The 71,885-nt window shown below is 39.6% G+C and overlaps 1 protein-coding gene across 2 annotated transcripts; it reads left to right on the top strand.

Moving 5' to 3' along the window:
- The first annotated feature begins 5,307 nt into the window (after nucleotides 1–5,307).
- Nucleotides 5,308–60,296, top strand: CUL3 (cullin 3). Of its 2 annotated transcripts, XM_053986188.1 has the most exons (16): nucleotides 5,314–5,759; nucleotides 24,087–24,284; nucleotides 31,603–31,716; nucleotides 38,420–38,580; nucleotides 39,478–39,592; nucleotides 40,863–41,091; nucleotides 42,710–42,855; nucleotides 45,715–45,891; nucleotides 46,919–47,089; nucleotides 48,485–48,592; nucleotides 51,562–51,686; nucleotides 52,051–52,147; nucleotides 53,119–53,253; nucleotides 58,138–58,324; nucleotides 59,066–59,211; nucleotides 59,819–60,296. In XM_053986188.1, the coding sequence occupies exons 1-16, from the start codon at nucleotides 5,694–5,696 to the stop codon at nucleotides 59,948–59,950; spliced, it is 2,307 nt and encodes a 768-aa protein (XP_053842163.1). In that variant the 5' UTR covers nucleotides 5,314–5,693; the 3' UTR covers nucleotides 59,951–60,296. The 2 variants fall into 2 exon arrangements, with proteins under 2 accessions (XP_053842164.1, XP_053842163.1); XM_053986189.1 differs by lacking the exons at nucleotides 59,066–59,211; nucleotides 59,819–60,296 and adding an exon at nucleotides 58,532–58,693 and having other exon boundaries at nucleotides 5,308–5,759.
- The last annotated feature ends 11,589 nt before the right edge of the window (nucleotides 60,297–71,885 follow it).

Consider the following 71,885-nt stretch of genomic DNA (forward strand, 5'->3'; position numbering starts at 1 on the left):
GTCACACTGCTGAAAGGCTGTTTACACTGTGCACTTGACAGTGAAGCAGTGGTTTCACAGCTCAAAGCTGGGGCAGTAAGCCAGGAGCCTGCCTGTTCCCGATGGGACACCTCTCCTGTTGCAGCGAGGACACAGCCACTCACCCAGGCAGACACGGAGACCCAGGCAGGGCGTGGAAGCAGCAGTTGTCACAGCAATCGCTGCCATCAGGGAAGCTGCAGTGCTGGGGAATTACAGGCCATGGTTTGCTCGTGTCTTTTGCAGTCGCATTGTGCAAGATCACCGTCAACGACCTGCATCAGAGACAGGAGTTTGCACTGGAACTGACACTTGACTTAGCCTGTTAAGGACTTCAGTATTATTCCAATGATCTTGAAGTGGGTCAGGTACTGAAAGGGAAGCCAGTGGTGTTTGGACAGCATTAATTTTGGTTATTATGTGCATTGTCTGGTTAGACCTGTTTTTGAAATGTGCCACTACATGAGGTGCTCATTACAGCAACCTCATCATCTCTCCTGCCCATCCTCAGCACTCTGCTGTAAACAGCCCACTGCGAGTCGGCCGGCACTGCAGGCAGGGCTTGTGCAACCAGTGCTGCTGGAGCCTGCTGCTGCTGGTGTGCAAAGCCATGCACAGAGCTCTGAGGGACAGCCTGGCTTCAGCTGTGCCCAGCAGCAAGGGCTTTGTCTGTAAGTCAGGGCAGGAACAGAGAAAAGAGGGTTGAGACAGTACCTCAACATCTCTTCCTGCTTGCAAAAATATTTGAAAGTAATTTAGTCTGGTTTCATTTTGAAACTGTTGAGCTATTTAGACTGTCATATTTTAGCATTTACTGTGTTTGTGGTGGCATTTAAATGCAACAGAAATTAAATTTAAACACATCCTAGCCAAATGTTCCAAGCAACAAGTTTCCATAAGTGACCAAGCAAATAACTTTATGCTGCTTGTTTTCCTTCTTGTCTTACCACTCTACAGCCTTTCACTGCATCCCCAGGCCTCTCAACCACACCTATCATGTGAAAAAAGACCCCAAAGAAAAAAAAAATAAAACCCAACAGTGCTCCTTGTTAAAGCAAACAAAACATTTTGTACGTTTTTCCAGAGAAGGAAGAAATAAGGAAAAAAAAAAAAAAAAACCTCCAAACTTACAGATCTACTTGAAATGCAAGTAGCTTTATTATACTGAATTATACCTCTGCCTGAACTCCTCTGAAATAGTGATTGAGGAAGCTAAAAACAAGTTTTTTCATCATCCAGGACATACACAAAAGGAAAAAAAGTCTCTAAATAGATAGAGAAATAATATTGTGAAACATCATGCCTTGAAATTGCTGTGTTTCTTCAAAGAGAAATGTAATAGTGTCCTGGTAAATCACATTTCTGAATATTGATCCTGTTTCTACAGGAAGCTATTGTCCCTGAACCTACTGAAATCTAGGAACCCTGCACACAAATCAGGCAGGGAAGGAATTAAGGCATTACAAGTATACATTTATCAGGTTGTCCTGAGCTTTTTTTTATGTCACGTATCAATTATGCAAATCTGAAAGTAACCATCACATGCAAAGTGATGCAGGCACTTACAAAAAAAAAGTGAAAAAAAAATTAAGATTTGGGGTGGGAAAAGCCTTTCTCCTGAAACTGAGCTTTACAGGAAGGGATCTCACTTTTTCCCACCACATAAGGATTTTTTTTTCTATCTTCTAACTTTTTCTATCTTACAAGCCCTGAAATGTTTGTCCCTGAGTTTGCAGTCAGGCATTTAGGTGCTCTGAAGACCAGGATGTGGTCATTCTGCATCCTTCTGTGATAGAAATACTTATTTCTTTATGCTTTTGTATTTCAGTCCCTCACCCCTGCGTAAGGAAGACCTGAGAATACGCATGTATGATTCCTTGGAAAGGATGGTTACTTAAAAACAAAAAAAAAATCACAGTTCCTGGCTTTGCTGAAGCACAATTAAGCCTTACCAAGCAGAAAGTCAAAATCTGAAATAAAAAAAAATCATATTTGCAAAGGTATATATTGAATATTTCTCTAGAAGTTAACACAAGCTATGGCCTAAAGGCCTAATTATAAAAATATAAATTTAGATCAATTCCAATATAATGTGCTTTTTACATTCTTCTAAAATTTCTGATGCCTTTCACAAGATTAAGATTATATGTTAAGATATAAATCAGATTATAAACCCAGTATTTAAACAAAGATTTTCTGTGACCTTCAAGACATGCACGCCAATGCAAAGAGCCATCCCTCTGGTGCTGACAGCAAGGTGGTGGTGTGTTACTCAGGTGGAGATATTCTGTGTGGACTGGCAGGCACCTAAGCCATGTCCCCTGTCATTTAGTGAGATCATCAGTATCTAAAATCAGAGGACTGATAGGACTTCAGGAAAAAATAAAACCCAAACTGTAAATGACTTCTTAGGATAATGCAGAGCTCTTCTCTGCACTAGGTAAATGATTCTGGGGGTGTTCATAGCTCTGCATGTTGTTGTGGTTGCTGTAAGCTGGTTGAAGGCTGCTCAATGCTCAGATGTGAACTTTCCAACAGGAGTGACCCTCCTGTGAACAAGAAGCATTCCTTCGTGGCTGGACCACAGAGGGCCATGAGATGTTTGGGACACAGCTGGGGTGACCTGGGTAAGCCACAGGGTTCATCACGCTTCCTGTGCTGATCTGTCCTCCTCCACCTGCCTGTCTTCCTTCTGGTTTGACCCACCTGGAATTAACATTATAAGAACTTAACAAACATCTCAATTAGTTCTCTGTGTAAGCTCAAAGGGTAACTTTTAGTGAAACCTCATTTTGTACATTATGTATGGAAATAGAAAATTTGCACTAAAAAATGGTAATAGTCTGCACCTTGGACAGTCACAGAACAGACCTCAGACATGAAAGGAGGAGCTCTAGAGGAATCTGTGTTAGCAGATAAGACACATTGGGTCATAAATCTGCACCAAAAGAAGACTCAGGCTCCAAATTCAGCATTTAGTAATAAAATTAGAGCTATCATTACACTTGTGCTAGTGTGTGGTAACTGTAAACTCATGTGTAAAAGAAAGCTATTTGATGCGAGAATTGAGATTACTTGGTAGGAACATAATTTTATTTTTTGTTGGGTGTTATGTGCCAGCCTGAACAGTGTCTGAGGGTGAGTCAGCACTCTTCCACTTTTAGATAAAAAAAATGTGCATTAGGAGCAACTTAGAAGGCAAAGAGGCTGGCTGTCCAGGGCTGCCATAAGCATAAGGCCAGCGCCAGGAAGCATTGAAGCAATCATTATAGAAGTTAGTCCAGAGCCATCTGCAGTAATGGGGACAGTAAAAGTTGTTTTTTTTTTCTTCTCTCTTGAAAGAAGAAATGCCAGTTCCTCAGAAATGGATTCTGAGGAAAATTTTGGGTTTTGAGAAGTGCACTAAATTTGTTGAAAAGTGTTCTTGCAACATTTTCAAAATTAAAAAACTGTGTTTTAGTATAAATTTACTTTTACTTTAGTTCTGCAAACTGTTTTTACAAGAGTCAAACATTTTTGAGTGATTTTATCCTGTTATGGACTGGGAAAAAACCTGTATTAACATGAGAGGTTGTCCTCATTTGGCAAAGAAAATACTTAGGAGGAGAAATGACATTGAAATTATATTGAAACAATGTATAAGCCATATTCTTCATATTAACAACCAGTAATCTTTCCCTTCTCATCTCATCTGTGTTTGATCTGCATTTTGATTATACTGTAATTTTGAAAAAGACTGGTTCCTATTGCTTAGTCATGTTGCAATCATTGTTTATTGTGTTGCTCTTATATAACACCTACTCTAGGCGTATATACTTAATTCTGATCAGGAGATTAAAAAAATGTGTCATATATGAACATGCATAGTCCCAATAGGAAGTGTTTGTAACCATCTCCAAGAGACAAAACTGGTGAAATCACCGGTATGGAAGGTAAACTAGCTCAGAGAAGGAATGCTGCTTCTGTGCCCTGCAAACATGTGCAGCATACAGGCACCTGTAGGAAAACACTAATGAGGGAGGTACATGGAGTGGGATGCAAAATGTGCATCACACAACGCCACAGGATTCAGAGTTTAGTTCAAGAGTCACCTGAAAGAAATTCTCTTCCCGGCTATGCCACCTCCTTCCTTTGGGGGATCTTGAGCAAGACATGTTTTGATGCACATTTCAACTTCAAAACACACTAACTTTTCAGTCAGCCCCTTGGCATCTGGGACCCAGATTTTTTCTGGCTGACCAGCCTAACTTCCAGAAGTGCCCTTCTGTTGACTTACAGAATCGGACATTTTCTAACCATTCTACAGAAACTGCCCTTTGCTGAACGACCTATATTTAACTCCGGGCACATGTAAGCGTTGCCTCAGGTGGCACCCTCATTTCCCAAGCACGCACTGCAACGCAGCCACAGAGCATCGCTGAATACACCTGGCACTGCACAGCCACGGAGCATCGCTGAATACAGTTGGCACTGTGCAGCCGCGGAGCATTGCTGAGTATCCCTGGCACAGTGCAGACGGAACGGCGCTGAATACACCTGGCACTGCGCAGACACGGAGCACCGCTGAATACACCTGCCTTGCATCACGGCACGCTGCGGCGGGACCCGCCTGCCGCTGGCATGATTCACAGGGGCAGCGCTGGCAGCCGGGAGATTTCCAAGGGCAAGGCACAGGGAGAGGGACGCAGTGCTAGGTTGACACCAGGTACCAGGCAGGCGGCAGGCGCTGCCCGGCCGGGGCCGTGCCCCGTTTGCCCGCGGGGCTGCAGCAGCTGTGAGGCCCACTGGCACAACCCTGTAGTGGCACCAAAACCTGCACTTTAAACCTAATGAAGCAACTGCCACAAGCCCGACCAGTGGGACGCGGAGCAGGCGGTGGGGTCGCCATTCCTGGAGGTGCTTAAGAGGCCTCTGGGTCTGGCGCTGGGTGATGTGGTTCAGTGGCTTAGGGGTTACGGGGCAGCGCTGAGTGGACCGTTGGACTGCATGATCTTAAAGCTCTCTTCCAGCCCCGACGACGCCGCGATGCCGTGATTCCCTGATCCCGTGGCACTGGCGGGGCTCCAAACCCTCCCGGGCACCCACGGCCCCGCCGCCCCTCACGGGACGCGCCGCCCGCCCGCCTTGGCCCCGCCCCCCTCGCGCGGCGCTGCTTTCCGCCAATCAGCGGCGAACTCCCCGCCCTCGCGCCTTCCCCGCCCTCCACGGCCGTGTCGGCCCGCCGGAGACGGGACGTCTCGCGAGAGCGCCGGAAACCTCGCGAGAGCGGCGAGGCCCCCCCCTCCGCCCCCGCCCCCGGCCCTCCCGCCGCCCCCGCCCCACCGCGGCCGGATCCGAGTGTGCCGGGCGGTGGGAGGGGAGGGAAGGAAGGGAAGGAGAGCAAGGGAAGGAAGAGAAGGGAAGGAAGGGAAGGGGGGGCGCACGGCCCTGCGCAGTGAGCGATGTTTGTCCGCCATCGCGGCGGAGGCTGAAGGAAGCGCCGCCAGCGGAGCGAGGGGCCCGCGCCGCCGCCTCTCCCGCCCGGCCCGGCCGGCCCGGCCTCCGCGCCCCCCCCGGGGGCCGCACTCGCAGCGAAGGTCGCCAGCGGCCTCCCCCGGCCGCGTTCCCGGGTCCACAGCCCCGCCGCGCGTCCCCCGGCTCTGCCGCCCCGCGCCGGAGGCGCCGCCGGACCGAAGATGTCGAACCTGAGCAAGGGGACGGGCAGCCGGAAGGACACCAAGATGCGGATCCGCGCCTTCCCCGTGAGTACCGGGCCTGGGCCGGGCCGAGCGGCCTCCGCAGGCCCCGGCGCCCCGTGGGCCGCGCTGCGTGCCGGGGCCGCGGGGCGCGGGCAGCGGCGGCCGCGGGTGCGAGCGGGGCGGGGGGAGCTGTCAGCCGGGCCGGGCACCCCCAGGGCCGAGCGGGGCGGGGGGAGCTGTCAGCCGGGCCGGGCACCCCCAGGGCCGAGCGGGGCGGGGGGAGCTGTCAGCCGGGCCGGGCACCCCCAGGGCCGTGCGGGGCGGGGGGAGCTGTCAGCCGGGCCGGGCACCCCCAGGGCCGTGCAGAAGGCGCTCCTCAGGGAAGCGGTGCCGCACGGAGAGTGGGAGGCGGAGGAACTGGTCTCCGCGATTATCGCCTCCCTCATCAAACAAATCAATTTTGAAAATCCACGTACGGTAGTGGGGAGGGGGACAGTGGGGACCGATTTCTTTGTTTTCAAGGAAAAGGCCTCCAAGAGGGAGCCGAAGGTTATGCGCCTTCATCAACAAAATTAGTTAGCCCCGGAAGGTGTGGGGGGGAATATTTATTTACGTCTTCTGCAGAGTTTCCTCTTGCTGAATTTATCTCTCTGCTCCGTAGAAGAGGCTCTAAGTCGTATGATTATAAAATGTAGGTGGCACAATGCCAGCTGTTCAGGAGGTGTTACTATAAACATGTAGGCATAGGTAACTTGCTGCAGGTTCGGTAGAGTCGAGAGCGTGCCTTCACTTTGAGTTGCAGAGGGAAGGAGCCAGATTATTAATTTGAAGTGCCATAACGCTGCTGTGTTTTGACAGTCGGTTCAATTAAAGCTTACAACAGAATAACAACTACAGCACGAGTAATGGCGTTGGGGAACGAGAGGAATAGGAAAGGTTCAGTCTGCCGGAGCTTGACCAGGAAGCGTGTGTGTGTGCAGCGGGGTGTATGTTAAAAAGAAGATACTTAGCTGAGTCTCTGGCTTTTAAGCATTAGCGTTGGCTTTTCAGGTTTAGTGTGAACTTTTCAATGCTATGTCTGATCCCAGTAGGCAGTGGTATAGAACTAATGTGCTGTGCCTTTATAGAGAAACTGGACATACCTGTTTATCTCATTTCACTGGCAAGGCATATATCAATATATTTACTTCATCCAAACTTGCTGATGAAATTAGAAGATTCTTTATAGGCTCTGCTTTATAGGCTTTTACAGCAATCTGAGTTACACTGTTTTACTCTTTCCTCTACTTCTAGTCACTGATAGTTGCATTTAGTGGTAAAAGTAAAAAGAAAAAAAGTGGGCTATGAGAGTAGGAATTTTAGCTGATGATAGGTTTTTCATCTCCATATTTCATTTATTTCTTTAAAAAACCTTTTCCAAGAATGTCAATTTTGGATTATGGAAATAAAGGTGAAGACTTCCTGCCATGTGGCCACAGTTTTACTAACAAGTAGTAGGAAAACCTGTACAAAAATAAACCATGACAAAAGCAATGTATGTGTTTTGTAACAAACTGCACCTAAGTTAGCAGCCTTTTAATTTGATAAACAGATTCATGTATTCCAACTGTGAATATGTAGCTATGGGTCAGACAACAAAGGCAGACCTGACAATGCAATAAACTGAAGTTTGTATATTTCACCTCTTCTGTATGTGAAACTTGTTTTGCAGGGGTGAGAAATGCTCTAATGGAGCCCTGTTCTTACATAAAGTTAAACATTGTCAAGTTTTTTTTAACTGTTTTTACTAGCATTGTCTTTCTTTTCAGTTGCTTAAAGAATATCTAGGTTAAAATGTGAAAAACAAAGTGTCTTCTTCCTAAAATAACTCGATAAGTCACAAGTCATCAAGGCCTGCAACTATATGGGGACATGTGTTGATAGCAACTTTGAAGGTGGCCCCTCGGATATTTTTTTTTTACTTAAGACATTTTGTTGACAATCCTATTGATAAAGTGTTTCTAGAAAAGAAGCATGGAGTTTGTTGAGAGATTTGGAGGGGTTTCCCTTTGTTAATTGCAGAAGTCAGCAGCTGTAGTTGATGTAAAAATCTTAACACACATTTTGTGTATGCCTAAGTGGTTGTGAAGCTTGGTCCAGGAAATGACTTGGTGTTGGAGACTGCAGTGGGATTGTTTGTGTCAATGAGGGGCATTTTCGTGGGGAGTCTATGTTTAGAAAATGTGGTACTCATGCAGCAGCTATGGATCCTCGCTCCTTTGTCCCAAATGTGGTGGTTCTGCTCTTCGGCTCTCAATTAAGAGTGCTTCCAGAGGTGGTTTTGTAGGCTGCTTCAATTTGTCTTCTTATTGATCATCTTTCCTCAGGAGGTCTTTCTGTTTTAGATTAGTTTGCTTCCTGCATGGAGGTAGCTATTTACTAGTACATTAGGCCAGAAATAGCCAGATTGGAATGGTGGTGTTCCTAGAGCATAGCAATATTAGCATAACTTCCTTCATGCAGGTTCTGGTTTTTTTAAGATTTTACATTTTTAGAATGCATTTCATACTTCTGTTATTATGTTTTATAATAGCTAAAGGAATTGAGAAATAGTAATTTGCCAAACATTACCTAAGTTTACCTTTTCTACCTTATGAAAAATTTGGTAGAAGTGGACCAAAACTTGGAAAAGCACCGGTCTTCTACCTGGAGATCTTAATACTTAGGAATTAGTTTTATTCTAGATTCTTTTTTATTATTCTTGTAATTGGTGCTAGATTATCTGTCATCCCAAGTATCCATTAAGACCTGCTAGCTCCTGGTCTGTGCTGTGATGTGCTTTTTCTTACCTCAGGGGCAATGGCATGGGGTGCATTGTTTGGCTTGTACACATGTGGGTTGTAGAGTAATCAAAATTAACTGACGGTTTTCTGTACGTTTAACCAGTTGTTCTTTTCCTAATTTATAAATTATCTTACTATAAAGAACTTTGCATTCTCTTGTTCTTCCTGACTTAAAGATGGTGATAATCTTTGCATCAGAGGTAGTCCAGATGAGGATGCATTCTCTGAGACTTCAGATTTGAGCACATTTCAAACCTAGGAAGAATAACAGAAATAAATTTCTGAGAGAGTTTGTTGTATATTCAGGAAAGCAAACTCAAGAGGTTAAGCTTGTGCAGTTATCCTTACATACCACCACAGAAGACTTCCAGTGTTCTACTTTCAGTATCCACTTCTGGTACTTTTAACACCTCCATAAAATGTAGCTGTTCCATAGTTATCTAAGGTCTATCCAGAGAGCGTTCAGGGTGATGTTACTGTTCCAGACATGGAACAGTGGAAGAGGGCTTTTGAGAGACAGAAGCTTCTTTTTCTCAAGCAGTTTTCAAACTTTGTTGTTTCAAATTCATACACACTGCAACAGATATGAATATGGATGCTAAAAATAACAACATTTCAGAAATGTCATGTAATTGTCCATTATATATGTTGACTGCAGTTAGTAAGTTGGGTTTTTTTAATTATTTGGAAGAGTGCAGTGGTCTACTGAATACATGTGTAAGATATGAAAATGCATGTTTGATACAGCTACAGAATGTGAATTGCACCTGTTTTGAAGAAGTGTTGGGGTTGTTTGCTTCCAGATTTAAAGGTGCTCTCAGGGTCTCAGATTGGCTCTCACTCCTTAACTCTCAGCCCAATACTGCTGGCTACAGGAATACTTTCAAAGTTCTCAAACAAGTTTGCAGAAAATCTGATTTTAAGATTATTTAGTTGATATGTGAAAAATGGTGCCAAAAATGGTAGGTTTGCACTTAAAACTTTTGGAGATATGTGATTTCTGTAAGGGAGATCTAGAATGTGTAAATTATGTTTCCTGCAAGTGTATTTGAGCTGTTTTGCTGTGACTGGTTAGCTAGTGGAAAACTGTAGCCTTAAATGTATTTTGACAGAAAAGTTGTACATAGTAAAAAGAATTTGACATTTCTTACAGAAATAATTAGAATGTGGGAATTCAGAAAGCATTTGGGGAATTAATTCTCAAAATTTAAACAAGCAGCATTAAGCTGTGTTGAATGAACTTTTTTGCAAGAGCTCATTCTTCTCTCGATGCAGGTGTCACCATCAAATTGGTTGGACAGATCTTTCTGCAAGCCAGCATGACCCAGTGTAGGTTATTGGGTTTGATCATTACAGTTGGAGGGCGTTTTTTGAATGCTTCCAATAATCTTCCTTTCCTGCAGAGATGTCTTTCTTCTCTAGAGCAGTGCTACAAAGTAGTGTTTTGCCAGTTCTCAGAACTATTTTGGTGGATCAGCGTTACACAGTTACATTATGAATTCTGCACAGCATTTAGAGAGATTCTACATGTGCACTTGTAATAGAACAAGTCTTTGAAAAAATGTGTAAGCTTCTGACTAATTTTATTTGAAATACTTGTGCCCAAGAAAATTCTCATTTTGTTCAATCTTGTGGAGAAAGACAGACAACCTTTCATTTCCTTCAACTGTTTATTGATTGATGTTACTTCTTCCTGGAAGAAAGTTACATAAACTTAGAAGTAAGTAACTCCAGCTCTTCCATGAGAAATATTTTCATTGCCAGCACTCCTTTCTCCTCGATCTAACAGCCACTTGTTCTAGGCTTTGTGTAGGCAGAAGGCTTTTTTTTTTTTTTTTTTTCCCTAGGGAGCACCAACTGCTTCTGTGGTTTGTTTTGAGTCTTGGGGAATTGATGATGCAGGTTGAGATGAGGTTTTTTAAATTTATGTTTCAGCCTACAACATGTAAATCTATCAATTCCAGCAGTTGGTATAAATTTGGTCCATCTTGAGCATCTTAGAGCAGATAGCCCCTAGAAAAAACACTGAAGTGTGGTTAAATTTTGAAGCATTCAGGTTATGTAAGCAGTACGTGAGGCTCTGCTTTGGCTTGTAACCCCCAGAGCCTGTGTGAGGTGTTGGGGAGAGCAGGGAGAGGCATGGAACGTGGGGAAAGAGTGGAATGGGGGGTGGTTTACTGCAGGCTTTTTCAGCTCTGAATAAAAGAACGTGAGTGTACCAAGTGCTGCAAGATCACCTGGTTAACTGCATGTTTTACATGCTTGGCTTGTGAATCTCGACTACTTTATGTTCTCAGATGTATTTATGAAAGCATCTTCGCTAAACCCATGTAACGTTCACAGTCATGAGTTCACATTCACAACTGAAATTTTGGTAGGCTTAAAAACTAGAAATAAAACAGACCAAAACACTAAAACACTCTTTCTTATTCAAAGGAAGGCTGTTTTGTGCAAATTAAGAAAAACATGGAAATACTTGCTATTTACTGGACAGTAAATCTTATGAAATCCTTCCAGTTTTCACAATTTTTTTTTTCTTTAATGAAATGCTGTGAGCAAACTGAATGTCCTAATAATACATTTAGAATTTCTAAAAGGTGAGAGCAATAATTCCAGAGCAGTCTGAGTAGCTAGTTGTAGGTGGGTTTTTATTTGGTTGTTTTATTGGTAACACAAGGTGCATATTATCATTTAGTTTTTGCTTAATCTCGTTAGCATTCCTCAGTTCTGTAGATGTTCAGGTTTCAGTTACAAATTTTCTTGGTTTTCCTTGTTAACTGGGTCTTAAGTTCTGAGCAATGATCATTTGTTTTGGTATAGATTTTTGAGCCAGTGCCTCTGAGTGGCTCAGGAAGGAGCAGTGCCATTTATGAATCTTGCTGTATTTGAAATTTGCTTGGTTTTGCACCGGACTGCAAGGCTAAAGCTGAAGTGACCTGTTAGGATTTTTATGCTGGCTAATTCAATCTGAGCTTTTTCAAGTGGCTTCATTAGGGTTCTCCATCCCTTCACTTGAGTTGTATAGTAATGCATTATTGAACAGGAGTTACTATTTTTCCCTGCTAGGGTAGGTAAGAGAACTCGATGAGAGTGGCTATAAAACTGATGAAGAGTTTTTGATATTCTGCATAAATAATTGTAATAGCAGTATGTAACATAAAATTAGCCCTTTTTTATGTGAAAGACAGTAAAATTTCTCAAAATTTTCCTTTTAATCTCTTCTGGACAGGTACACACAGCATAAGTGACCCCATTTTTCAGAATTTCAAGCAAGTATTCCGAGGTCTTAGGCTTTGATCTGTAGGGCAGGTAGTACAAGTGCAGGTGCCTTTAAATTTTCATCACCACGACTGATGTGCAGTGTCAGTGTCCCTGCATGTGGTGAAAACATTTTGTGATAGACTGGGACAGATTTTTCTTAAGATAGTTTGAGAGTCCATTCATAAAACAGAGTGATTGTGTTACAGTCTGTAATGGGTTCTTGACCTTGTACATATGCTCACTGGATCTTATCTTTGATTTCTAGTAGCTGTACAAGTGGAAAAGCAGCTCTTGAGAAGTAAGGTCATGCTTTTCATTCTGAGTCAGGTTTTGTGGAAACACAGAGCAGGAAAGTAGCATTGTAGAAAACTCCAGCACAGCTAGGCATGCTTTCAATCACATGATTATTTTCTTCTTCTGAAGGTCAGTTAAAGCCAGTAGAATTTTTAAATGACTGATGTTTCTTTTCTGAAAGTGCAAGTACTGGCATCTCAGCATAAGTAAATACTGTTAGATGGCTTAACAAAAGAACTTCCGTATTGACTTCAACATTCTAGGAAAGGCAAAAAGTGCTCTTAATGCATTAGTATTGCAAGGAGAACAAAACTGTAATAAACACTTATGTGTGGATGGTGTTTGCAGTGGAGTGGCCTCAATTCTTTAATTAGCTGTGTATAAAATCAGTGTTTGAGGGCTGAAACTGTCTTGCTTGTAGTTTAAATAAGGTATAAGACTATGCAAAATGTGAGCAGATAACTTGCTTTATTGGTTTATGGTTATGAATGAGGTTCATTTGTGGAAAAGCCAATTTTTGTTTAATGCTAATGAGAATAAACATAAATTATACATGTGAATGATATAAAATTGGACAAGCTTATATAATAAATTCATAACATTAATTTCTTAGACTGCATGTGGTCTGAGCACAGGCTGTGCATGTCTTTTTCTTACATTTTGTAAGTGAAGAATCTTTGTTGAAATAAATATTTTACTTCCACACTAGTTTTGTTTTTAAAGTGTTGATAGCATATGAGTGGACCTGTTTTTTTATATTACACACATGGATTTAATTTTCTGCATGGCTGTGATTTTTTTTCTATTGCACTCATTTCAGTGTTACTCTTAAGTCTTGCAGGCACTGCTGATCTGTGCATCTGAGGATGGTGTTTGCACTGTGTGGTACAAAAATGCCCCAGAGACAGGTTATTATCAGGACACAGTGGTATTGATTATCTGTAAATTTGTAAGAGATTTATTGTGTCTTCCTTCTTCTACCTGAAGTAAGCTATGGGGAAAAAAAAGAATAATCCTGTGTTGGCTTCTGTTTACCATAAAATTTTATCTTTCTATTCCTGTGCAAGTTCTCAAATTGTTCTGTTGCTATTATTGTGGAGGAGGAATTTTCATCAAGCCCCCAAAACCTCTCAAGGCCCTTCAGCCCCATCATCTCCCTTTCTTCCTTCATCCCCTCATCATTCATTGTGTTCCTTGTTTTGAAATGACTACAGGAAATGTGTCTGCAATCTGTGTAAGCTGGTGTGTATTTCACAGATTTCCTCTTTACATAGTGTTGATTTTTGGACAATTGTAAAATACTGAGCTTCTTGTAGGTTAATTGAAAAAAGCCAGAAAAAAATTCCTGTGGGGTTTGCCTTCAGTGTTGAGTAGGCAAGGAATGGGCTATTTGTGGTTCAGGGAAGCTTTCTGAAATCAGGTCATCAAAGCTGGAAAGTTAATGGGCTAATAGATTTTTTTCACTTGGAGAGATGATACCCCTGAGGAGACTCAGTGCCTTCCACAGAAGGTGTGGATGTGCAGAACAGCATTGCTCTTTCCTTTGACTCTTCTTAACTGGGATTGAGGCATGCAGCATCTGTTTTTTTTTAAGGTTATTATAATGTTAATATTGTAGAAGTCACCAGTACAAAAGATTTCCCAAAAAAACTAATTATTAAATTAAGATTTTTTTATTTCTACTTTGTAATGTTTTTTGGGTAATGGTCTAAAAACTAAATGGACATATGATCACATACTGAATCAAATTTTTAGTCTGTTCTGACTAGGTTATACACAATACTTCTATTAATTTAGAGTTAGGAATGATCTGAGCAGTCTGGGGTATAGTGGTGCTGCTTCTGCTGACAGTGACCTGTTGTCAGGTATGGCACTCAGGACAACCTGCTGCTCATCACCTGAGCTCCCACTGTTGTAAAAGGAAATTAAGAGAGTCAGGGGCCTAAATCCCACTGAAATTTGAGATTTTCAGCTATCTTCAGTCTTTGCTAGTAAATCTTGTTAGGTTATATGTAAGCAAACACCTCCCCTGTCTGCTTTCAAGTCTTTAGTAAATAGGAAGTAGTTTCAGTGGAAGAGGAAGGAGCCACCTTCCTTGTCCTGCAGCATAAGAGAGCCTGCACATGGCCCCTTATCCCAAGTAAGCAGCTTTGAGGAAATTGGCAGGTGAGTGTAGTTTGCTCACAGTCACACAGTCCTCAGGTTTTGAAAAGCTTGTCCTTAGCTCTTACAAGCTTTTATTGCAGTGGAATGCTAAATGGCTTGAATGAAATTTTTAGGATTTGGCCCCATTTATAAATGGGAGAAGCCATGCCCAGAAATTAATAAAATTTTGTGCCACTGTTTGCAATGTCTTGTCATTTTACTTGCCAAGAACCTGTTTGACAGCCACAGACACACAGCTGAGCTGTACTTGTCCTTCCCTACACCTTATAGACCTCCAGGATCCTGCTGACAAATGAGAGGGATGATTCACTCCCAGAAATCCAGATTTTCTTTGTTGTTCCATATTCTGCTGTTCTAATTAGGTTCAAATATTTTCTTTTAACACCAACTTTGTTTAGCATAGAAACAAAGCTATTGTATTTCTTTCAGGAACATATTTCCTCCTGTTACACAAATCTTTTTAATTTTTTTTTCCATAGCTTTAGTTTGAGGAAAGTTGTTTTAGGATTACTACTTCTGAAGTGAGCCAGGAGGACTCTGAACTTCTCATTTGTTTTCAAAATACTGAAAATAATTTTTATTCTTTTGGGTAGGACAGAGGAAGTAGATAGATCTTTAGCATCAAATCCTTCTATTTCTTCCTCTGTTTTGTTCAGAATGGGTTTTTATTTAGTTAAGCAATCCTGACACAATACACTCTCTTTTTTCCTGAGTGTTATTTGCACCATACATGACAGTACATCTACTAAAATATGTCCAAAACTTACTTCAGGTCTGAAAATGATTCTGTTAATTTCCAAAGCTAAAAGTGAAAGATCAGACTTTTTGAACTGTGACTTAGATGTGAACTTCAGCTCTGAATTTGCAGGGAAGTGAGAGTATAGATAATATATAGCAGCATATAGTATATATGGAGAGTGTATGTACAGCAGTATAGACAGCTCTTCTTTACCCTTGTTAGTTTGAAGTGCTCTGCGAAATCAATACTTTCATTGCAGGTGTTTTATAGTCCTCCTCTGTTTTCAGGTGCTGTAGTAATGAGCACTGTAGAAATGTCACTGAATGTTTTTGAAAGGAGCCCTGGTTATTAATGTCACTCTTTTGGCTGTTTAAGCACTTCAATTCTGTATCAGTGACAACTATCTTTTGAGCTAGAACTTCCTAGATTTTGCCTCTTAGCAGTTATTCTAGAAGCTTGTACAAAACTAATTAATTGTTTGCTTTTAAATACAACTTCTTAAAAAACAAGTTTCATAATGTAGTATCAGGTGGGCAGAAGCTTGCATCATGGCAGGGGAGATTTACTCATTCACAGTGAATGCCTTCTGATATTTGAAAGGCATTTAGATTTGTCTGCACATGCTGGGGAAAAAGATGTTATTTAAAAACTTGGATTTCTGTGTTGTAATTAAATATTATTCTGGTGTCTTCTGTGGGCAAAGCATGCAACTGGTAGAATAAGCTCTTTAGTGTAAATAGAAGCACCTTAATTTATGTTGAAAAGAAGTTTATTTTGGTGTGTTTTCTTTGCTTTTCCTCAGTATCTAGCCATCCATTACAACATCCATTAATCCTTGCTGAATAAAGCATATGCATATGCTTATTTCAAGCAATTTGGGTCTTGTGGGAAATAAGTAGCAAGGCAGATGAGTGAGGAAGAGACAGAGTTTTGTTTATATGATCACAGATGTAGATATTACCAACTTTATCCCCTGTTGTTACTTAACCTACTGATAGATATTTTAGAGAGAGCCTTGAAGACTGCTCTGTGTGAATCCATATATATACCAATAAATGGATGAAAAATGAGGCTGGTGAGCCAACATTTTTCATTGGCCCACTCAGACAAGCAGTATTCTGCTTTTGTCTGTATTAGTAAGAGTTCTTTTTTATGTGTATTAATAGGGTGACTGAAGGTGCCTTTTGTAAGTTGAACATCATAAATTGCAAAGTGACCCCATAAGTTGGTTTTTGGGGAGTATAATAGTATGTCATTGCCCACTAGTATGGGAAAGGTGTGCAAAGGTCTGTAAGAAGAAAATTGTCTTTGTTCACAGAATCACCACTGTGTAACTTCATGTTTCAGCTTGTTTGCCTCTTCAGAATGTCTCTGTTTTTTGCATTTTTTGAAAGAAATGAAAGAAAAACTTTATGATTATTTGGTAAGTGATGGCTGCTCAGAATTACGTAGTTCATAGTCTCAGTTCAGATGAAGCAGGTCTTCGGGAGAAGTTCTCAATTTTTTCCTCAATTTTCTCCCCTTCAGCATTTTATGTTCCATAGATTTGCAAGACTGAAGATGAGGAAGGGCATTTGGGAAAAACAAAGAAACTGTATTAAATGGAAGTTGAACTCTAGAGTAAGAGAGATATGTTGGTAGTTCAAGATAAGTCTCATCCTTCTGAATTTGTTCCTAAAATATGACAGATAAATGAGTATCTGATCCTCAGTTTTGTTCAGTTGCCTAAACATGTCAAAACTGTTGATGCAGTATTACAGGTTCTAATAAAGATTTGTTTTAAACTTTTCATATAGGCTGTTAAATTTTGCTGTTGTGTAGTGAAACTCCTCTCAGGCCTAGCTATAACACAGGCAAGTGTTACATTTTGAGAGAAGAAACAAATCCTTTTTCCTTAGATTTACTAGAAAAGGAAGTTCCTGGAGCATAATGCATTTTGCTGTAAAGCTCATAACCAGCCAGCCAACCTGCCTTCCTCTTCAAGCTCCTACCCCAAAGCAGCACTTGTTTTGTGAGACAATGCCATGGAGTAAAACAAATCTGCCAGTCATGGTGCAGGAGTGACTCCTGCTTTTAAGGAGCCATCACTTTTTAGGCTGCTTAACCCAACTGCTCCATACTGGCAGAACAGCTTTTCAGTGCTGCAGAACCCATTCAAGCCAGGTGGAGAAGGAAAGGGTTTAGTCTAAAATACTGCAGTTCTTGGATGTTTCAGTCGAGAAGGAGGAGTCCTCTTTGATTTCATTGCAGATACTGCTTGCTTCTGCTGAGTTAAGCCTAGGAAGGGGAGGTGGGTTTTGCAGTTCCTGGATTTCTGTTACTGATTGAGTATTGTCGTGGAGCCCTGCCTGCAGAGGCTCAAGCCTTTCTGAGGGTGAGAGTAGAGTTGATTGTTCCTTTGGCCTTTAGAGTATGTCTCTCAGCACTGGCTCCTCAGTTCATCTGCTGAGCCTGGAATGGAACATGGTGCAGGCTATGAATATTCCTTGCAGGAGTAATCTGCAGAAGTTTAGTGTAGGGTTTGCTCACCCAAACAGTGACAATACTTGAATACCACGGGAAGAGTGAAGACCAAAACATAGGTATTAAAAATTGTGTCAATATTTAATCTTGTAAATGACAACTGGCAGATGTCATAAGCAAGTTATAGGCACTGATTCCCCCCCGCCACACACACCCTCTGAGGGAGTATAATACTGTAATAGGCAGTTCCTGACACTCCTTAGGAGACGTGGATAATATTGTATTGTCGTCTTCAACTGTTGTTAAAGGTCACCTAGGAGCAAAAGGTGTCCTACTTATTATTAGGACAGTTTTGATAGAATATTTCTATGACTTCCCTGTGACTCTTGACAGATATCCTAAGATTAATAGCCCAGATGCAGGAGAAGAGCAATGAGACAGGGTGCCCCTTTCTTCATTCTCCTTCTCTTGGCCTTCAGTCATGCCTTTGGTGTGTCACAGTCAACCTGTTCAGATAACACAGTTGAGAAATGTTGTGGAACTTTGTTTGTGGTGGTTTTGGTTGTTCAGAAATAAATTGTTTTTATTTGTGGAAGAGTGTGTGTAGCCTATGCATCCTCTTCCAGATATACTCGTTGTTACATAGTGAGGAAAACTTAAGAACTCAGAAAAGTGTTGACATTGAGCTCTCCGTTTGACATTAATAGGAGTACATTTTATCTGCTCTGTAGTTGAAAAAAAATGTAGTACCAGATCTTAATATGCCATTTTTCAGAGATATTCTTGGAGCAAATGCTAGACAATGTATCTCTGTCATTGTAAATTCTTGTCTTTTAAATTAACGATATTCAAAGGGTTTATAAAAATTCAAATAGTTATTAGATTCTAAGGCAGGAAATGTTCTGCTCTTGCCCTTTTCTGGATAACCTCAGCCAAACTGCATCCAGAATGAAGGATACTGGCCCAGAATACGAGTTACTGTGTAACAGACAATTTAATACCATCTTGATGAATGCCTTGTCTTGCAGTGGAAGGGAGCAGTGTTGGTGACAGTCTCCTTTGCCTCAAGGACTGTGCCCCTGTGGTGGCAGTTTTAGATAACAGCAGTTGGACTCTTCTCATTTTTTCTGTGGAGGGATAGGAAATGGGGGAGTGAGAATAGGTGGCAATTACTAGGTGCAAATGTTACTCCCAGCACTGCTAACTAACTTTAATTCTTGGTATCCTCTCACTTCCTTCAAGGTAGAGAGCATAAACACTTGTATTCTGTAATTCCAGTTGGTTCTTGTCCCAGTACTCTGTGGTATTAGACATGTGAAGAATGTCATGGGAAGGAATGAGGCAGATGGTTGTTTTTTTTGAAAACTTTGAGAAGTCTTGTTCTGCAGTAATCACTTCCAGACTGACATGTTTCACCTGCTAATGTGTAGAATTGTGGTAAGCACTCTCCAGCTATGCTGTAGAAAAACTGAGTAGTAGTGTTTGTGACATTTTTGAGAGTAAAAATGTCCTGCAAATGTGTTGACAGTCTATTAAAACTTCTGAGATTTAACAGTTTTGGTCTGAGATCTTTGTGTGAACTTCCTAGAACTTGTGTAGAAATTTCTTCTGCGTGAAGGATAAGAAGCTGTGTCTGGTCACTGAGTTTGGGAGTACTGGTTTGTCTATCTCCTGTTGCTGCTGGTGGACTTCTGGGGATCCTCCTGCTGATATTCTGTACCCCTCTTGTTAAGAACACTAAATAACTACTTAAAGCTGGTATAAACTATCAAGATTTAAGAAGGCTCCTAGCAGTTTACTTCTTTAATTTTCCCTTGCAATTCACAGCATTTCAAGCATGGTTATATAAGAGGAGTGAGCTGTGTTAAGTTAGTGTAGCTGTGTAGTGTTAAGGGCAAAATGATGACAAGGGAAAAAAATGATGAATATGGAATGAAGTTGCGTTCAGAGGAAACTGTTGTAGAAGTTAAAGTAAAGAGAATGGAAATTATACCCCAAAACATTTATTTCTCTGCAAAGTAATATGGATTTCCAGCAACAGGTATGTTGGAAGTTCCAGAATCTGGGAGCTCTAGTGTTGTTTTTTGACTGTCATTGGTAGAAGCTAGGGAGCAAACACCGGGTTCCACTGGTGACCACAAGTATTTTGTTGCTCACCTTTGTTACCGTACACTGCATTTCCATTGGAAGACTGGTACAGGCAGTTTGACAAGGTCACGTGTCCCCAGGGAGCCCTGGTTTTCCAGCTTCCTCAGCCTACAGCTGTAATGTGTATCACCAGATCACCCAGTGGTTAAGGTTGGAAGGCACTTGGGAAGTCATCTTGTCCTGCCCCACTGCTCAGGGTCACCTAGAGCTGGATCAGGACTGTATCCAGTGTGTTTGTGTCTCTCTTATACTGGGGAACCCAGAACTGGGCACTGAGCTCTACATGTGGCTTTCCAGTGCTGAGGAGAGCCCTTGGCCTACTGACAACTCTTCCATATGCAGCCTAGGATACCATTAATCTTCCTTGCCTCGCGGGCCCATTGGTTTGTCATCAACTTGATGTCCACCAAGAGCCTTGGGTTCTTTCCTGCCCAGTGTGCTTTTCCAGTCATGTTCCCCAGCAGGCATTATTGCATGGGGTTGTTCCTTCCCCCAAGGGAAGGATGTTGCACTTCTCTTTGAACTACATGTTTAGAAGAGGGCTGATAACATTTCGTATGAAGTTACACATTGATGAGAAAATAACGAGATTTGAGCTGTTAGCTTGTTCTGATTGAATGCTGTGGTAGGTTACTTGGAAGAGGTGGTGCCTGTAAGCTTCTAGGAGGGAGAGACTAAGAAGTCTCTTCAGGACTGTTACCAGCTTTACCTGCTTTACAGGTGATAACAGCAATAGATTGCTGACAGTGATGGTTTATTTGACTTGATGATTTTAATAGGGTAGACAGACATTGTTAAAGGAAGGGGCTTGAGTGTATCTGATCCTGCACTGTGGAATAAAGGACCTTTTGAGTCCTTTGTAGTCTTTTTTTTGTGAAATGACTGTACTTTCATGTACACTGACATTTTAGTCTAATTTCCTCAAGATGTACTTGTGCTACACTCTGAGTTCAGATGTTTGTGCTCGAGTTGCATCTTTGAATCATTAGCATTTGGGCAGCAGTGTGTGGAAGTTTTCCAACCGGCGGCTTCTTATAAACAGCTCTCTCTCTCCTGCCAATAACAGACTTGGTCGCTTTCCCATTCCCCAAGAAAGGTAATGTTCAGATAAGTGTGAGTACATTAACACGTTTCCTCTGCTTGGACACTGGCTTCTTGCTATCTTGGTGAATCTGGGTGTAGACACTACTGAAATTACTGGGATTTCACTTCTGAAAGCCTTTCCAAACCTGTGTGGGTTTTTTCAAAGACCAGCAGAAGCAGCAATCTGCATTCTGCTTAAATCTGCAAGAATACAAAGACAAGCAAGGCAACTGTATGCTAACTATGGATTTTAGTTCTAAAATATAACCTTTAGAAGAAATCTGGGAAAAACATCTTGGCTCTGATCCTGTGTTTGTGGAAGAGGGTCACTTCCAGACTTTGTTGCTAGGGATCTAGAGTGTTGCATAAAGCTTCATTGGTGGGTCAGACTGGGGGATTTGGATTGCAGTTGTGTTGTCAGAGATGCTTTTGTAGAGAATTCTGAAAAATGCCAGTATTCTAGTACCATCAACAACTTACTGGTTTTTCTGTTTGGATTTTAAATCTGCCTGCAAGCCTGACTTAAGGAATGGGATGAAAAGACATGAACCTGTGAGTTAAATAATCCAAGAATACATTGCAAATTCTTACATACCCTTGAGAATACAGGAAGATCTCTTCTGCTCAAATGCTAATCAACTTTTCAGCAGCAGGGAGGAAATAATACATTTTTCCTCAAACTTTACTGCAGTGACTTACTGCCAAATAGAATGGAATTATTTAAAGTATTAGGAGTCTGCTTTGTTAGAAAACACTGCTGCAAACAAGTTAGCTATGCTAGATCTTTTTGGAAGACAGTGCTCTTCTAATGTGATATTCTAGAACTTGAGCAAATCTGTTCCCATAAAACCTCACTGATGTTAATCTCAGTCAGAAACAGAATAAGAAGCTGCATTGAAAAGCAGAGTTTTTCATGCTTAATCCTAAAAGGTAGTAAGATAATTTTATAGTACTTTTTCAAATATTTACCTCATGAAGATGTGTACTCCTTCAAATTACCTTCTATCGACCTTTCTTGTGCTGTTGGGAGTAGCTCATGGTGTGTCAATTCTTAAGTGGCAAAAAGCTCTGTGTTCTTGTTTGTATTCAGGGACTTTGGAGCAAATAATATTGCAATCATTCCTTTTTTATAGCATTTGGATTAAAAGTACAAGAATTAACGGTTTGCTTTTAGCTTTTTGCTGAAGGGATCTGAATTACCGGATGTGCTGCTTTAACTCTGTGTGTAACGTACACAGATGTTCTCTGTGACCAGCCCAGAAACAGGAGCACTGTAATACCTCTGCAGACTGGTGCCCAGTGACTTGCCTGGTTTATACAGATCATACCTTTGCTCAGAATACAGAGTGCAATTAAATTGCAGTTGAGATAAAAAGCTTGTGTTGGCTGAGAGTTTTTTAATTAGCAGAGGGAGCCTCTGCTTTGTTTGAAAACAAAACCTCGGGTTTGTGAAAGGAAAGCTGAAAAGCTTTTACTTGGATTGCTGTCTGCAAATCTAAATGGTTGCCTTCATTATCAGTAGTTGTGAAATTGCTGGTTCAGGAAGACTGTAGACAATAACTTCCCTGAAGGAGCACCAATGTAGCAAATGCAAATTAAAAACAAAATTACTGACCTTTCAGTGCTGTGCACAGCAGAATAAGGAAGTGTGGAGGGACCTGTGACATTCCATCCACCATTCCTCTGTTACTTTGAGGCTTTACATTTAGGAGATAGGGAGCTAAAATTTTTTCAACGTGTTTCTGATTTTATTTTGTTTTCACTTTTAAATATATAATGGCACATCTTAAGTTTGGGGTACGTAGAGTTTAGTAGTCAAGTGGATCTGGTATCAGAGGAGTGGAAAAAATAACAACAGGATTATTTTTATAATAAAAATATTTGTATTTAACCAAAACTCTCAAAGATGCGCAGGATAGAAAATTGCATGTCTTGTTTTCATTTTATTCATCAGCCCATTCCTTTCCAAGGCAGTGAATGGCTTCTCTTTATTGTGAGCTGTATTGTTATTTATCATGCTTAGAAAACTTGATATGATATTTTGAAAATACATGTAAAAATATACTTGGAGTAAAAAGATTCTGCTAAATAATTGTATTTGATTACAAATGCAATCAAATCTAGTCTTCATATCTTTCCTCTATTCACTTAGTGGGTTTTGTTGGAGGGAGAAGGAGAGGTGGATTAGGGCTGGTCGTAATTTTCCTCTATAATGTCATACCATTATTCTTTCCTCTTTTAATACTTTCAGTTCCTATTTTCAAGACTACTTTGACAGTATTGATAGACTCTGGGATATTTTCACTTCCCATAGTAATTCTGGGAATAGCAGCTTTTTTTCCCTTCTCTCTTCAGCCCTTTTCTTTAGCTATAAAATGCTAAATCTATTTCTGGTTTTGTATAAACTAAACCAAACTTAACTTTAAACATTGCTTTGAAAATCGGTTCAGTTTAAATGTGCTTGGGGTTTTTATTTCATTTGGGTGGTAAAACTTGGCTGAATCACAGACTTTAAGCAATACTGGCATCTGATTTTTTTTTTTTTGCTATACTTACTTGCAATCCCAGATACTGCTTTATCTATAAAACATCATATGTTGAAGCACCTTTGCATTGGTAAAGCACGAGTGTGAAATTATTCACACTAAGTACTAGATAGAAGTTTACTGCTGTATTGAGACTATTTCTTTATAAGAGTTTTTTCCTTCTCTGAATCTTTGTTTTTTCTTTCTTTCTGTGTATTTACTGAAGTTTACAGCATCTGAATACCAGATCAAACAGATGCTTCTTGGTACATGCCATTTAGAAAGGTATTTATTTGTATTTGTGCAAAGGGAATATGTTCGATGCAAGAGAGGTGTTGGGCATTTGTGGGGGGTTTCAGTGGTACCTATAATTATTTAAATTGTAGGTACAGCGTTGTAGGTGTGTAATTCTTTGGCCATTAGTACCTCAGCTAGCTCAAGCAGATGACCAAGTTTGCTAAATCCGTGTCAGACATCTTTTGTTGTACAGGTTGATTTGGGATCTGGTGAAGCAGATTCGTATTACAGCACATTTTATGAGGTGCCAAATAATGTGTTAATATAGAATGAGAGTTAACCATCTGTCACTGTTAGCCTGTGGGGAAGAGACTTTTGTCCACAATTACCTGCCTTTCCACCTCCAAAGGCTCTGGGGCTGGATTCTGGGCCTTTGCAGTTCTGAAACAAAGAAAGCATTAAACTTTTGCAAACTACAGTTTTCATAAATATTCTTGAAATCTGTACTAGTCTTATAAATACTGTTTTTCTTTTAATAAAGTTTGAGAAATCTTGTGATAATGGAGTCAACAAGATGGGGCAGAGCAATTACCTCATATTATCTATATTTTTTTTTTATTCAAAACAATAACGTAATGTTTTATTTTTACAGATGACTATGGATGAGAAATATGTGAACAGCATTTGGGATCTTCTGAAAAATGCAATCCAAGAGATTCAGCGTAAGAACAATAGCGGTCTCAGTTTTGAGGAGCTGTATAGAAATGCTTATACAATGGTGTTGCATAAACATGGTGAAAAACTCTACACTGGACTAAGAGAAGTGGTCACTGAGCATCTAATAAACAAGGTTTGTCCATTTGTGAATTAAAATAGAAGTGTCTTGTATGAAAGAATTCTGAACAGTTATTTAAATGACAGAAAATCTAACTTTATTATGTTACCTTGTGTTGCAGTTGTGTAGCTTCTCTCAAAAATGGTAGCATAGACCTAACATCAAGCTCAAATGATTTCATGTCCCAGGTATTGTTTGTTATAAATTACTGATGGAAGGCAGACCATAGGAAGCACTTGAAAGAGTGTAACAGGAAACAACTTTTTTTTGAAGAGTAACTGTTAGGAGCTGTTAATTTTTTAAAGGTCTGTGTTATTTTTGGTGGCATTTTGACTTTCGTAGGCCAAATTTTGTCTTGTTTGCCAGTCAGTTTTTTTCATCTGTGGAACAAATAAATACCAGTGTAAGAACTTGTTTTCTATAGGCTAATGAACTAATTCCCAGGTTAATGAGACAGCTGTGCTGGGATTATGCTCTTTAAAGAGGCGGTAGGCACTGTTCTAAAACAGCAACTCAGCAATAGCAGAAGTCCTGAGTAGCTCACATTCTGCCATGTCAGCCTTTGCAAAACCATGTAGGTCAGTCAAAATGACATGCAGAAACTTTCTGAAGATCTATCATCTTCAGGTCTCGTGTTAAACTGTGGAAGTCTTTAGCCTTTGACTGAAGTTTAGAATTGATTAATAAATATGTAAGTGGAACAAGTTAGAAGTCACTTTTTAGGACTCGGGATAATTTTTCATGGCTATAGGACTCTAAGTCTATGGGAGGTGCCTGCCTTACTCCTCATGGTAACATCCATAGCAGAGAGGTACCTGTCCACTTTCATCCCATACTCTGGCCATGGGTTTAGATGGAGTATCAAGATTTTTGTCCTGTTTTTATACGATCTGAAAAGGAAAGTCAGAGACCATCATGTGTGTTGGATGATTACTTCTGGCTGAAATACAGAGAATGGATGGGAGATTTATGGCTAAAAATGCAGGATGCTTGGCGACTTTTTTTGTGTGTTCCAACTGGAGTTACTGCTGTGGCAGAGAAACGTGTTATTTCTTTTGTAAAATCCTAGTTTTCAAAGCTGTGGTCCAGATAAGTACAGTCTAAAACTGCTTTGAATGTGGGGCTTTTTTACTGTGTGCACCAGAGGAGACATCTTCTATGAAGTGGTTAAATAATTTGCAGTTCTTTTCTATAATTGTAGCACATCTGTGACTCTCAAAAACTTCTTGTTTCATTATCTGTGCATTCATAATCTGTACTATTCATATAAAATGTGGCAAATGGCTGAGGCTTTTTTGCCTTGTTCTTGTATATGTCTATGCACTTAATAATCGTGACACTAAACTTTTATTATTCCTAGGCTTTAGCTTATCCTGGTTTAATTTAATGGGTGTCTTTTTATCTTTGTTCCTAGGTATTCTGCCACTTATCTTAGGTCCCAGCTATTTTGCATATTAAAAACTATGCATTTGCAGAATTAATTATTCTGAAGTGCTGATTGTGACAGGCTGACAAAGGGAGTTTGTACTTTCAGTGCAGAGGCTGAGAGGCCTGCACAGATAGCAGTACAGAGAAGTGCCTTTCTGACACTTAATATTCCTGTATCTGGTCCTTTAAAAAAAAATCTCCTCTGATGATCAAATATGCTGATCCATAATGTGATTAATCAAATCATATCCATGTGTGTAGGTGAAAAAAAGATGACCAAAGCTTTTTCAAATAAAAAGGTTAACTGAGTTTTAGTAGTTAATTGCTATAAAAAGGCTAAATTATTCTGATGATGCCAGCCTGTAAAATAATCCAAGGAAAAGACTAAAAAAATACAACTTATGCCAAAAATGTCTGAAAAATAAGAAAAACTTATAGTGCCTAAAAGCTACTGCTTGTCCCTTTTGAATGTTTGCTTAGACACATTATGTTGAGGAAGTATATAGATGGAAGTATGGAAAAAATACTGCATTGTTTATCAAGAATAGGATCAGTGCTATAATGACATCTTCTGTTTGTGCCATTGGAACTTGTTTTGAGATAAATAAAAAAGAAGTTTTGTTTAAGCTCACGTTTTGTCATAGAAATTTTAGCAAAATCTTATATGTTCGCTGTCTCTTTCCAAGAGATTCAGTGGTGCATGCTAGAATTTAGAAGAGGGGGATTTTGCCAACTGAAATATTGTTCATTAAATTCTTTAATAAAAATGGGAATGTTCACAGATGAATAGATTTTACTGAAGAGCTATACTCAGTTCAGGGAGCACTGCTGAGGAGCCTACCCCAAATTTAAAATTGCAATAATCGTTGAGCCATAACTGTCATTTGCTGCCCACATCTCCAGGTTATCTTTTTAGAAAAAACTGCATTCTTGTGATATTCTAGTTGTGCTGTTTAATTAAGAATAGATGAAGAGACTAGGTAGAGGCAGTTGTATATGTTGTTGTTTTGTATATGTTCAATTGTTTTTACAAATAGTTTTAAAGCTTGGAAAGCACAAGCCTTTATTTTTGGTGAGGCATGGATAAGAGCTGTATTTATGATTTATGCTAATTTAATTGCCAGATGAAAGTTGTGCTTATTCAGCATTTTAATTAGCAATCAAACACTAATGAGAAAAGTATTTAACTTCTCAACAAGAAAACAGTGCAGTGCACTGTCTTGACAGCTTAATTGTAAATAAAATAAAAGGTGCAAATATGATCAATACAAGGTGCATGCAAGCAAGTTATTATCAAGAATGCTTGGTTTTAGACTTGCAGACCCCAATGATTTGCAGTTCTGAATCACCCTGTTCTGGCTGTGGGCTAAAGGCTGTAGTAAGTCAGGTACTCTGCATCACTGAGACGAGTCGGCTCTCTTGAGCTGCCTTGTTTTTACTACAGGGTAAGAGCATGCTAAAACTTGTCTTTACCTGTGTATTGACATCATTATTTAAGTGTGGTACATGTAGAGCTATTTAAAAGTACTGTTGAATTTTGAAACTACTGAAACCTTTCATCTTAATTCAAGTATTTAATTCCTGTGTATCTGATACTTCACTAATTTCTCCCTTTCTTGCCCACTGACAATCTTGTAGCTTGATGTGGACACTCTTCCTTCACACTTCTCAAGCCTAGTCTGTTATTACTTCACACAAATGTTAAGTGTTTTTAAAACACACAAAGCTTAGTTTACAGCTCTCTAAACCATTTGATGATAAGCAACGTCATTTGCTTTACAGTAAAAAAAAAAAGTTAAAGGATAATATTTTTAATGTTCATTTCGTGCATAAGTCAGTGGGGCCCAATAAGGTGCATCCCAGAGTCCTGAGAGGAATTGGCTGATGTAGTGGACAAGCCACTCTCCATGATATTTGAGAAGTCATGGCAGTCAGGGGAAGTTCCAGGTGACTGGGAAAGGGGAAACATTGTACCCATCTTTCAGAAGTGTAGAAAGGAGGATCCTGGGAATTACAACCTGTCAGCCTCACCTCTCTGTCTGGGAGGATCACGGAAGAGATTCTCCTAAAGCTATACTAAGGTGCATAGGTGGCAGGGAGGTGATTTGGGACAGCCAGCACAGTTTCACCAAGGGTGGGTCTTGCCTGGCCAAGCCAGTGGCCTACTATGAAGGAGTGACCACATCAGTGAACAAGGGAAGAGCTACAGATGTCATTTCTCTGGACATCTGTAAAGGTTTTGACATGGTCCCCCATAACCTTCTTGTGTCTAAATTGGAAAGAGATGGAATCAGTGAGTGGAGTTAAATGGGTAAGAAATTGGTTGGGTGGTCACACCCATTGATTGTGGTCAATGGCTCAGAGTCTCAGTGGCCATCAGTGACAAGTGGTGCCCCTCAGGGGTCTGTCCAGTACCTATTTCAGAGTAACAGTACAGGCACTGAGAGCACCTTTGGTCAGGAGGGCACAGAGCTGCTCAGTGCAGGAGTGGGCTGCTGGTGCAGGTATAGGCTGAAAGAATTGTGTCTACTCTGGGACTTAGAAAATTATGTCTGGGGTCCTTTGCAAGCTTTAAAATTTGCTATCTTAGTGTTGCAGAGAAAAGGGAGAGATGAGAGTCATCTCCATCAGGGAGTTTGAAATTATTTCCATAACATCAATGAAATAGGGAGGAATGACACGCGAAGTTGTGTAGGAGGCAAATTACCTACTGAGCATTAGAATGAGGCTGACTGGCAATGTATGCAGTGTTATCTGCCTTTTTTTTTCTTAATGATGTTTTCAAATGATCTTGAGCAAGTCTGCTATTATATGGAGGGCAGAAGGATGTGAGGGAATTGCTCGAAAGTACATAACTGTTCAGAATCCCCAGTATTCTTCAGTGTTTGTTTTTTCCTTTTAGCAGTAGGATAGCAGCTGCAGGGATGAACAGACATTTCTGGTAGTCAATCCATTAACCTACTTGGGACTCCTAAGATTTTAGAATACTATCTTTTAGACTACTCGGATTTTTCTATAAGAAACTCTATAATAAAAGTTCTGAGAGCTTGAGGCCTTGGTTCAGAAAGTGCTGTTCTGTACTGCTGCTCCCCTCAGGATGTTCTGGCTGTCCTTACAGTAGTGGAAATTATGTAATTGAACTATTTGTGCTGCTTCATCAGGCGAGGCCCTGTAAGATAGAAATAGTAGGCCATAAGTCTTCTTTATGTACACTTAATCAAGAGTTATTTAAAGGTATTGAAAGCTTATGCCAACAAACTACTCTTATTGGGGGAAGATTTCTGTATTTCCTGAAGACCTGTATCCAGTAGAAAATTCAGTTGGGCTTGAAGTTATACACAAAATTTCATCCTTGTAACTATAAGAAGACCTTGCATATATTACAAAGTTGCTAATTTATTTTCAAGTACATCTGTATATGGACAGTCCTATTTAAACTGGCTTTCCCTGCAGTTTACTTCTATATTGCAAATACTGTCACAAAAATCACCACCAGCTCAGCTAATTTAAAGTAACATTCTGCTGGTAAAAATATTTGCGATTTTAAATTTTCTAAGGCTTTGGCAGAGTAGCAGCTGCGTCTCCTCTTTGTTCAAAGAGTGTGAGTGTGCACTTTTTTTACTTCAGATCATTTATTCTCCCACAGTGGTGTGACTCTGCACCTTTGCATGGCTAAGATGTTTTGTGCATTATAGCAGTTTCCCTGTAGTATTGCTGAGTTAATGGCCCATACAAGAAATGTGTTGAACACTTGTTAACTATAAAGTTGCTGGAAGTGATAATTTGCTTGGCAGTAGTTTGGTTGGCTTTGTAGCAGCTGAAAGAATGGCTTTCCAAGCCTCTTCTGCAGTTTCAAATAAACCTAGAAGAATGTGATTGCGAAGCTTCAGAGGGAAACTCTGAAGGTTGCTCTGTACAGCATTCATTTCTGAATTTCAAGCTTATTTCCTGAAATCCACATGGCACACCATATGGAGCAGAGGTGCCACTGTTGCAGAACGTTCCAGTGTCTGCTTGGAAGGAAGTTGTCACTGTTACCTGGTGGCAGGTATCCACCCCCTTCTGTGTGACTTGGCACTGGCTGGCCCAGCAGGATTAGTGTGATGGATGTGGGATGTGAGCAATTCTAAGGGCACACTGCCTCTGTATTGTCAAAGTAAAGGGTATCATAAAATTGATCAGTAACTACCCTTGGTTATTTGTGCTTATAATCTAATCATGCTTTGGTAAATTTTATCAGTGTGGATGAACTACCAAATAATGTTTATAAAGCTTTTGTGTACTGACCGAAAAAGTGAAAGCAACGATGTCATGTTTGTTTCTCTTGTTCTGGGAGATTGTGCATATTCTTCACAAGTATGTCTGCTGAAGTTTTTAGTGTGTATTTATGTTTTGGCTAAAAACTACCTGGACTGGGTGACAACAGAGCACACATTTGAGAGACCAAAGGGTAAATGATGATCATGATCAGAAAGAATGATGCAGTTAAGCAGTGCTTATAACTGCATATTATGTTTTCCAAAAGCAATGAGGGGAGGCCTTACTCAGGTGTGCAGAGCAAGTGTTTGAAGATGTAAGAATGCTTTGAACAACTTATGCATACCTGTATTGCCTAGATGCAGTAACAAGGTGAATGCTATTGGGATAAGTTTCCCCTCTTTCATCATTCCCCTCTTCCTTCCTCTCTCTACTCTGTCTCCTCCTTCCTCCCTCTCCTCTTCCTTCTCCTACACCTTCATTCCTCTCCTTTTCTCCTTCATCCCTTTCCTCCTTGAGGCCATTTTGTGTTGGATGATGTTCCACACTGTGTCTCTGGTTTGCTCATCTGAGTTTGTGAGTGTGTATAGTAGTGTGGCAGATGGGATTCTGTTACTCTGGTTTGGCCTAATAACTTCATAAAGCTGGAATGACAGAATGAAGCCTGTCAGGTGATCGCATGAGATGTTGGTGCAGCTTGTGGCTGCCTGGCATGTGTTTTGTTTTCCTGTTTTGAGTCTCTGTACTGAAATTTGCACTATTTGCCAAGTATCAGTCCAAATCAGTGAATGTGATCATTCTGTTCGGTTACAACAGAGGGCAGAATATATTTTTCCTGTTATGTAAAAAGTCAATTCCCACATTTCATTAACTCAGGAACAATTTTTTTACATTCCCACAGGTTCCTCTTTGACATTAGTTTCAAGTTTGAGCACTGCAGTATATGCTTACTGGAAAAAATCAAAACATGAAACTGGATGGGCTTTTTTATTAGTAGGGAGAGTAGTGGCAAAGAGGCTTAACATCTGAAGTTGATGAGACAGATTAACTTGCAAATTGCAAATACATTCATAAAAAACAAAGATGACTTTCCTTTTTCTATGAAATCTTGTTGTTGGTATTAATGTAAGAGTCTGATCTTTACCAAGCAATTGGTTTCCTTTCAGAACTGTTGTTTGCTGTATCTTCATGCTATCTCAGCTTGTCTCTCTAAATGTCATCATGGCCAATTTTCCACCTGTACTTGTTTCTGTTTGTACCATTTGCTGCTACTACCCAATGTTCTGAAATTACTTGTGGTAGTAAAATTACCAGCAATTGAAACACTATAACACAGGAAATGAAAGCTTTGAGGAGCTGTCAAAGACTATTTTTAACATTTGAGACTTCAGGAATTCCTTTGAAATTTAAAACCCATGTTTATTTTGTTTCTCTTGTTTCTAGCATAATTTTTCTTACTTAGTTTTCCACAGAAGGGAAATACGAGGTAGGGATAGTCAGCACCCAGGAAAAGCAAGAACCTGTTTGCAAAATTCAGGTCCATAGAGGAGCAAGAATTCTTGTGCTGAAGCTAAGTTTAAGGTTTAAATGTTGCAGAAGAAACTGACTTGAGTTTATGTCAATATATCTTTTGTTTTTTCCACTTCAGGTGCGAGAAGATGTGTTAAACTCCTTGAATAACAACTTTCTACAAACACTAAACCAAGCCTGGAATGATCATCAAACAGCAATGGTGATGATTAGAGACATTCTGATGTACATGGTGGGTTTTCTGCTATTTCACACATTTCACAGTATAGTAAATTGTCCTCTTACCATGCTTACCAGTCTTCTTCCAAAGACTACTCTCTGCTCTTTGTTTTCAGTTTTTTGTGTGCATGCAAGACTGCTACAGGTGTTTGACAAATTGTAATTGGATTCATGTTTTAGGTTATCTCATTATCACTTGAAAAATTGATCTAAAATATAGTTGAACTTTACAGTGCTTAAAAAATAAGCTAGTCAGACCCATTCTGGCAGATTTTAGGTGTTAGTTCAGGTAGTGGTGTTTTCCTACTGTGGAAAGAACTGTAGTGTAAAGCCTCCTGAAACTTCCAGTGTGGTTGTTCTTTAAGCTTTAGGATTCAAAGAGGATAACTTTGTTAAGGTACAGTGTGTGTCCTTGAATGTTAAATTGTAGTTGGATCCTTTGCTGTTCAAGAAGAACTTGTGTAGAAGATTAAGCAATGTACATAAAATGTGATTTTTGGTTGTATGCTTGCCATTTCTCACCTATAGCAAACTGAAAAGGTTTTTTTTTTAAGAGAGAGGGCCTAACATTTTTGTCTGGATTGTGGTATGCTTTAGGTAGTTGGTCAATATTAAAATTCCCATAATATTGGGGATGTTTTAGGATGCAAGAGATGCTTAACTTGTAGTCAAAGGTTTTGACTTCAAAAGGAAGTGTTGAGATGCTGTGTTTTTTGTGTAATTTTTTTCCCCTCCAAAGGATCTTAAATGTAAAAATTGAAACTTGACAGTGAAGGACAGACAGTAATGGACTTCTTTGGTCCAAAAAGCAGATGAACTGGAATTGTACTCGTTTGGTAAACAACAGGAGTTAAGATCTTGTCTTGTAGCTGTTAAAAATCTCATGCTGTGACATTGACTGTGTTTGCATTAGCTGTGAAGTCCTCTTTGGTCAATAAGCTACTACAAGTTAAAGAATTTGAAGTAATTACACAATCACAAACAATTATTTTTAATGGATTTGCTGGCCTTCATGTTGGAGGAGTTGGTTTATTTCAGTAGGGAAAAGACCACGTATCAAAAAATAGTGCTGGATAATATGCCATCAGTGACACTGAATGATTTGTGTGCCAAAAGGAAGATGCACAGATTGTTTTGAAGATGTACTGTCCTTGCTGTGAGATCCTGGACTCCCTAATCTGTTTGTGGAGAAGGACAAATACAAATCAATTGCTGTTAGCTGCATATAGGCATATTCAAGAATATTTAATGATTAGATTAATCTACCAAAGGCAGTGGTGAATTTTCAGAAAGGTTAGAAGATGGAATCCAGAGCTTTCTAGGGGAGTAGCTGTTGTGTTTTAGCCCAGTATTATATATTATTTCAGCACAGGAGGTGCTGGATGGTCCAAAGTAATGGATAAAGCAATATTATCTGCTGCTCTTAAAATCAGTAAATTTCTGATCTTTCAAACAGTGGCAGAGAAAACTGGCTTATAAGCTTTCCTTGTTTTAGTGGCTTGACCAGTATAGTAAAGGCCAAAATCTTTTCTCTTTGAGGAAGGGTTGCCTGTGTTAGTTACCAGTCCTGGGGGAGCAGGAGAGCTGTTTCCTGAGTATTTTTTGCAGTCAGAAGAGCAATGCCTTGACTTTGTTTTGAAGCCTGAGAGTGCTGTTCAAACATCCAGCCAGCCTTCTCTTTTCCACCAAGGTTCCAGGAGGAGGAAATGTGCAGCATTCCTTCAAGTGTAAATTGAACCTCATCGGCAGTCTTTTAGATTGAGAACAGAATAATAAATCCATTTGAATCTTCTGGACTACGTAGCCTTCTGTGTGCTGTTTGACAGTTCCTAATTATTTCAAGTGGGTGTTCAGTTGAGCCCTGTGACTAATTATTTGACTCCCACTGATTTTTTTCCACCTTATACCACAGAAACAGAAAAAAATTATCCACAATAAGATATATTTATAGTATAGTAGTAAAAATAGAACAAAATTTTCTTTCAAAATGCTTATATAAACTTAGGGGCACTGATGTTTGTTTTTTAAACCTCTGTAATGTAACATGGGGTTTATAGTTATAATTTTAATTTTTATTACATAGAACTATCTAGTGTGAAGGTCTAATTCAATGGGCAGTCTCCCTTCTTTGACTTGGAGGGATATAAGACAAATTGTCAATATACATGTTTTGATTACAAATTAAAGAATAATCAATGATTTACAACAGGACTACTTTGAAAGATTTTCAGTTTTGCCTTTGTCACTGGGATGTCCTCTTGAGTCAGACATAATTTTCTTCATTCACAAAAGACTAAGAGTAAAAAACTTCCCAGTCTTGAAAATGTGCTCATTCAAAAAGTTTGGGAAAGCTGCCAGTACCACAGAATTATAAAGCACCTGTGAAAGATCAGATCTGACTGCTTTTCAAAGAAACAATTTTCAAGAATTTTATAAAATAATGATTTGTCCTTACTTTCTGATGTTGAGTCTGACTGACATGTAGGTTTATAATGATATGCTTCTGTCAGAAATAATTTATACACTTTTATTCAAGCAAATCTAATATAACTGACATTATATTATTTTATCTAAAAAAAGCACCAAACACTGTACAGCCTGAGTCACCAGGCATTGTAAATTAATATGCTTGTGTTCTAGCAGGAGAAGTATCTGCAATTATCTTATGTTTGTAAGTAAAGCATGACCCAATCCTTCTCTTGTTTTGTAGGCCATCTCGATTACACATCAGTTTCAGGAAATGTGCCTATTGCCCAACAGGCCACACTGTGACATCAGTGAAAGTAAAATATTTAATACACTCTTGAATTCTGGTCTTATTCTTTTGAATTCCTGCTTCAGCCTAGTGATTTTACATCTTCAACTAAATTGTATCTGTTTTAATGCCATATTTGTTTTCCAACTTTGTTTCACCCATTGGCTGCCATATGATTTAAGTCAAAACAAACACCTTTGCAACCCACCTTAATTTCTTTCCTCTGTTTAATTTTTCCATTTTTTAAATAAAAATCAATGCAAATAAATCTTTTTTAGGAAGGCATGTGTTTTATACAGTGGGGTTTGTACATTATGATGCTTAATGGCTAGAACACTTGCTGTTTGAGGTTATGGAAGGATTTCATTGCTCATGCAGAACATCCTCCACAAGACACTCTCAAGTTTGCCTTATAGTTATGTTTTTTAAAATGTGTATTACCTAGTCTCTTGTGATTGCTCTCTGGTAAAAGGCTGTTGCTTTCATTTCTGTTGCAGGTGTAGTATGTGGTTTTTGCAACCTTTTGCACTTATTGTGCAAGGTTTGTCTTGATTATTTTGAGACATTCCAGGTTCCCTGACTGAATTTCAAGTTTATGTAGTTCCACTGGATTTTGTTTGATATAGCATGAGCTCTCTTCCTTTTTACACGTTGAGGGAGCAGTAATTGGTGCCAGAGTAGATGTAATACACTGTAAATTCTGGCACTGTCTGTGACAAGCAGTGAGGCACTGAAGCAGCCAAGTCATGTGCTAAGCAGCATCTTTGCTGAGTCAGGTCAGGTACTAAGATTGAAGTAGTGAAGTACATTTGGGCATATCTGAAATTCAGCCTCACAGTGGCAGTGCAGGTAAACGTACCTACAGTGGGCTTTATTTAGCTGCTCTATGGAATGGGAGCAATGGAGGTGGAGTTGTTTGGGCTTTTCTCCGAGCAGTGTGAATGTGTGTATTCTTAGAATGTCAAATGGAAACTGGGTTAAACTGGATTCTGTGGTGTCTCTATTACTTGTGCTTGCTAAATTTAATGCAGTTTCAGGTACGCAAGTGCAGCAGTCACACCCCTGGTTGCATTACAGGCCTATGGGTAGTGCCAGTTACACACTGTCAGAAGTGAACAATTGCTCCTGCAAATGCAGCTGTGGATTTCTCAGAGGGCAGAGCATTCCCTTCTCATCTGTGCTGTGTACAAAGCTGGTGACTTTTTTTTAGGCCAGCACTGACAGGTTGGATGTGTGAGTTTTGACGAATGGCTCTCATTGTCCATGGCTTACACACAAGGTATAGGGAGGAATGTTGTTTTTATTTCCAGAACTAGGATCAAAGACACTTACTGTATACACAAGGGTGTCTGAAGGCTGCTGCATCATCCAGGTAGTGCATCCGTGCAGAGATAGGTAAAATGTGGCTACTGGTACCTGACAGTAGGTGACTTCAGAATTATTTTGGAGTGTAAGCAGGATTGTAATTCATCAGTAATTGCTGTCTGAAATTCTATCCTTGTCTCCTGAAAGTTACTCCTACCGTTAAGCACCCACTGCTTCTCCCCATGGGAAGTGATTTCTGTTCAGTAGTGTGTAGCCTTATCAGTCAAACCTGTTCCCAAATGGGGCTCTCTGTGATTTTCTTTTTTAGACTGGGAGAGCTTCCAGCAAATGTGATCTGTTACCAAGGGTGAGCAAATCAGCAGGATCAGAAATGTTAATGTTGCTGCTCTGGTTTGGGTATTGTTTAGAGGTCTGGCTTACTACAGAGGCTGCTGATAAACTGAAAGGAGTTACTCTTTCACAATGGCAGTGTTCAGCACTGCCACAACAGAAGCTATGCAGATGAGTCATAGCCATGGCTTTAATCCTTTTAGATACCCGGCTGCCTGTGTTTCAAAGACCTGAATATTTTTTGGAAATAATAATTATGTTCTTTTCAAGTTATAGTATTAGACACTACATTTTAATTTGTTCTTTCATCTCTTTGAAAATGTATTTTTAAGCTTGTCTTACTTGAGAATCACATTTACTTCTGTTCTTGATGTGTGTAAATAAGTAAGTGAAATAAACAAGCCTGTTTCTAAAAGCAGAGAAGCAAAAGTAACCTATTCCAAAGATTTAGCCCAGCACACATCACTGAACTGACTTCATGAGAGCAATTAGTAAATGTTGTGCTTTGAGACAGCTGAGCTTGCTTCAGGAGCCACAGAGGAGGCATATCTGACATGTTCCCATCTTGTTTTTTCATTTAAATTCAGGGCTGCCTGTCTGAAGGCAGAGAGTGGGAAATCACACCTTAATTGTTGAACCCAGTGTTTTGCTTTCCTCTGGTCACCACGTGGCAATCTGGCATATAATTAGTATAGGAATAATTTTGCCATGTGAATACAGGTGCTAAATGCTGGGCTGTCTGTTCCTTCTTGTTTTTTGAAATTGCAGAATTTACGTAAACTTGCAGTTTTGGAATATCTTTTCCATAGTCTGAAGCATAACTTTTGTTCTTTTAATGGTTTCATTTTCCAGGTGTTTGAGTAGCTTTACTCTTTAATTCTGTGTGTGATAAAGCACTTAAGATAGTGATGGAACCAGTTGAGAAGCTAATATTTTTACTCAATTTCATAAATTAACTATCATTCTTTATAGAATTTGATTGTTTTTTAGTATTATTGTTTTGTTATAGCTATATACATTTTTACAAAACCTCATCCTCGTCAGACTTGTGAGTGGGTACAAAACTCCTAGCTTTTTCTAATGTTGTTGTCCTGATGCTTAAATGGTACCAAAGCAGTATTTTTAGTAATTGCCCAAACTATGATATTAGAGGAATGGATTATGCCCTGACAGAAATTAACAAAAATAATAGTTGTTCATCTCAGAAAGCAGTTGTAAAAACTCCATTTTTCTGTTCTTAATACTGTTTTAAGTGGTCTGACACAGTAGTGGCTGTTAATCAAATACATGCATTTTCTGTCCACTTTATTAATAAATTCCTTTTTTCAGAGTTAAGTTGGGAGAGAGGAATAGGAAAGGAGAGACAACTTTTTGGAGCATTTCTTTGGGTAGCAATAAGAGACTTGGGGTCTGCTTAGCACTCTCAGTCAAATCTATATGATGGATTCTGGGCTATGCAGTCTTAAAAATGCTGATCTGAGGATCATCATTTGTTTTTAAATGTAGGTGCATAAAAAATGGGTAGTTGAGGAGCTTGATCCTTCCCATAGACAGAGATTATATATGGAAATAGAATTTAAACATACATGCAAAAAGTATTTTCTTCTCTCCCTCTTCTTTTTTTCTGGGGGGGGTTGGTGTATGGGTGAGATTATAATGAAACATTATAAGGTTTTGAAATATTGCTCAAGTGGAATGAAACTGAATTTGGGGAGGGTGGAGGGAGGGATGTCTACAGAAGTCTTGTGTACAATTTTGCAGTACTAATCCACAAAGATTTTGATTGTAACTCTTCTTGCTTTGGTTCTGTATTTGCTGTTCTTTATATAATGATGCTATTTCAGGAAATTGCACTGAATATTGAATATCTTTTGCCTAGAAGGAGTGGTAGGAAGATGCATGGAGGGGAGGGGGAAGTTAAATCATTTTTCTTAAAGATCAAAAAGAGATGGAAGGGTTTGAGTAGGTAAGTAGAACCTCTTTCAATAGTGCTATGCATTTAGTCAGTAGTTGGAGACTCCTCTGCACCCAGACTAAAAAGTGGGAAGGCTGTAGATCTGTTCTGTCATGCTTTAGTCATCAATGCTGTGCTTATACTCCTAAGATAGAACTTCCAGTGTAAATGAAGTTTTGGAAAATGGGACTGATTTTGAATCTTGAAGAGTATACAGAATTTCTTTCTATTAAGAGAAGAGATACATTTGGTCCTATTTCCACTGGAGAGAAGCAATCGATCTCTTGTATTTTTGAATAGCATTGATGCAGTGAATTCACAATTTTATTGCCATTCATGCCCTTGTTGTAGGACCGAGTGTATGTGCAACAGAACAACGTGGAGAATGTCTACAACTTGGGCCTGATAATTTTTCGAGATCAAGTTGTACGTTATGGCTGCATCAGGGATCATCTGAGGCAAACACTGCTGGATATGATTGCAAGAGAGAGGAAAGGAGAAGTTGTAGACAGGTAAGATGTTTCTGAGTGGAGTCTTTTGTTGTAAGTAATAGCTGTCAGTTTTTAAAGAGTGACTCAAGAACGTACACAAATAATTTGTTATTTAAGATCACAATTGTGACTAAAATTTCTCTGTATTCTGGAATAACATATTTCTTTTTGTATTGTATTTTAGCGTAATGGTAAACAGGGAAGGTTGTTAATATAATTTTCAATATTTACCTTGCTACTCTGCCTGCATTTCTGTGACTAAGGTTGCCCAATGTGCAATTCAGGAAAAGAAAAAGACTCCCCAGCTACAGCTGTGTATTGTCCCCTACTGCCAGAAAGTGGAATCTTCTTCTAGATGCAATTCTTTTGTTTTCATTAATTTGCTGATTTATTTGAATTTTGGTGGCATTTATTTTGTGTTCAGCTGGGGTTTTTTTCTTTCTTTTTTTTTTTTGTTTGTTTGTTTTTTTTTGTTTGTTTGTTTTTTTTGTATTTTTTTGGTTTTGGGTGGTTGTTTTTTTTTTTTAAACAGCCAACCATCCACATGTGCAGTTGTTTTGAAGTTGCAGTTCTGACCTATGTGTGCAGTTTCCTTTGAAGTACTATTTTGGGTTAATTTCTTATATATTAATATATATTCTTCATAATTTTATGACCTAGTAGAACCTGAGCCATTTGTCCCTGTCATTGCATTTAAAATACTTAAGAAACATTGTCAGCTCTTTAGTTTTGAACAAAACAAATGACCTTGCTCGTGTAGTGTTCTTGAAAATGTCACGTACCAAACAGATTAGAATGGACTTTCAATTGCTACACTTTATTAAAGTTAATATTGTCTTGTGAGTTGTTATTCTTCTGTGTACTCTGTCTTACAACCACGTAGATTTCTCAAGTTGTTAACAACTTACTTTTTGGCAGAGGCGCAATAAGAAATGCTTGCCAGATGTTAATGATTCTAGGTCTTGAAGGAAGGTCAGTCTATGAAGAAGACTTCGAGGCTCCATTTTTAGAGATGTCTGCAGAGTTTTTTCAGGTACAGCAATATTCTAATGCCATATTTGGAATGCTGTTATAACTCTCAGATCTCTGAACTGTCAGCTTTGGTGGTACTTTACATACTTGTTGCTTTCTGATAAGTCCATCTCCATTAAATGAAATAAGAAAAATAGTCACTAACTTTGCAGGGCAAAGAGCAAGGATTTTACAGAATTAGCCTAATTTGAATGTATTTTTGAGCTATGGGTGCTAATGACATGTACAATAATCATGATGCTCATCTCGTGCCTTCTTTAGGTTATTTCATGTAACTTAGTCTACATCTGCTTTGCCCCCACAGTCTTTTTGAAATACCAGTAGCATGAAAAGTGCAAACTGTTTCAGGCTTGGAAACCTGTCAAACTGCCTTTGACGAGACTTTGATACCTTCATAGTTTCCACATTTGTGAGGGTTTTTTTGTAATAAAATAAACCAAGTCAAAGAACTAATCATGTCCCAGTGGCTCTCTAGTTGTTGATCAACCACCAAATAATACATTCCAAATATTTTCTGAGGGTTTTTTTTGTGAGATACTTGGAGGAAGAAAGCCAGTTAAGTGCTTGTTGAGTGAAATTATGATCATCTATTGCTGGAAATTGATAGAAATTTTTAAATCATGTTAAAAAGTATCTAGATAAGGTAATTTGTGAGTCTCCCATTTCTTATGCAGGATCAATTGTCATATGCTCTGATCTCCTAACTTCCTTGAAAAGCAGAAGCATATGTTGCACAGCCATTTAAATATCAGTGTTCATTTTTCATTGGTGCTTATATAAAATTAAGAAAAACTATTTCTTTCATTTATCTTCTATTACTTAGCTTTGCCTGAAAAATAAGAGATCTTTTCTCCAAAGACTCTGCTGACCATATGAATAAAAACAATTTAACATGACACAATGTGCTCAGCATTGTCACTAATGAGAATAAGGAGAACTACCATAAGTTGGTATTTGGAAGGAATTTTTGATCCTTCACTTTTCCCATTTTTGTTTTCTTTGAACCTGTGGCTAAAACCGTAGTTGGTAACTGGAAACTAAGTTGGCTTGAGTTGTTTTACTATGAAAAAATACATTATTTGTAGTGCATGTACCCCCTTATGTAACACATTTAGTATAATAAAACCTTTATTTTGTGTTAAGTGTGTATGTGAATCTTGGACGTGTTGAACATGCTGTTTGATTTGAACTTGCTTATAAATGCTGATCTGACATCTTTTCTTTTTACCCTTTATAAAAGAGTCTAAAGTATTAACTTGTTTTAATCACAGATGGAAAGTCAGAAATTTTTAGCTGAAAACAGTGCTTCTGTGTATATAAAGAAAGTAGAAGCTAGAATTAATGAAGAAATAGAGCGGGTGATGCATTGTCTGGATAAATCAACAGAAGAACCCATTGTGAAAGTTGTTGAGAGGGAGCTTATTTCCAAGCATATGAAAACTATAGTGGAAATGGAGAACTCTGGGCTAGTTCATATGCTGAAGAATGGGAAGACAGAAGGTAAGACTGCATCATTTGTGAGACACAAATGCTTCTGATACTGCTTATTGTTTTTGAACATGGGCTAAGTCAAGCTTAACATCTGTGTTTCTGTGTAATTGTGGAAACATTCAGTAACTGTTTCACAAACATCTGAGAATATTCAGTGACTATTAGATGGCTCTTAAAACAGAGCCCATACACTTAACTTGTTTCTGTTTAATACCAGATACAGGTAGTTTTTTGGTAAACCAAGTATCTGATAAGAAAAGTACAAATCTATTGTAGTGATTTTTGCCATGAATTGACCATGAGTCTTTTTATTTTATTTTATTATTTCCATTCCTCTAATATGTATTTGTGAAAATGCATCACATATTTTTTTGGCCCACAGGGAGTTATTTTAAAAGTACTTGTGTAAAAGACTTAGACAGAAGCATTGCAGGACTAATTTTTGGGGAGGGAGTGTTGTTGCAGAAAGGAGTTGGCCATTTCTAAAGGATAAGAAGCAGCTTATTGAAGTGGTTGAAACAGAAGGGCTTGGTTTGATTTGTTTTTCCCTAATAGAGGTTAATGTGGGACAGAGTGACTGAATGAAAGTTATTATGGAAATAGAACCTAAGTTTCTAAAGCAGCATAGCGAAGAGAGGGATTGTAGTATCTATATTTAGAAATCAGTGCTCACTCTAAAGCCATGAGAATGGGGAGCAGCCTTGCTGCTTAGATTAATGGCCTTTGTTCATTAAAGCAGCTTCACAATTACTAGGTGATAATCAGAGCACAAAGTGAACACATTTCCTAGCTGAAAAAAATAATTATTCTGTTGAAAAAGAAAGTGATAATACTATACTTAACACTTCCTTCTTTAATATCCAGTTTAGATAACCTTCAGGGTGCAAGGATATTGAAGGGTATTGATAAAATACAGGAATTTGATTATTTTATAGGCCTCGATTTGATTCAGTTAACTAGTAGAGTGGAAATGCTGCTTTGTGAAGATGAGATTTGTCATAAAGGTACAAGGATGGGTTGTTCTTTTGGAAAGCAATGTTTAGCCTAAGCCATTTCTCATTATTTTAGGTGGATGAAACGTAGTAGTGTAAAAGTGTATGACTGGCTTTAAGACAAACTGTAAATTAAACTCTAAATTTTTACCAGTTTTTGCTTTTAATACAGAAACAAGTGTCTCATTAGTGTTGTCCTATTTGGTTTAACTTGCTTTCAAAAAGAAAAAAAGTTTGATGCAATGCTTGATTTTGAGAATGATAATCTCAGAAGCTACATTCTTAAATACCCCTGGAAAGCATAATCTTACTGGAGGTCTAGTAGGTTCACTATCCTTCAGAATTAGCATCATCTTTTGCTGGCCTGCAGGTCAGCAATGACAGGTTCTTTGCTACAGACAACCTAGAATAATTGAATACAGTCTTTGCTTTTCATTTTGATGCTGCTGCAGTAGCATCTTGTCAGGGCTAAAGGCAAGAGGAGATCAGAAGAATCTGGTGCCTGAGCTGTTACAGAATGCTTTCTGTGGCTCAAGAGGCTGAACTTCAACTGTCAGCTTTAGCTCTGGGATGAGTGAGTTACAGAAGTGTAACACACAGAGGTGTCCTGCATAATCTCTCATTGTTCCTTGCAGACCTTGCTTGCATGTACAAGTTGTTCAGCCGTGTGCCAAATGGTCTGAAGACAATGTGTGAGTGCATGAGCTCATACCTGAGAGAGCAAGGCAAAGCACTGGTTTCTGAAGAGGGAGAAGGAAAGAATCCAGTTGACTACATTCAGGTAGTTAAATACTTTAACTTCCTTTTTTTTCCCACATTCCCCACATTAGCAGTTAACCACATACACAATTTATAAGGTATACCTTAGTATTGATTCAAAAGGGGTTGTTATTAATAAGCTAAACTTATAAGTGTTTTTAAATGTATATTCTCCAAATCTTCAGACATGTTTAGAACTCCTACTGAAATTGGTTGGAAAGTACGTACTAAGTTTTTGTGCTCTCAGTAGTTGCTTTTAATAAACAACTTACTCAGCCTAGTCATCTAACTGCTGGGAACTTCTTGGGTTTCCCTAAATGCTGTGTCTCCAAAGCGAGTTATATGTCTGCTGACAAATAGCTTTGTAGTGTCCACTTTCTTTAATTTTATGTAACATTAGCTATCAGTGTGTATTGAGGCAAAAATCACATGGTAATATTTCATGGCAAGCTTAGCTGTGACTGAGAGGTGAATGTGTTTATCAGTTGTAACAAATTACTCATTCTGTTCTCTGTCTCCATAAGAAACAGAACAGTTCTGCATGTTAAAAGATGTGAGTGTTCTTACTTGTTCTCTCCCACTAAGTAATGTGTACCATTAATTTATCAAGATCACAAAATAGGCTTCAGAACTATTTGTCATCTTTTCTCTTCCATTGTCTCTGAGAAGATGGTTTGAAATTTGCATATAAAACCTTTAGAGTTCATTGAACCTTAAAGCTGTGTTTCTATAGCTCGAAGATGTTTTATATTTATTGTGAAAGTGTATATTCATTAAACATTGCATTTTTTTAAAATGTGTGGTTCAAGTCCTTGTGTCTTTTCTTCATGAGAAACATTAATGTATGTCTGTCAATCTCTGCTGTTTTGTTTGAAGATAATAACTGTGCTAGAACTGGTTACTCTTTGAAGAAGCCATTTGAGTATAAAAACATTTTTGATTGGATTCTTAATTTTCTGGCAATGCTGAAGCAAACTTCTTACCAGGCTTACACAATAATCACCTCTTCAAGGCCTGGTAAAAAGAAGAGAGAATACCCTTGAAAAATTATTAGCTTTAATGATTAAGGACTCTTACATTTGTGATAGTGTGATTTAAGAAAAAAAAAGAAAACAGGGGATGGGGGATGTGTGCAAATTATGTGGCAAATAAGGGTCTGGATTACTTTGAAGTAATTTTAGCTCCTGATGGGCCTAAAGAGGTATCATAAAAAATTTAACTGAGACAGATCTAAAAACTTAATTATAAAGATAATATCAAGGTTTCCTGTCACAAAGGTGGAAAGCAAAATAAGGCTGAGGAAGACTTGCCCATGTGCTTTGGCAGAGCTCAGCCCCTCAGTATGGACTCCAGTATCTCATGAAGATGTCCTGGGGCAGGGATTGACATTCAGTCACTGAAAAACCCCCAGAAAGGTTTATCCTTTCTGAAGGAAGGAAGCAGAGAGGAATATCTCTATGAATTAAGAAACCACCTTACTCTTTTCATCTCAGCCATGTTCATGTGACTCTGACAAGGATAATAGCACTAAGGAGACATGGAAGCTGCATTAAACCATCATGAAAAAAACTCCATCACAGCTCAGCACTGCTTCCACAGCATGACATCACCCTGAGCATAATTGGTGAGATGCTTGCAACAGCATTGCCAGGGGATTAGATTTAAAACTTTGTATAATAGTTTGAAGGGATGTTGAAATGCTTTTGTAATTCAAGGTACTAACAGTTTCTCCTGTTTAACACCAGGTTGTTCAGATGGTGTACTCCTGGAGAGGAGACATGAGCTAACCTTGGTAAACAGAGAGATAGTGGGATTTACTTTGAATTTAAAATTTCTAATACGCATTAATTAGCCTGTCTAAAGATCATTCCTTTAAGTGAGATGGTGAGTTCCTAAGAAATATTACTACTTCTTTGAGTAATTCTTGAATGGCTTCTTTAAGTAACCACATACGAAAAATTTCTTAAGAACCTGAAGACGCAAATATCACTTAACTTGAAGAGGTTTTGCAGGCAGTGGTTGTCCATGACAAATCTAATTCTCAAGTGAAATTCTCTCCCCCTGCCTGCCAAATGCTGTCTCAGTTAAAACCTGTGTGTATCATATATACTTAGCAAGGTGCTCAGGTGATTTTAAGATGCTTCCCCCTTCTATACTCAGTTGCTTTAACCTTGGGTGGAGATCTAAAAACGATGCTGAGAGATGTTTTAGTTCAGAGGAGGTGTTTTAGTTCAGTTCAGGTTCTTGATGCATGTATCTAACTTCCATATGCTCCCAGTGACTCCTAATGATCACCAAGAAACACACAACTGAATAATGCAGAACATGTCCCTGGACTAAATTAGAGGGAAACACAAACACTGACAAGTTTAGGCCTGTTGTTGGAGTGTGTTTTCTCCTCAAACTTGTTCAGTAGCTCTAGGGATGCACTTAATGGGTGCTCAGGCTCAGCTTTCCCACATGCTGTGTTTATGATACTGACTTGTCCATGTTCTTTGGAATAGAAAAGGCTTAATGAGTGCAACAAATACCTCCTTTAAGTTGTTGATTCAAAAATACAGGAAGTCAACCTGTTTAACAAGGGTGTTTAAAAAGCATTCTTAATCTGAGAAGTGTATTATAACAAACTGCAACAGTGTTTGACACCAATATTTTAGGCAGTTTATGTGAAAATTGCCTCTATAAGAGATTCATGGAAGCAATAGAAATTTAAAAAGGCAAATGACATTTCAGATACTTTCTAACAATTCTGAACAGAGAGCATTGCAGAACCTCTGACTGTAGATCTGGTCTTCTCTATGGCCTCATCTATTATTATTGTTTCCCAGCTTACAACTTCACATCAGTGAAAATGGTTTTGCTTTCTTCTCATTTCTGACAGGGTTTACTGGACTTGAAGAGTCGGTTTGATCGCTTCCTTCAAGAATCTTTCAATAACGACCGGCTCTTCAAGCAGACAATTGCGGGTGACTTTGAGTACTTCCTCAACCTCAACTCCAGGTCTCCAGAGTACCTCTCATTATTTATTGACGATAAGCTGAAAAAGGGAGTCAAGGGAGTAAGTATAAATCAGCTCAAAATATCGTGCTTTTTGCTCTGTAAATTTGGATGGAATTCAACTAAGCTACTTTTCTAATAATTATTTTTATATTAAGAGAAATTACAATTTTACCTTCAAAAAGGTGTATATAACACGTCTGAGCTCATAATACTTCGGATCTAAATGTAGAAAAAAATCAGGCATGAGGAGATCTGTGTGGCTTGTCACCTACCTCTGAAGCAGCATACCTGAACTACTTATAGCAGATACTGTCTCAAAAAACAATTAGGTTGTGGTAGATTCTGCAGCTCCCTTATTTTGAAACCTTACATATAATTTCCTTAAGTATATTTATAGTTTGGCAGCTATTCTCATTATCTGATAATTTCTTCTGAAAATTAATTTGGTTAGAGAAAAGAGTTTGTCTTTGCTACTTTTTACTGTTTTTACATACCCGAGAACTATTACCATATCTGTCTTCTAGTTCTGAGTACATCTGTTGCCTTCAGTCTTAGCTTCTTTAATGAAATTTTCTGAGGTACAGAACCCAGAACAGGACAGGATGGTTCAGCGGAGGCTTCAGTTACTCTAAATAAAACTTAGTATTAAAGCATATAACTTGTGCTTTGGGAATCAAATAGTAAATTCTGGTTTTTTATAAAACAATCATTTTATTTGTTTGGCTCTAAACAGGCTTTGCAAAACATGTCTTAACAGTTAAAAAGCTTTCATTCCAAATGAACTTTTCTACTCCTAATACTGATTTCGCTCATGCTTTTTTAAACTTACCCAGGAACTTCTGCTATATTTATTTCTACCAAATCATTGTTTCCCTTTTCCCTTGCTCTTGCCTTTCCCTTCATTTTAAATCTATTTCTTATTCCACTTTGAGTTAGTGCACTGTTCTTTCGGCTGTCAGTCATATGTAGGACCAGTTTTGTTGGCTACTGTTAGACCATCTGCTGCTGTGAATTGCTTTAAGTACTTAGGTTGTGTAAGACACTTATGCTGGAAGATTAAAACCAGCAAATTATTTCTTTTACAGCTAACAGAGCAAGAAGTAGAAACTATATTGGATAAGGCAATGGTTTTATTCAGGTTTATGCAAGAGAAGGATGTTTTTGAACGCTATTACAAGCAGCACTTGGCAAGAAGACTTCTCACAAATAAAAGTGTTTCAGATGACTCTGAGAAAAATATGATCTCCAAATTAAAGGTAAAACAGTACTTGCATACTTTTTAGGGGTTTTTTTCTTCTTTGTTTTTCATAATTATGATTTCTTCTGGTTTTACATGAGACGTACAGATAAATTTAATCTTGATCGCTGCTAAATACAGATCTGATTTTGAAAGCCCAACAGAAAATACAAAAGGTTTTTTAATATTTTCATGGAAATAAAAGGAAGGAAGTACTGAAAAGCCCCTGTGATCAGAGTGCAATCTAGAAAACATTTTTTTCTAAGTTTTTAAATAATAGGACAACTGCAGTGACTGAATTTGAAGACTGTGTTTTGTCCTGGATTTTCCGTTATTCATGGTACAATTTTGTTATTGCTTGTGTTGTTGCTTTTTAGTTGTCTCTGTCAGCAGACTTGTGATAATGCTCAATTCCTTTCTGATTAAGTGGTTTGAAAAAAAAAATCTTCATATAAGTCTCTAGAAACACATTTTTCCTTAGCTGGTTAAATACTGATTAAATAGACCAAGAGACAGAGAAGAAGTTAAAGCCTGAAGTTGAATAGACCTTAAATGGAGTTCTATTGCAGCTTCTCAAGTTGCATGATAAATGATTAGACCACTTCTGAAGCAGAGGGATCCTAAAATCAAACTGCACCGATGCTTATTTTTCACCTTCATATTCTATCAGAGAGTGAAGCCTGTTCGTATCAGATTTCTCCAAATTTCTCAGTATTAATTCCTTCTCAATTACCCCTCCATCACTTTTAGCCTGGTAATTCAGAAAGCACAGGGCACACATGCATTTGCAAGATAAATCAGTGCACATGCAGTGCCCTCTTTTCTTACAGAACTGCAGAGTGGTCAGGATGCTGAAGCTAGCAGGCTTCCTTTCCCATGCATTCACAGTACGTGTTAGAAACGGGCACACAGTCCTGCCTGTGCACATCTGTCTGTGTGCAGCTGTTCCTGACTGTCACTAGGCCTGGGAATCTTGCTGGGTAATCTGCAGTCAGCCTGCAAGATACCACACACACTCCTAGGACAACAGGAGTTTCCTTGTGATATAAATAAGGGTTCATTCCCTTTTACAGAATTGTGCTAAAAGCAGGTGAAAGTATGTCTTGGTTTGATAAGCTTTCACAGTTTTTTTAATATGATAAAGAAATCTAAGACAAATATACAATAATGGAGAAAAGAGAAGGAAAGCAAATTCCTATCTTATATAAAGATCTAAACCTGTGTAGGTTTAGATCTTTATATAAGATAGGAATCTTTTCTGAGATCTGAATGTAATGCAAATGGAAAGGCCAGTAACCAAAAGTACAGAAGTGTAATTTTGGGGATTTATAAACTAACTTTAGTCTTGCAGTATTCCTATCAGAAGCTTTGTTTTGATAGTGCTGGTACAACAAATTATTTTGTGTGTTTTTAGACTGAATGTGGATGTCAATTCACGTCGAAACTGGAAGGAATGTTCAGGGACATGAGCATCTCAAACACAACGATGGATGAATTCAGGCAACATCTTCAGGCGACAGGGGTAAGTGCTGGGGTCTGCGTGCTTGATCTTTTGCTTCAGTACAAACCCTGCACGTGTCCACGCTTGTGGTTCTTCATTTGTTGGTAAATGTGTGTGCTGAGAAGGACTTGGTCAGCTTGTGCAGATTGTTCCTTTTTTTACTGTGTGTCTTATATCGTAAACTGTATTAGCATTTCCTGAAATGCCAGAGTGGATTGGGACTTGCACCCGCAGCTGGAGTAGTGCCAGTTCCATTCCATCGAATCTGTGCGCCCAGGGCTGGGCCGTGGGTGCGCGGCTCAGCGGCTCTGCCGGGCGGCCCCGCCAGGGGGCGCGCTGTGCCCGCCCCGGCCCCGCTGTGCCGCGCTGCCCGTGTGCCTTTCCCTGCGACGCCTCCCGTCCTTCAAGGTCAGTCTCCAGTTCTGATGTGGATTTTTTGCTAAGGGCAAGAAAAATACTGCATGCTGCAGGTATTTGCAAAGCAGACCATCTCATGTTGAGTTTTCCTGTGATAATGCCTTTGCTAAAACTGCTATTTTATTGAAAATTTCAAAATTTAGTTTTTTAAGTTTCCTTGCAAATTGTAAAATATTGATTTAGTCGCTTAAGTAGAAAAATTACACTGTCTTGTAGAAGTATGCCCTTGGAATATTTTAGGGAGACATTCTTTTTGAGATATCAGTTTACTTGCTCTAAAACCTTGTTTTTCTGTACTGATACTCAGTAACACTTAATAGTGTATATTAAACAGCCAGGTAGTTCCCTGTGTGCAGGTAAGTAGGGTGAATACATCAAACCTGTTTGAGTCAGTTTCAGAAGTCTGAATACCAGGAATATTTTCATGGATATACTCTGTCCAATGTCCCTGGTTGTGCAAGGTGATATGAAATCTTTGTCTTGAAGCAGTTGGCTGAAATCCTCCTCATCAGCATTCTGTGACTCATCATGAGTAGGAGAACAGCATGTTCTCTAAGGGGATTCAGAAAAGGATGGAGAGGAAGTGGATAAAGGTGTTTTTGGACAGGCAGCTTTACTACTGGTTTGTTTGGTTTCTCTGCTTCAGGGGCCAGTCATGTTTTGCTTCTGGAATGCTTGAAATATAAATTTCAATAAAAATTTGTTGGAGCATTCCCATTTTATTCGGTAGCATGGCAGGCTTGGACATGTAGGGATAAGAAGGGGTTGTGCTTAAAGATTCATGTATTTTTTGTGACAGTCTTAAAATAAGTGAGTTAATAAATTATATCTCTATCTTCTGTTTAGCTATATACAGCTAAGAAGATGAATTTAAAATGTTAACAGATGTTCTGGTAGGCTTTATTTGAAACTTCATCTTTCTCTTGGCAAGACACCAGCAGTTCATGTGATGGTTTCCTTGTGGTCAGCCTAATCATGGCCTTTTAACGAAATTCCAGTACTATTTAGGAAATACAGGAAGATTTGGGGGATTTTCTTACTGTTAAATTGCTGGTGATACTGTGTTTTATATGAAATAGTTTGTTCTGCTCCTTTTTAAACAGTTTCAGTACCTTGAATGTGTACATGCCTCCTAGAGGAGTCAGGCATCTGCTTTTCTCTAAATAATCCTACCTGCAAAGTTTCCTTCTGGATCCTCTATCCTGAGATACAGGCAGTGCCAAGGTCTGTGTAGATGATTGGTTTGCTCTCAGAAAGTGGAAAGCTCAGCACCAGAGCAAGTCCAGGCTTATAGATTGAGAAATTTCTGTAACTGTGATCCTGAAACATTTCTTGGAGTTCTGTAAAGACTGGGTCGCTCCAGGGCACGTTCCACTAATTCATACAATTTTTATGCTGAAAAGACATCTTGTAAAATAAAGTGCTTCCAAAACTTTTTTGTGTTACCAACTGCTTAGTGCTTATAATCTCTGATGGGAGGCATTCTGAACTAGTGCTGTGTTCTGGTCTGGCAAAGACCAAAAAATTTTGGGAAATTGTTGCTATCTCAGCTCAAATGTTTCAGTTCCAGATAAATATATTTTCTGTATCCTTCTGTCTGCACTGATGGCCTTTTCCCATACTGGCTGGAGGAAAAGAAAACTGTTGGTTGGTGCAAGCTGGTTGGTGCACACAGGCATTCAGTACACACAATACAAAAACTCTTCTGTAGTGCATGGGAATGCCACTCTGCTATTGAATAGTGAAACTTTGAGTTCAGGTGACAGTTTTTGACTTTCTAAAACATAATGTGCTCTATTTCTGTGTAGTGGATTTATATAAGTTGAATATTGTATGCTTTGGGTTTTTTTGTCCATAATGTGTGTTCTTTGAAGGTATTGGTTCTACCTCCTAAAGCTGAGAGTAGTCAATTTTAAGCTTAATAATGCTCAGCTTAGTTGGGATACTTAATGAGGATTATGCATCACTGGTAGCCAGACCTTTGTCATCTGCCAACACATCTTTATAGATCAGCACTTGAGCTGGGGAATGTTTCCTCACCAGTGCTGAATACTCAGAGTCATGGCTGTCCTTAGGGAAAGAGAATAGGTGGGCTGTGCAAAAGTGAGTAACTGTTGGCATTGCAGTTCACAGATAAGCTCCCTGTGGTTCAACATCAGATAGGCAGTATTTCCTCTCTGCTTCCAGAGAGTACATTTAAAAAGAGTTATTTTGAAACTGACACGTTTCATGCAACCCAGCTTTATTGCATGTCATCAAAAAACCTATTTACAAAGATTTGTTGTACATATCACAAGTTCTGTTTATGATCAGACATTTAGTTCTTGATTAAGAATTCCCTTTGTTCAATTCCGTATGCTCTTAAATGCCAGAGGAGAATAATGTAGAGAATTTTTGCTGTACCAATGTGATGAATCAATCTATTTGTCTGGTTTTGTAAAAAGAACGTTTACAGATATGTCTATTTCTTTTGTAGCTAAACAAAATTCTAAGTATTTTACACTGATACAGACAAAGTGATGAAACATGGTCTTGTTTTAAAATAGTGTATGTTTTCTTCCAATTACCCTTAGGTCTCACTAGGAGGTGTTGATCTCACAGTGCGTGTCCTCACAACAGGTTACTGGCCTACCCAGTCAGCCACACCAAAGTGCAACATCCCTCCAGCTCCCAGACATGCTTTTGAAATATTTAGAAGGTATGTATTACTACAGATTTTTAGGTAGAGGTTTAAGAAGGAACTTTCTAAACTTATCTGTACAGATGTTTTTTACCTGCACAGATGTTTTTTAAAATAGCTTTACTGTTAAAGATGTGCTGGCAAACAGTTCTTTTTCAGCTCATGTGAAAATTGGAGAATGCAATATATGCATTATGATCCTTGAGGTTTTGGGAGATATTAAATAGAATTCTGACAAAAGTTAATGTTTTGAAAAAGCAAAAAGTTATAAATGTTTCAAGAATGTCCTCAATACCTCCAAAAGGCTATGTAACTTTAAAATGTATTTTCTCTTCATTACAAAATGTGAGCTATATATTGTTTCATTTCAATTCTATTACAGATTTTATTTAGCCAAACACAGTGGGCGACAGCTGACACTCCAGCATCACATGGGTTCTGCAGATCTCAATGCCACTTTCTATGGGCCTGTTAAAAAGGTAGAGAATCAAGATTATATAAATATTGTATCTTTTGTTAAAAGTAAGAAAATGCATTTTTTTGTAACTTCAGAATTTTGTAAAAAAAAAAGCAAGCCCATTGAGAATGTAAGAATAAGAAAAAGATGCCTTCCATCAGCCTTATAGTCTGATTCTTTCTGTGCAATACTTTTGCTTTGACTTTTTTTCCCCTCTGAATTTAATTTGAATGTGTCACTCAGCATCATCTTTTACTTGTAGAAAAGTAATAAATGTGATCTTGAAGGGACCTCAGTTGTTTGAGTAGTTTGGATTTTTTTGATTGTCAGTGAAAAGAAGCTTGTTACTTATTTTTACTAAGCGAAGTTTAGCCTGCTTTTATATGCAGAGTGCAATGTAGACAACATTTTATCAAAAACAAGACTCTAGCAGAGTTTATGGAAGTACAATGCTTAATTTGTATGTGTACAAGAAAGGAGTTTTATAGTGATTAGACCAGTACTAAAATGCTAAGCTAGAACTGGTAATGGCATGATGCTCGGGGATGTAGGAGGCAATGCAAAATGAAAGCAAAATTCTTACAACAAAGTATTAATAACATGCACTTGTGAGGATGTTGAAATTTTGTTACTGTATGATAAATATGTTGATAACTTTAAAGATAAGCTTAAGAAATCTTGGAGGGTGGAGAAGTAATGGGACAGGGGCCTCAGAGGTGTTGAAGTCTCCATCCTTAGCAATGGTCAGTGTTTTATTGGTGGCTGCAGATGGCCTGGTCTGGGCTCTGTATGAGCCTCCAAGCTCAATCTCCCTGGCAGTGTGAGGCAGCTGCTGGAGCAACACCCTGGTCATGCCCCTAGATGTTTGCTTTTCTGTCACTTCTGTAGGCTGATCTCCTAGAGAAATTTTTCATCATGAAGCTTTGATCTTATCAGGATAAAACATTTTTCAGTGAAGAATAATCTAACAGTAGTTTTGGAATTTTAAAATAGGAAGATGGCTCAGAAGTTGGTGTAGGAGGTGCCCAAGTAACTGGCTCAAATACACGGAAGCACATATTGCAAGTCTCCACTTTCCAGATGACAATATTAATGCTATTTAACAACAGAGAAAAATACACGTTTGAGGTAAGTGGTGTGGGTTTCTTACCTGATTCTAAATAACTGGTTTGGGCACTTTCTTGTCCTCTTGAGTTAGGCATTTGAAGATGAGGTGTTTCTCATTCTATCTGAGTATGGATCAGGCCAATTAACATAAGAAGCAGATTGTTAGTAATGCACCTGGGAAGCAGTTCTAGGGGAGGAAATTATTTGGGAGCTGAAAGTTTCAGAAATGTTTGAGAATTGTGAGTGGGGTTGTTCTAGGCTATTGAGCTGTAGAAAAGCTGAAGTTGCAATGCAGCAGGTGGCTCCACTTCCTCATTTTGTTTTGGAGAAACTGGATTTAGAGGCCAAAGAGTGGAAAACGATCCTGACTTCTTGAATACCTAAGTAAAATTGGCAGGCTGGACCAAGCTGGAGGATGAATCAAAGAACTTTCAGCCTTTCTCTGGGCTGGTCACGCAGAAAGGACAGTGAAAAAGGGTCTGGATAGATTCTTAACAAGGACACTAGAAGGGTGTTGCTGGGAAAGGTTGAAATGTCAGCTAAGAGATGATGATGATGATGAAGGCTTTAAGATAGGAGGAGGATCATGTGCTTTGTTGTGTGAGCACTATATTGTTAAGATAAATTGATAGTTTTGTTTTGGACATTATCTTCTGTTTGAGAGAGCATTGGCAGCCTTGAAAAGCAGTATGGGTACAGTTTGAAACATTTGATTTCCAGGTTTTCTCATCTGCTTTTGACTGTGCTATGCATAGTAATCATCTGCCTTTTTGTTTGGATTGTGTTTTCAGCTTATTTGGCATACTTCTAGCCTGTTAATAAAGAAAGTTTCTTTGAAATGGTCTCAGTAGTGATTAAGGAAGGCAGGATTTGATAAGAGACTCTTAATACTGATAATTTAAAACGTTATTTTAGAACACAAAGTCCTGTGTGTTATGAAATCCAGTGCAGGAGCATTACAGCTTTGAGTACTTTGCAAAATATTTGAGGGAGTGAAAACAAGGAGGGGTACTTAACAGCTCTTTTTTTTTTCTTGAAGCTGATTTTGAAATTGGGCTAGTAGCTGCCTTTTCCCACCAAATTGCAGGCTTAATGAGTAGTAGAGCCTTACCCATATATGAATAAATAACACTTGGGAGAGCAGTGAAAAATACAGTTTTTAATGCATGCCCTAAATTATACTTTATTTTACCAAGACCAGATGATAGAGAAATATGTCCATCTGCTTTTAGGTTGTATGTTTTGTTTATTTCTCTTTTGGGAGTTCTTAAGCTCTTGCTTTGTGTCCCACTTGAACTAAAACATTAAGGAGGCATATTTGTGTTGTTTGGTTTCTTTGGTGAAGTGTGTGGGAGTTGTCTTTAACCCCAGCCAGGAAAGCTTATGAACACTTCAGAGGAGAATGCATTTTATCTTTGTTCATTGATTATTGGATACCCTGATTAACTGCTGAGTGCTGGGCAACCATTCCTTCTCTGCTGTGTCAGATGAGTGCTTTCAGTGCAGCAGAGCATGTGAGCTGACTTGTGTGTGTGTGTGTATCCTAAAACTGTCTGATACACAAGTGTTTCTGCAGATTCACAGCTCAACAGATTCATCTGAAATCGCCTTCACAGCTGAACAGACTTTGCTGTTTTATTTTGCATTCAGTGTGATACTAATTGCAAACTTGATAAGATCCTCATAATAATCCTAATAGCCATTAGGCCATGTGATTGAAGGAAAAAATGGGATACTGATAATGCAGAAATTATACATAAAATACTATGGAAGCTTAAAAGATTGTTGCATAGAAAAATTTCTTCACCAAAAAATGTATACATCTATTGTATTCCCATATTGGCCATATAGGTGTAGGTTAATGCTACTGAAGTGGAAGAGGAAGAATCTTCATGCAGGCCTTCAAAGAATGCTTATTTTTTCTACAAATTCATTTTCTAATCAGGTCTTATACCCAACATATCTTTCAGTTGATTTATATTACAGGTCAGTATTTTAAAACGTTAAATGCTCACTTTTTGTAATGGCATCAGAAATAAGCATGGTTCTTTAAGTTTAACAAACAAGAAATACAAATGTGACCATAGTGGAAGTTAAGTTGTGGAATATTTCCACAAAAATGAGAGATTAGAACTGTAAATTAGATTACCTGTTCCCTCTTTTGCTGTCTGCTTTGGAAGGTACACAAGTTGCAGTCTGTCTGCAGTCCAAATAAAACTATCAATACTTTTTATTATTTTAACAAAATGGCAGTTCTTTTCCTTTGGTTTTTTCTGCACATTTTCCTTCTAATAATCTGTTTTCTTGTATAGAACTGACAGAGTTCCATACCTGGAATGATCTCTTTTGTAGCCCCAAATAGAGCTATCACTGTGATTGTGTAATCAGTACTACTCCTGTATACAAATCTAATGTGTTTTGTAAAATAAGGCATTTTTGGAGATGAGGAAGCATACATTTCTCACTGCTACATCAAATATCTACATAAAAATATGTTCAGAAAAACATTATGCTACAGGCTGAGGGAAAGAGCACAGGAACATCTGTTATTCCCATTTACATTCATAGCTGCATTTTTTTTATTCAGCTTGAAATTTTTGGCTCCTCCTGAGGCAGAATATTGCAGTGCAATTCTTTGTGGTCCTTACTTTAATGCTGGCTTATAAATTCTAAAAGTGAAATGGTTTGAGTGTGTTCGTGGCTCAGCTGCAGAGTGAATTACAACAGCAAGTAGTGGTTTATATAAGGATGGGTAGCATGAAACCCCCTCAAATTCCCTTTGGCTCTTTGTTTCACTTTTGTTAAAAGCAGAGGGTATATATATGGCCTTGTAGAACTGATGTAGTTTTGAAAGGATTAATTTCAATTATTGATCAAAAACCAAAGTTCAGGAGCCTGCATGTCAATGGCATCGCATCATTAATAAGCTGTGTTTGGTTTGTAGCCTTTAAGGTTTTCCATTTATCTAAGCTCTAAAATCTTGCACCTTCCCTTGGTTTGTTAAATTTTATGCTGATCAGTCCATTTCAGTAAGATTTTTTTGTTGTGACCATGTAAAGGATTATAGCTTCTTGGGATTTTTTTTTAATACTACTTTGTACTGAATCTGAAACAGACATGTGAAGGTGACAATTGTGTTTTAAATAAAGCAGCAAAGAAAGAAATTGTAACTTTCTATGAGCAGCTTGGGAAAAAACATTTTGATACTAGGAAATAGGTAAAATATGTGGATGTTTACAACTTATTTCAAATTGTATAAGTATTTCTGAATGTGTTATGCTAAGAATGCTCTAGGGAACATTTTAGTATTTCCAAATCATCTATAACCAGAAGGTACCAAAAATCCTGAATTTTTAAAATTTTGGACTGGGTGATTTTATTCTTTTTACCTCATTCCAGTTAACTTGACCTTATGTCAAAAACAGTTTTGCATGGCTTCACGTAAAGTCACCACTCTGTGTGTAGTGTTGGGTCAGGTTAAAAAATAATGCCTATTTTGTCTGAGCCTTGGCATCACAGAGAGCTGGTAGTGAGATGCTGTGTATGAGGCGCAGTCTAGTTGCTGATAAAAGTCTGAGTCAAAGCCACAACACCAAAATCATTTTTATTCTATGTTGTCAGTGGTGCCTGATGACAGAAAAGTGGCTGTTTTTTCTGGGTTGATTTAAGAAATAACTTGAGTATACTCCAGAAATAACATTATTTGACAGAATTTAGTTTGATTTTTCTGTCACTCTTTAAAGAACTTTTAACAAGTTGTTTATAGTTCTTTACAGATCTTAGCATTTTGATCACTTGGAGTTGTTACTGCTGTTTTAACCTAAGGTTATCACGTATGGACTGTTGTGCCATGAGGATCAGGAATTTATGGGGACAGTGTAAGGGCTTAATACTACCCTTGGAGCCAAAGCTGGCGAAGCTGAGAAAGGGATAGCTCTTGTGGACAGCTGCATGTCTGTGAGGTTTGTTTTTTCTCTTTAGCTGCCACAAGTCCCTCAAGAGTCTGAATGGGAATGTGAAATCAGAAGTGTCTGCAGTTTCCTCAGGCTAGAAATAGGAAGAAAAGAGATGAGAAGAAGTGAACTTCTGCTGAATGGGAGCTCAGTAAATACATTAGGTCTGAGAGAGCAGCATAGTTGGCCTTCTCCTAGAGCATATTAATGCATCGTTCTGTATCCAGTGTAATTTATTTACTAGCTCATGACCTCTGTTGAGTTGCCTAACATCCATCTCTCAGCTGACTCTTGAGAGCACTGACAGAGGTACACCAGATTATGTACATGTTTTACAGTCTTCTTCAAAGTTCATATGTTTGCTGCACTATAAGGGGCTCTTTTTGTATTTCACCTGGAGAACTCCTAGCCAAAGGCTTCTGGGCTGTAAATAAATTGTTGGAGCTATTCAGAATGGAGGTATGATGATCTAGAGTATTTGTATGGTACAGTGAAACCAGACATTGTTTGCTTCATTTGTAAAGATGATCTTTCTAACAGTGTGCCTGAATGCAAAAGTATTTGTGCAGCTCTTGGTCAGGAATGGTCACTGAATATCATGGATGTTTTCCATCACTGAGTTAGTCAGAAGATTTGGTTTCACCCTGTTCAACAAACCCTGGTAACAGTTAACAAACCCTTTCAGCCCTCTCAGAAATTGCAGGGAAATGGAACATCTGGTTATTCATTTTTCTCCTTCCAGCTCACGGTGACTGTTCCTTTGACAGAATTTGCTGAGTGCTGACCCAGGTGGATCATTTTGTACCATACCCACTGAGACCGTGCTGCTGAATGAGTTCTGACTTTTCAAGTGCCACAACTGTCACAGTATTACTTTTAAACAATCCCTGATGTTGTGTGCAACACACAATACTTCTGCCACAGCATAAGCTAACTAAGTATTCTTCTTTAGGAAATTCAGCAAGAAACTGATATCCCCGAAAGAGAACTGGTTAGAGCCCTACAGTCCCTTGCATGTGGCAAACCAACACAGCGTGTTCTCACAAAAGAGCCCAAGTCAAAAGAAATAGAAAATGGTCATATATTTACAGTGAATGATCAGTTCACATCTAAACTACACAGAGTCAAGATTCAGACGGGTAAGTCAGCTTTATATTCTCTCTTCCAGTCTCAAATCTGCCTTAAAACTTCAAATTATGTTTTGCAGGATTGATGTCCATAGAGGCAAAAGGAGAAAATTTTTTTTCTTGGTGATTAGTTGCATCAAAATGAAAATTTAAATGCCAAGAACAGTGTGGAAGTCAATTAAGCTTTTACTTTACAAAATCTGTAATTATCTCTTACAGGAAATACTGAAAGAAAAATAAAATTCAAATTAAATAATAAAATGAAAAATGTGCTACTGATTGATTCAGAAATAGGAAAATTGCCTCATAAGTTGCTGTACTGCAGTGAAATGAGTGATGTTTTTAGCCCATGATACAACAGCCATTTTCAAGTACCAGGTAGCTTATAATGGTGGTTTTGGGCAATGATTTGGGTTTAGCAAATAAGGGAAGAAGCTGAGTGTGTAATAACGACTCCATTAGCTTATAGAAGTGCTGGTGCTTGTGCCTGTAAGCAGATTTGAGTACTGTTCAAATTTTAACATAGTAGTAATTAAATAACAGTTTGTTATCTTGTCAGTTGCTATCAAAATATGCTAGAAAGTGTTAGTATGTTCTTGTGGCTGCTTTTCATTTAAAAAAAAATCAACTTTGAGAATGTCAAAACTCAGGAAATATAACTTGATGTCTAGATGAAGTAAATAGTGACGCTAACAGACAGTGAAATATATTTTAATTTTGCTAACATAATCTACATTCTCTATTTTCTTTAAGTTGCTGCCAAACAAGGAGAATCTGATCCAGAACGGAAAGAAACAAGGCAGAAAGTAGATGATGACAGAAAACATGAGATAGAAGCTGCTATAGTTCGGATAATGAAATCTAGAAAGAAGATGCAACACAATGTGCTAGTAGCAGAGGTATGCTGGTACAGAGTTTTGCTTTTGCTATTATCTCATTAAAGTTCCACAGCTCTTACTAATATGGTCCTAAAAGCATTTGAGAGATGCCGTATTTAACCCATCCTTTCTTTTCTCCATGTCTATCTGGACACACACCTAAATCCTTACCCTTCACTTTAGGACGATACACTCATGAGTGTATCTAATTTTCCTTCCTACTTTTAATGCTGTTATGTTAAATTGCTTGAAAAGCAAACCAGTGTGCTTTACATTATTTTTGGTTTGAGAAATTTGAGCTCTTAGCAGAGAAGCACTCCTGCTGCTTTTCACTGCTAAGATCACACAGCTCCAGGACCTTACACATTTTGCACTCCTGAACTCTCTTAGAGCTGTGAAACTGGGAGCATTCTCAAGTTGTGACCATGCCTCTGTAGAGCTTTGAAACATACCCCAACATGAGCGAGCAAGTGGAGGGACTGGCAGAAGTCCGCAGGCTGCTTTTTATGCTTTGTAGTTGTCACCATCTGTGTCTTAATACATTTATCTGGTTGTTGTGTTCTGTTAGGGTACTTCAAGATCTTACTTGCGCTGTGATTTTATATTGTTGGGTTTTATTTTGTTTTAGGTAACTCAGCAGCTGAAGGCCCGATTCTTACCAAGTCCAGTTGTTATTAAAAAACGTATTGAAGGACTTATTGAGAGAGAATATTTGGCACGAACACCTGAGGATCGCAAAGTATACACTTACGTAGCATAAAATGCGTTCAGAAAATTTGATTTATTCTTGGACTATACTCTTCGCATGAACTGGGAAGTTCTTTTAAATCATTAATATTAAGACAACCATCTTCTCTATTAAATTACAGTACATGTTCTAGACCAGATCAAGCCTTTTACTCCTTTTGAGAGTTTTTGACATGAATTAATTGAGCTTCAGGCTTTTCAACGTTATCCCTGTAGAGATCATCCTTACAATTCTTCGGGAAAATGTGAATGTGCTGCGTTTGTTTTCAATACTGTATGAAAACAGAGAAATAAAAATGACTTTAGAAAATACAGCTCATTTAAAAAAAATAAATTTGTTGGAATTTCATTTCCCCAGATCTTCAGTGTTGATGTAAATGTGTTTCTGTAGTGTTGCTTAGCACTTCGCGCATTGTATAAGTTGGGTTTAAAAGAAACCACAAGTGGTAAGGCAAAATTCCCACTTACCTTGCTCTGCTTCAAATGTTTTTTTAATTAGACATCTTTAATTTAAATACTTGCTAATTTTTTGAAGACCCAAGAAGACAACTTGAGCATGCTTCACTCTTCCAGGTGCACTCACTGTTCCAACAACATGAATCAGGAACTTCTGGGGGCTCAGAAAAGACCATAATAATTTTGGCTTTCCCTTCTGTAATATGAGTTCTTCTAAATTAAACTCTATATTGATTAGGTTTTTTTCTGGTTTCTTTATAGGAAAAAGGATAAGATTTTAGTGTGTATAAACTGTATAATAATTTTTGCTGTTGTACTCACTGCTGATGGTGGATTGTACAGGGCGATGTTTTTATTTCACTAAATGTAGACAAAATAAATTTAAAATAAATGGATATAGTGTACACAAACAACTAATTCAAGTGTGTTAGAGTACAGGGTTGACAATCTTTTGGAACTAAATACTGTCCCCTGGGGATGTACTGGGATTATATTTTGTTAATAAACGTAATAGATGGAGCTGTAGCCCCAGGGCTTCCCATCATAAATGCATATTTCAGGAGATTAAATTGAAACCAGCGTGCACTATTTGTTTTTAAAAATGCATTTTAAACATGCAATAAAAAATTGTTACTGTAATGAAATTTTTAGTTCTTACCCTGGAACTTTTTTCTTCTTGACAGTGTGCTGCAAAAATAGATTAAAAATAGCAGTTTGGTGGCATCATTCTTCTCACAGATAGAAATTTTTGAGTGTGCATTGTACTGCATTTTTTATTAAACCGTATTTCTGACATTCCAATGCACGTATTCTGTGCTTTCCCAGCCATAACTATTTTTCTGCTTTAATTCAAAACAGTATTTTTTGTCTTGGTTCACATTACTTTCACCCATAGATCTTGAAGAATATAGTTGGGATGGGCTTGGGATTGGAAAGCCCATCCAATAGGAAGAGCTGGAAATGAAGCAAAAAGAAAAGCTTGGCTGTAGAGCATCTGCCAGAGCAGTTCTTGATGGGCTGTGCTGAACAAGTGCGTGGTGCTGGTGCAATGTTCCAGTGTGACTGGAGAGTGTTTTTCACAATGTGTCCACCATTTTATGCCTCTCCAGCCTGTTAAGGTACAAGTCCTGGCTGTTGTTCAAGAGTAGGATATTTCTTCTAAAGGGAGGGACTGGAATTAGGATGATATTTTAGCTTGACTATTTGGAAGCTTTATTTATGAAGCTTTAAGTTTACTGCACACCCTCAACACACCTACACACAGAGAGTAATTTTTGAATCAGCAGAAGGAGGTGGCGGCTGAAGAACTTTGTTGCCCTTGTCCATCAGGAATTCAGCCCCAAAAGAGCTGGGCTGGTGGCCCTATTGAAAAGGTGTTTGCTGGCTGTTACTAAAACACCTCTGTGTCTGCACAGTGTAGGCAAATCTTCAGTAGAGATGTGGTCAGTGTCTAGCCAGTACAACAGCGCTAAACACAGGGAGCTGATCTGGGGGCTTGATTTTGTTTAAAGTCATCAGAAACATCTTCAAAATGTAAATCACTCTTCCATGTACCAATATGAAGGTTTTCTTTTATGTATAACTGACTCTTTATTAGCATCGATGTTGTGATATTGCATTTTAATGTTTTCCCATGTGCTTTGAAGGGAGAAATGGGGTCAAGTCCTTTTCCCTGTGAAGTTTGCAGAGACATGAGTGTTGTGATTTGGGACAGGAGGTCTTTGTCCTGTGCATTGCCACTGTACTCTTGTATATCAGCTAAAGTTTCCTACTTCTGGTGGCTTTTGGAAATGCTGAGGCTGAATATTGTGTGAATGACTGTATAATTAGGTGTCAAAGAGTGTTTTTAAAAGCTGTGTGGGCAAGAGTGTTTGCCAGAAGAACAGGTGGTGATGGCTGTCTTCAGTAAAAAATATTAAGAGCACAGTTTCCATTTTAATAGAATTTTGAAGACACTATTCAGGAAGAGACTTCTACTGAAGTCAGATTTCAAAAATACGCCCTTTACCATGGAACATGAGGTAGAGGATTGAAAAATAGAGAATGTGAAAGTTCCGGCAAGAGAGATCAAGACATCACTAAGACTGTGCTTAATGTGAGTTTGATGTTTACATGTTTGTATGTTAGTGGGATTTCACTTACAATCTATAGTAGAATTCTGGTAAGCCTTATCTAATTTCAGTTCTTTATTTCTACTTAAAGCTTCTTTGTAATTTTGTCAAAATTTCATTAACAGGATTGTAGTTACACGTGTGGGTGCAATTATTAGTAAGTTTGGTTTCTTTGCATTAATGTGCAGCTAAATGCATTAACAAGACTTAATAAACATGAAGTTTAATGCTTTAGAATTTTTAAAATTAAAAGTAGGGTTTGATTTTTATAGCTGTTTGAAGATATGTAGGCATGTACTTTCCTTGTACATGAGTTTATTTAAAATGATTTAGAATATTCCTCATTTACTACCATAACAAATGTGATAATCCTATGGATCCCTGGTGCAGGTCTTGCTCTTTTCCATGTTCACTACCTTTACAGCTTTGATTTACTCTTTGTGTCCCCTAGAATTAATCCATTCAATTTCCCCACTGGCTACAGAATAAATGAATGCCAAGCAGACCAAGTCTGATGTTAAACTACTCCTGAATGCAATGTCTTTCCTCTTTTCCAAAGACAAACTTTGCTCTGTTGACCCTGCAGCTTCCAGTGCAACACAATTTGTTCTACTTGCCACTGCTCATTGAGAATGGGCCACTGGTGTCAGATTTACTTTCCCTCACCCATGTGGAAATAGAAGCTTTGCATTAAATATGCTAGATGGCTGAAGTATTTTTATTCATATGTATTGCAATCAAATTGTGTAGTACCTGATGGGTGGCACTTGCATATATATACACATATACATATGGTAATAGAGCCTTTCTTAATGCATCGTTTTGGTGATAAGCTTGCACAGAGATGGGGTTCCCATCTTTTCAGAAGTACCAAAAACTGGAACTACGTGTGGCCTCTGCATGTTCAAAACTGGCCAGAACCTCTATAGCTCAATCAAACCCTTTGGCTCTGCTTTGTTCCTTGTGGTGCTTGGAGCCGAGCTGGGCTCTGATCCTGAGCTGCTCCTTCCACAGAGCCCTTTAAAGTGAGGGTTTGACAGCCTAGACTGGACTCAGTGGTGTGCACAGCTGGCCACAGGCATCATCTTGTGTGTGTCTGGGACAAAGCTGAATTTCTGTTGGCACTCTCATTTTGATAGCTTGGATAGTAAATGTAATAACCATTGTCTTCAGTCTGAAGTGTGAGTTTAACAGTTCCTCTGTCCTCTGCAATGTGTCATTTGAAGATTCTTAAGATGCAGAACTTACATATCCAACTGAAAGCTGGATAAAGGTACAGGACAATAGTTCACCCGCTTTTCTGTCCTTCGCTGTGCAGGGAAGTGTTCGTAGATTGTGCCCCCACACTGCATTTAATATTCTGAATGTTTCAGCTGTGGTTCGTGGTTGGTGTAACTGCTTGGACATGGATGGACCTCTTGCCCCACAACAGTGCCTGTTGTGCTGGCATTAGTATGTGTCAACTGTATAAAGAACTTAATTCTGCTCTTTCCTTCCTTCCTTTTTTCTCCAGAACTGGAGCTTTCACAGGGAGTAAGTAGATGGGAGCTAATGCATGCAGTACCTTTGAGATGAACACAGAGCTTATGGGTAGGAAAAGAAGTAACATTTGAAAATACAGCAGAGATGTTTTGTAAATCATTCTTTCTCTTGCAGTTTAAAACTTAACTTTTACTCCAGGGACAACAGATGCAGAGGAACCCTTGGATCTTAGAGCTGCTCTCTTCCTCCTCTGTGAACATCGTGCTGCTGTGGTTCACTTCATTTGTGTGCCATTTCCTTCAAATGCTGTCAGACCAGTGGTGTTTGGTCTGACAGGAGCTGAAGCAAGGGTGGTGAATGCTCAGGGCAGCAGAGTGAGATTTGTTTGCTCTGAAGGGCTGTTTGCTGTCATTGTGTGGGCTGCTGTGTAGGGAGGAAGGTGCATCTCTGGGGGGAGCGACAGAGGGCTGGAGTAAAACGGGTTCTGAGGTTGTGCTGGATGTTACGGGGCAGAGGGGTGCAAAATGCAGGTTTAGTAACTTGTGCTCACCATGTGCAAGACGTTAACCTGCGCTGGTGGCTTCGGGGCAGCCTGGGGGACTTGCAGCAGGGCTGGTGTGTCACTGAGATGCGGAGTGTGCAGTACAGACCTGCTCTGAACATCCGACGGTGTGACCGGGGCAGCCGGGCAGGGACCCCGCTGGTCTCACAGGGCTTCCCAGTACACTTTCTCACCCTCTCCTTTCTGTGACTGAAGCTCTGTTAAGCATTCAGCAGCGTCTTTAACAAGCTGCTCCTGCAGTTTGCGTCTCAAAATTCTTAAGACTGTGTTTTGGAATAGCATGGACTGGCAGGAAAAGCAAATTCCCATGTGCAGGAAATGTCTGAGGTGAATGAGGACTGAAAGTTAAATACACGGTGTCAGATGATGAAACAAAACACTGTTAGATCTGTAAATTGAATCTGAAAATCACGGCTTTTTAATCTAATAATGGGACACCTTTTAAAATTATAATGCCACACCTTATTTCTTGAATAGTTTTCTTAGGAGCTGAAAAGCTTTTGAGATTTCCACAGGCCACAGAAGGATGTGGATTAGTTGGCAGTGATAAATATGTTTGTTATTTATTTCTCCCTTGCTATAACCACTTCTTTAGATAAGTGTGACACAGCTGGAGTGACTTATGAGACTTAGCATGTACTGAGAGTCTTGCACATCCTCAAGTGGATTTCAAGAAATTAACAGAAAAATACTAGCAACCCTGTCTAAGGCTGAAATCCTGGTACCTTGAGCTCTATTGTTCCAGCAATTGGTCTGCAGCTACATGATATTACAGGACTTGGGCTTACTGGTCATTACCTTTAAAAGGAAACAGGTATTTTGGAAATCAGGGGGGGATTTAGCCCTCCCAAAATGAGTACTACCTGAAATCTTGGAAACAGGATATTTCCTGTGCATGTGTCATGTTCTTTGAGTGATGGAATTTGACAACGAACTCTGATTTTTCAGTTGTATAGAGGTTTTTACTATGAAGTGCTGCACCGGGCAGAATGACACTGGTACTGCAGCTTGCTCCCCAGCCAGCAGTGAGCAGCTGGTGTGATACCCAGAGGGGAGTGTGAAAGCAGGGGCAGCCCCGATGCACCAAGCAATGTCACCTGCTGGATTCTTTAGCACTGAGCTCTTGTAAGAGCCCTGCTCTGGTGTGTTCACCACAGGTGCTCGTCTGCTCTGCTGTATGAGCAGTGCTGTTGGCAGCAGGGTGACCAGCACCAGTGCTGGTGTTTGACTGGTGACCCAGCCCGAGCTGGAAACTCGCCTGTGACATCTGCAGGAATTCATCCCAAACCCCAGGCTGCATGATTGAGTCCTGGGTGCTCCACAAAGAGAGAGCTCAGCTGCTTGTTCCCTTGAAGAAATTGCTATTCATTGCACTCTTGGATGAAGCTGGGAAATGTGTTCCTCCAGGGATGCAAATTTCACAAAAAGGCAAATATAAATTCTGGTTCTAGGAATTGTGATTCAAATGAAGCTGTTGGTCTTTCTTGAACTGGAACACAGGTGAGGGAGTATTGTCTGAAACTGCACCACTCTGCTCTTGTCTGATGGTTGTGATATAGAATGATATCAACATGGAATAATATTGATTTTCAATCTGCTCAGATAATAATGGCATCATAAAAGGAAGAACAACAGAAGAATGGGCTTTTAGGAATTGGTGAATAATAGAAAAGAGTGAAAATACAAGCGCAAAGAATAGGAGATGGGCTCCAGGTTCTCAAATCACTCTGCTTCTGTACTTTTAGCATCTTTAGCTTCTTTGGCATCTTCTGCACTTTAGTTGCAGTAACAAGTGTGCTCTGAAAAATCCATGGATGTGGTCTTATTGCCCAGGGACAATCATGCTTTCTGTTCAGGTGGGCTGTTAGGATCATGTTTAGTCTAATGGTATTTTTATCCTCTTGTTTTTAATCTGAGTTATTTATTTTTATTAGGTTAGTACTGAGGCCTCTGTTTTGACCACGCTGTATTTATCCTATATGTGGAAAGCCACAGCATTAGTCCTTGCTTTAAGGAACTTAGATGTAAATATGATAATGTGAATGTCTCTATGTTTACAATCTTTTAAATTAAGCCAAGTTTTTCAAGGACAGCCCAGCTTTTTTAGGGAAGTGCACAGATTGGTAAGTGTACTCTGCTCCACTCTACTCTAAACCACAGAGGTTTAGGCTGGTGCTTCCAGTCTTCTCAGACACAATCTGACCTTTATTCCCCACCCCCCACCCCCCCCCCCCCCCCCCCCCCCCGTTCTACCTGCAAAGAAAATCTTGCAAATGTGTACCTGCTTGGGTCTCCAGCCCGCCTGACAGTCTGCCTGCTCTCAGCAGCTGCTTGTGCTAAAGCAAGAAGCAAATTGCTGCTCAGGAGGGAAAGGCCTGTTTCACCTCCCCCAGTCCAAACTGGGATGGAGAAAAGGGGCATCCACCATCCACCCTGGAAGGTGCAACTTCCAGCCCCTGTTTATGCATAGCATTCATTTTAGCAGTCCTGGGTTTGGGAGGCAAAATTCGCAGTAAGAAGTCCTGAAGCCCCCTCAAAGTGATACTACATTAGAGCCTGGTGCTGTTTTATAATGGCTTTTGAGTTCATATGCAGATTTTCCTTTGCAAAGTTACCAGAACATGCCCCAAATCCCAGTAATGCCTGAGTTTCCTAGACCTCGAAGCCACTTCTGCTAATATTTGTTGGCTGTTGAGATCTTCCTTCTTTTGAAATTCTGTTAAAGATGAGGCTAATAATCTCCTGCAGTTTGTCTGTCCCAGCATTTGGTAACAACTTAATTATGCAAATCTGCAATTCCAGAATAATGTGGGATCCATGCCAAGGCTCTTTTAATTAGAAGTTTGGGTGTATTATTCTCTATCTCAGGAAGATTGTCTTCAGGAAAGGAGTAATTAGAAGCCTTCACCGTGCATGGGTCTGACTTGTTCCTTAAGCTGGAGCTTGGCCTCGCTGGCGAGGTCACCACCTCCTGGGGACTCGCTCTTATTAGCACTCGGCAGGGTGCAGTCACGCCCGGCTCTGCCGCTGGCCTTACAAGAATTCTGCTTTCAGTCGCCTTCAACAATGCTAAATGTAAGCTGATTAAACAAACACTTCACTGGGCCATGCAAGTCTTGGGTTTGTTTAGATCTGCCTGTTTTCTTTTTCTGGAAGATTTTAAATTGAGGCGTAATGTATATAAAAAATGCTGGCTTAAATATCTCAGAAATGAGTCCCTGAAGCTGGGCACTTAAATTCACATGTAGCAGGCTGACTTCCCCCTTGTCCCATTCTGATCTGTGGAAGTGGATTGACACTGGGGATGTGGCAGAGGGATCCTGGAGATGCCATCTTGGGTCAGTGCTAAATGTTGGCTCTTCAAAGTCCAAGACACCACAGGAAAAGCTGAGAGTTGGGCTTGGTCAGTCTCAGGAAGGCTGAGAGGGTATCAAATCAGTGTCTATAAGGGACTGAAGGGAGGGTGTCGAGAGAATGGACCAGGTTCTGCTCTGTGAAGCAATAGGACAAGAGCCAATGGCAGAAACTGATGGCCAGGAAGTTGCACCTGAATGTAAGGAAGAACTTCTTCACTGTGCAGTGACCAAGCACTGGATTAGGTTGCCCAGAGAGGGCGTGGAGTCTCCCCTCACTGGAGATATTCCAGAACCCCCTGGAGACAATCCTGTGCCATGTGCTCTGGGCTGATCCTGCCTGAGCAGGGAAGTTGGACCAGATACCCCACAGCAGTCCCTTCCCACCTGACCCATTCTGTGATCTTTGTTACCAATACTTTGTTACAAAATACTTGTTTCTGATTTAATCTCCAACTGGCTCATTGCATTTAGCGGGTCTTGGTTTGGATGCAGGGAGTGTCTTTGGATTTTTAAAAAATATTTTAGACAAACTGAAAACTGAGGAAAAATGGAACTGTCTACAGGTGCTCTGTAACTGGCTGAGGACACATAACCTGCCTTTGGTGAGAGATGAGTATGAAAACCAGCCAAGGCCATGCAGTGCCTTTCTACAACATATTTGTTACTACTAGGAAGCTCATCTCTGTGTCTCAGTGCTGCTTTCAGCCTTGCCCTTGCCCCAAAGCCTGGGTCACCTGAGGATAACTTTGTTTCACTCTCGTTACTGTAGTCACCGGGTGCACAGGGAAGATGTGGTTTAATCCCGGCTGTCGCTGGGTGCTGTAGTGCCGAGGATCCCTGTTCCCCGGGAGCCGTGGCTCAGAGGAGCCTCTCTCACTTCACGCTTTATCTCCTGTGAACCTCGGAGCTCTCCCTTGTGCCGGCACCTCCCGGAGCCGGCGTGTCCCGGAGCCGCGGTGCTGCCGGGCTGAGCTGCGGCTCTGCCGGGTGGGACAGGCTGCAGCCCGAGCCAGCTGCCTCTGCCCTGTACAGCTGTGCTCTCCTTTCCTTTTCCTCCTTGTGTCTATGTGCTTGCATCCTGACTCACCGTGTGTGGCAGAGCTCCCTGTATTTTCTGCCTGCTGACAGACCCTTGCTGGATTACTACTTTCTGATAGTTGGCTAAAAAGAAGAAATAAGAATAGCTTGGGAAAGAAGTCTACTTAAATAAATGCAGTAGGTTAGATGGGGTTTGGTCTTTTGGTCATTGGGTCTTTAGTTCCTCCAAAGTGGTGATGAATTGGAGTCACAGGTTTTGAAGCCAGAGACAACCTCTGAAAAGATTTTTGTATTCAAGTAAGACCTTAATCTTGATTTGTATCTCAGTACTGTGTATTCTATATATAATTGTCATCTATAGCAGGTTAATTTATTAGTTTTGTCCTTGTTATAGGCAGAGCTTGACATTGGTGTAAAACAAAAAAAAAATGTTTTTAAAAGAAATTAGGAAGCCTGAGTCATGTATTTAATGAGGCCTTCTCCCAAGGTGCTTAGGTAATACATACTCAGTCTCTCTCAAGTTAATTAGACTCTAATAATCCTTGTAAAGTACCTTCCTTACAGATGTTGCTCCGAACTTATTAAATCCTGTGATGCATCATCAGTTTTGGTGGTGTCAGCTGGAGCAAAGGGCTCTGAACAGTGCAGAGGACTAGGCACAATTTAGGAATTGATTATGAAAAGGAATTTTTAATTATCGTGCTGTGCCTTTCCACTGTAGAATTTTAGACTTTCAGCAGACAGTATTCTCTGAGGTTTCATACCATAAAGTGCTTATTAGTTGTTTATGTTTGGACTTCTGTGCAGGGCTTACCAGTGTATGCATTAGTGCCAGTGCATATTTGTCTTGCTCTTACACACAGCTGGAGTGCCCCAGCAGCTTCCTGTATGTTCTGCTGTGTTACCAGTCATTGCCATGTGGGAATGGGGCCCTAGCTTTTTTGAGTCTCATATCAGAATTGTTCACCCCTCCTCCCCTCAGCAAAGTGACTTTTCATGTACGATTGAACTGCTATTTTCCTAATCTCTTGAAGAAATCTTTCTTGGCGCGTTCAGTAGATCATTATGGAAAATGTGCTTTTCTGTTTGGCAGCCAGACTGGGAAGCTGGGGGAAGGGGAAGCAGAAAGGAAGACAAGGACTCATTCCATTCAGGGATCGGAGTGAAATCAGCACTTTGCTTTCCTTAGAAGATCCAGCAAAAGCCAGCACTTTGTTCTGGTGGCAGCCATCCCTTTTCCCCTGAGACCAGCAGTGGATGAAGGGTCTTAGCTCACCAGGCTGCAGCAGTGAGGGCCATTGCACCCAGGCTTTATCCCAAGGTTTGGGGGTAGACAGGAGATGAAGGGAGGGCATGAGGATACCTTGTCCAAGGCTGAGGAGCCTCGTTTGAGCCCTTCCCCAAGGACACTGAGTTTCAGAGCAAGTGGAAGAGGAACAGGAGGGTTGGGCTGGGTGGTGGGGCTGCCACCTCTGAGGGAGAGGGTCAGGCAAAGGCTGAGCTTCAGCTCCTCCCATGCTCCTTGCAGGAGGATTGGTGGGTTCTCCTGACCCAGAGCTGCTGGAGAGCTGAGAACCAGCCCTAAAACTGTTCTCCAGGCAGCTTCATCAGGTAGAGTTCCAGAGCTGAGATTGTTTCCCTGTCTCACCCCTGCAAGCACAGAAGAAACACAGGGTGGAGGGTTCAGGATTTAACCCTTTTTGTGTGTAAGACTCAGGTTTTTGGCTGTTGTAAAAGCAGGAGAGATGGTGCATACCTTCAGCAGCCTCTGTGGGAGGCACTTGCCCATCTGGAAAAGAATTTGGCTCCCCCTGGCCACAGTGGGAGCTGGAGAGGGTCAAGGTTCCTGCATCATTCCCTAACCAGCCCTTACTCTCCACTTGCTCTGCAAGATTTCACATCCCCAGTCCTCTGTCACCTTCACCACAGAGCTGCAGCTGCCCACCGGATTTTCCCCAGCAGGTTGGGGCAGGGCTGGGGGCTAAAGCTGCCCAAGCCAGCAGTGATGGCACTGCATGAGGAAAGCCTCCCCGTGCTCCCTGCTCGCTGCCCTGAGAGGGAGCAGTGTGCAGGGGCAGGAGTGGGGGTCCTGCTCCCAGGGAGGAGGGGGAGTGGGGCAGGCACTGGGCTGTGGTGCAGTGGCAGCCCGAGGATCTTCACCTGGGGTGGGAATAGGGGAACGTGCTCATGGGAGCTGCTTCCAGCCACAAACCAAACCCTGATGAATTCACTTCGTTTCAGTGTTTTCCTGTACAGGCAAATTCCCCTGTTCTTCACAGGCAGGAAGGCAGATGACTGCCTGCCCTTGCCCTGTAGCAAGGACTTGATGAATCATTTCCTTTTCCATATTTTAGTGAAATTGTGTTGTTCAGAGCTCATCTAGAGCATTTTAACGTTTTGAGCACTTGCACTCTTTACTCTCTTCCTGCAATTGTGTGAAGGCTGGATTTTGTTTTTGTCTCCCTCCCAACAGCAGTTGTTACTTGCTCAAAGTGTTGCAGGTGGGTGCAAAATAATTTTTTTTTCTCATTTTCTAGACAGCTTTTTAAAATTTTTATTGTCCATAGGTGTCAGTGTATCTTTAAAAGCATGAATGTGAGTTTCTACCAGCGAGAGAGATCTCCCTAAAGGAAACCAAGGCACTGCTGCTTATACCTTTAGACCTTGGAGATTTTACTTAGTTGAATATAAAGTTAGGGTCATATAAAAAAAATAGTTCAGAATTTTGAATAACAGACTTATTAATGCTGGGATTTCTTAACAGTGAACCACTGCTTTGTGTTCTTGGCTGTTTGAGAGGGAAGTTGGCATGTGAGCAGAGAGAGATGTGCTGCCCTTAATTAGATGGAGCTGGACAGATCACCAGAGGCCCCAGTTTTGATTTCAACACTGGCTACAGTGAGGGCAGCTCTGTATAGGAAGTGGGTTTGGCTTGACCTGTAT

This window comes from Vidua macroura, chromosome 10 (assembly GCF_024509145.1).
Source record: "Vidua macroura isolate BioBank_ID:100142 chromosome 10, ASM2450914v1, whole genome shotgun sequence".
Lineage (NCBI taxonomy): Eukaryota > Metazoa > Chordata > Aves > Passeriformes > Viduidae > Vidua > Vidua macroura.

Excerpts from the sequence above, each read along its gene's own strand:
- CUL3 (XM_053986188.1), top strand. The coding sequence starts at position 5,694 with ATGTCGAACCTGAGCAAGGGGACGGGCAGCCGGAAGGACACCAAGATG. Across the intron at positions 45,892-46,918 it reads TGAAAAAGGGAGTCAAGGGA|CTAACAGAGCAAGAAGTAGA; the intron begins GTAAGTATAAAT and ends TTTCTTTTACAG. Across the intron at positions 52,148-53,118 it reads TCTATGGGCCTGTTAAAAAG|GAAGATGGCTCAGAAGTTGG; the intron begins GTAGAGAATCAA and ends ATTTTAAAATAG.